At 45.1% G+C, this 71,812-nt stretch overlaps 1 protein-coding gene across 1 annotated transcript; it reads left to right on the top strand.

Annotated features, from left to right (window-relative positions):
* Positions 1 to 4,375: 4,375 nt before the first annotated feature.
* Adamts15 (ADAM metallopeptidase with thrombospondin type 1 motif 15) lies at positions 4,376 to 29,941 on the top strand. The gene is made up of 8 exons (XM_048343623.1): positions 4,376 to 6,122; positions 15,472 to 15,604; positions 16,118 to 16,285; positions 16,545 to 16,828; positions 23,579 to 23,756; positions 24,825 to 25,006; positions 25,114 to 25,289; positions 27,264 to 29,941. Exons 1-8 carry the CDS (start codon positions 5,166 to 5,168, stop codon positions 28,036 to 28,038), a joined length of 2,853 nt encoding a protein of 950 aa, XP_048199580.1. The 5' UTR covers positions 4,376 to 5,165; the 3' UTR covers positions 28,039 to 29,941.
* Positions 29,942 to 71,812: the final 41,871 nt, after the last annotated feature.

The following is a 71,812-nucleotide window of genomic DNA, read 5'->3' on the forward strand; positions in this document are numbered from 1 at the left end:
TGATGTACAAACATGACAGCTGGCATTGAAGATTGTATAAAGGGGATTCAGGGTAGAAGTAGGAGGTAGCCTGGAATTATATGTTGAATTTTGCCAAAGTCAAATCAAGACCCTTTGTTTTGATCTCCTGTTGAACAGAACAAGTCGAGGAGTTCAGTACCAGAATATGTGAACACTTCATCCCAGAGACAAAACAGAGTGGGTGGCTGAGAGGGAAATAACAGAGTTAAATATTTCCTCTGAGCAATGAAGAATAGACTTAAGCCCAGAGCTGTAATTCATAGGGCCTTAGATGACTCTAGCTGCTCAGCCATCTCTGCACTGGAGGGAGAGTGGCTCTGGATGATGGGAACTCCCAAGGACATCTGTGGGCTCATCCTAAGGCCCATTCTACCAAGTGCTGTCTGCTTTGCCCATCTCTGTGGTGCAGGATTCATGAACAGGTGAAACACATCAGGGATCTTTGACAAAGAATGATAAAGACAGAAAACAAAAGGGATAAATCCATATATATATAAGTATAGACATGTAAGTCTGTTTTTGTATTGCTTTGGAAAATCTGATTTATCCTGACAGGGTTAGGCAATGATTTATAATATCTGATCTGTGGAGCTGAGGCTCTTCCAATCACTGTCTTTTGTATTACTCTCTTGTCTAGACCACAGTGTTTGCCACCCCAGACCCATTGTTTTCTCCTTAGTTCTTTTTTTACTGCCAGTCCTGGGGCTTGTACTCAGGGCCTGAGCACTGTCCCTGGCTTCTTTTTGCACAAGGCTAGCACTTTACCACTTGAGCCACGGCACCACTTCTGGATTTTTCTATTATGCGGTGCCGAGGAATTGAACCCAGGGCTTCATGTATGTGAGGCAAGCACTTTACCACTGGTCTGTATTTCCAGCCCATCTCCTTAGTTCTTTCCCTCACTTTGGGATCATCCATCAGGATACTCCATATTATAGACTGGCAGAGCTATCTTTGACCTTGATGAAAGGAGCATCATAAGGATCTGAAGGAAGTAGGGTCTGAGCCTCACATCGAACCCTCTGCCTCTGTGGGCCTTGGCATACCACCTTTTGGGGATGACTGTCTGCCTCGAGCCTTCTGAGATAACTGCCTCAGCCATGCAGTCAACACCTGTCGACCCACTTCAGCTTTCTAATAGCTGGGATTGCAGTCATATATCACCATACCTGGCTTGTTTTTACAACGTGCTAGCTTTTTGCCTGGGTTGGCGCAGTGTGATCTTCCTGTCTCTACTTCCCAAGTTTCCCAGGATATTAGGATCATGGAGAATAGGGAGAAGTGAGGGGATGGTAGCTGTGGAGTTTTGGAATGGAAGTCGTGTAAAAGTCTCCAAACTGAGATGGGGAGGATGTTCCAATAGGAAGAGTAGAAAACTTCAGAAGACAATCCATGCCAGCTAAACATTGGTAGGTAGCAATAATAGTAACAACAATGGTAGCAGCTAGACAGGATATTGCCTGTGCTATCAGATTGCATTTAAAAAACATTTGTGTGTGTGTGTGTGTGTGTGTGTGTGTGTGTGTGTGTTCAAATACTGCTGAGATCTTTGGGAGCATTAACCATTTAAACATCACATTAGTAATTGGGAGGTGGGAGTATTGTCACCTCCATTATAACATCAGCCTCCCCCCCTTGAGATTTAGGGGAGGTACAGTAATGTATGCAAGACTGCACAGCACACATCTGATGGAGGATGCACATAGGGCCCTCAGATCATGGGCCTTTCTTAGGCCTCATACAGACATGTGGTATTTGCTCTGCAAGTGACCTTAGATGTTACTGAGGTCAGAGATTTCCAGGGCAGCCCTGTGACAAAAGACCAGCGACCTGGGCTGGGGATATGGCCTAGTGGCAAGAGTGCTTGCCTTGTATACATGAGGCCTGGGTTCAATTCCCCAGCACCACATGTACAGAAAATGGCCAGAAGTGGTGCTGTGGCTCAAGTGGCAGAGTGCTATCCTTGAGCAAAAAAAAAAGAAGCCAGGGACAGTGCTCAGGCCCTGAGTCCAAGGCCCAGGACTGGCCAAAAAAAAAAAAAAAAAAAAAAAAAAGACCAGTGACCTAAGATGTGCTCTTCCCTTTTGACAGATGGGAATATTCAGAGACTGAGAATCAGACTGGTAATGACATAGTGAGGATGCTGAGTTCTTCCAACTTTCCCTCAAGGGCTCCATACTCTACTTCAGTATATCCTTTTATCCTCACTTCTTATTTAGGAACCCCTGGCAAAGGTGCTTGGGTGGAACAATGGGTTCCCAAGAGGGGAAAGCCAAGTGTTAAATAAGATAATTCACATAAAACTTTCAGTATGGGGCTTAGTACATAGTCAGCTTATAAAACACACTAGTGCCTTTGATAGAATCCATGTGACCCATTCTGTGCTCAGGGTTGAGGATGGCAGGTTGGAGAGGGGAAATAGAAGTCTCAGTAGGGAAGGGGGATCTTCTTTCCCGGCCTAGTGTTTTGATTGATAGGCTTCAGGCTTTGCCTAAATCCATCAACTAATGTGGCCAGAAACATTGTAAAACTCAAAACTTCTGGGTGTAGGAAAACAATTGCTTGCCCTAAAAAGGTGACTTACCATTGCTGAGTTGGTCTTTAATGATAGGCCTTCTTCGAACATTCAAACACACAGGGCCTTTGTAAACTAGAACTCCCTCTCACACACAGTCCTCCCATATGTGTACTCTCCCTTTCATTTATAGAGTATAAACACCCATCTCTTACTCATTCACATAATGAATTTCAGCTCCTTGTGTTAAGGAGGGGCTCTCACAGAATTATGGGCATCTATACCATCTTCCTGTTCCAAGCCCCAGGGAGCGCTTCTAAGAGTGAGTCCTTTATGGAGAGAAGATAATAGGCAAAAAGTACTTTTCATTAATGGACAAGTCCCAGCTTTCTCTTTCTTTGACAATAGAGTCATTTACTTGAACAGCCACTTCTCTAAGACAATTCCAAAATTCTTCCACACTACCTCTTTTGTACTTAAGATCACCACACATTCCCGGTTTTCTCCTTTCACAAACTCAACACAGAGCCCTTTGCTTCTTGAAAGATTTTCTAGGTATTGGGAGAGACTAAACAAATCTGCTTTCTCTCTTCAACTTTCTTCAGAGAAAGATGTAGATTCTGGGCTGGGAATGTGGCTTTAGTGGTAGAGGGCTTGCCTAGAGTGCACGAAGCCCTAGGTTTGATTCTTCAACATCACATAAACAGAAAAAAGCTGGAAGTGGCACTGTGGCTCAAGAGATAGAGTGCTAGCCTTGAGCAAAAAGAACTCAAGACTTGAGTTCAAGCCCCAGGACTGGCCAAAAAAAAAAAAAAAAAAGGAGATTCTGTGGACAGATAAAGGAGATCTTTGAGATCTAGAACCAAGTAATGGGCTCCTCCAACTCTTCTCTAAACTGGATGGGAACTTATCACCCAATTGTGTCTTTCCCACCTGATCTATACCCAGCCTCCTACTCTAGTGCCTTGCCAAACACTTGGTCAAAGAAAGGTCAAATGACAGGGTGCTGGTAGCTCATGCCTGTCATTCTGGCTATTCAGGAAGCTGAGATCTGAAGATTGTGGTTCAAAGCCAGCTTGGAAGGGAGAGTCTGTGTGACCCTTATCTCCAATTAACCAGCAAAAAGCCAGAAGTGGAGCTGTGGCTCAAGTGGTAGATCACTAGCTTTGAGCAGAAAAGCTAAAGAACAGCACCTATGTCCTGAATTCAAACCCCAGTACCGGCAGGCATTTGTGCATGGGCGTGTGCGTGCACACACACACACACACACCTCAAATGATACAATCTGTCCACCAGTCCCTCAGTCCCGCTCCTGCCAGAAGATAACCCCTCTCTTATACCTGCAACCCCAGTGCTTGTTCTTTATATCTTCTCCTAGCACTGGAGTGCTGGTAAGTTTAGCAGGATCTCATCTCCCATCCTCAAGTACAGTATTTGCTATACTTCTATCAGGACCTATTTCAAACACTCAATGTGCAATGCCCCTGAATGGGGAGATGCAGGATGGCAGGCCATTTAATCTCCATTCTATTTTCCCCTGCCACCGCTACCTTTTCTGGGAGAACAAGCCTAGAGGCTGGGGGGGGGGTTGGGGGGTGGGATGGAAGTTCTGGTGGCTCCCAACCATAAACAATAACCAAATAATTAGGAAGTGATGGGTTTAGGGTTATCAACTTTGTTTTAAAAAACAACTTATTTGATTGTAAGTTCCTATCATTTAAATAGTGGCTGTGCTTAACTCAACATTTAAGTCCATTCAACATATACAGCCTACCGCTGGCCCTGAGGTTGACAGCAGGCTGGGCTAGCTCTGGGATTCAGCAGGGCTCCCCTGCGGATCCCTTGGGATCTTTTAGGGGATTTGGGGCTGAAGGAACAGCAGGGACTATGCAATAGGAGGACGGGCAGGGCCTGGGAGAAGAGTGGTAAGTGGTGTCTTTATTCCTGATACCGGCTACCGGCTACCGGGAGATAGAGGCTGTCCGCGTGGGTAGTGGTTCTTTTGATATGCCCCAGGCACTGGGGCAAAATGCTAACGGAGACTCCAGTTCTGGTTTCTGCGGCCAGCCCACGCCTCCTGCCTCAGCTTCACGCCACTCCCTCCTTGCCAAGTGGCTCTCGCTCCGGAGGCGGGACCGAGTTCTCCGGTGGCCCCGGGAGGCTTGGGGCTGCGAGCTCTGGGAGGTTGGGAGGGGAGAGAGAGAGATCGGCGCTGACTGGGCAGCTCAGAGGAGGGGGACCCTTTAATAGGCTCGCTCAGAGCCTGCTTTGCAGCGCTGCGAGTGGCTGCGATTCGGAGAAGCCACCCGGGGCACCTCCCGCCAAGTTCTCCCGCGGCAAATCTTCGTTCTTGCACTTGACAGCGATTGTTCTTAAAGCTCCCCGGGAGCGCTTTCCTTGGAAAGGCACAGGTAGGAGGCGCGGGCTGCCCGGTGCACGCTTGCTGCTCTGCGAGGAGTCTCCCAGCCTGGGTTGGCTCTCTCTTTTTTGGGGGGTGGTGGTGAGGGGAGCTGCTGGCTGTCCCAGGGAGCGCTGGTGTGCCGGTGTGCGGCTGCAAGGAGACCGTGCCTGACGCCGGGGAGCCAGGACAAGCCCCTTCCCAGAGCGCGGCTGTGCGCGGCCCGGCGCCATGCTTCTGCTGGGCGTCTTAGCGCTGGCTCTCCTCGGGCGACCTGCTGGCGGCTCCGAACCAGACTGGGAGGTGGTGGTCCCCATCCGCCTGGACCCGGACATCAACGGCCGCCACTACTACCGCAGGGGTCCCGAGGACTCCGGAGACCAGGGACTCATTTTTCAGATCACAGCGTTTCAGGAGGACTTTTACCTACACCTGACGCCGGATGCTCAGTTTCTGGCTCCCGCCTTCGCCACCGAGTATCTGGGTGTCCCGCTCCAGAGGCTCACCGGCAGCTCTCTGGATCTGCGACGCTGTTTCTACTCGGGCGACGTGAACGCGGAGCCGGACTCGTTCGCAGCAGTGAGCCTGTGCGGGGGTCTCCACGGAGCCTTCGGCTATCGGGGCGCAGAGTATGTCATTAGCCCGCTGCCCAACGCCAGCGCGCAGGCGGCGCAGCGCAACCGCCAGGGCGCACACCTCCTCCAGCGCAGGGGTGCCCCTGGCGGCCCTTCCGGAGACCCCACTTCTCGCTGCGGGGTGGCTTCAGGCTGGAACCCCTCCATCCTGAGGGCCCTGGATCCTTACAAGCCCGGGAGGACGGGTTTGGGGGAGAGTCACAGCCGGCGCAGGTCCGGACGCGCCAAGCGCTTCGTGTCAATCCCACGGTACGTGGAGACGTTGGTGGTGGCGGACGAGTCCATGGTCAAGTTCCACGGTGCGGACTTGGAACATTATCTGCTGACGTTGCTGGCCACGGCAGCTCGGCTCTACCGCCATCCCAGCATCCTCAACCCCATCAACATCGTCGTGGTCAAGGTGCTGCTTCTTGGAGACCGTGACTCCGGGCCTAAGGTCACAGGCAACGCGGCCATGACTCTACGCAACTTCTGCGCCTGGCAAAAGAAGCTGAACAAAGTGAGCGACAAGCACCCTGAGTACTGGGACACGGCCATCCTCTTCACCAGGCAGGTGAGTTGATCGGTCACCTCTTTGGATCCACTTAGCCCCAGTTCTCTTAAGGGTCACCTCCCTTAGCTATCCCAAGTCCCTTTGTGACCTGCAATGCCCCCAAGTATAAGTTCTGTTCCTCTCTTCTGACTTCAATTTCGGAACTTCGGAACTTCGAGTTCGAGCCCTTTGCTAGGCTCCCGGGAGCTCCGGCTCACGTGCATCTGGTGGTGGTGGTGGTGGTGGTGGGGGGGGGGGGATGGAGGAGAGCTTGTTTCTTCCGAAGGTGTTGGCTTGATCCAGCCAATCAGTGCTTCCTGGAGCGGGTGCCCGAGGGGCTGGAACCCAGGAAGTTGCCGCCCCAGAGCCGCAGTTTGTTTTAATGGCCCATAGGAGGCGCTAAGAGGATGGTGTTGAAAAGGGTGGGAGCCTAGGTCTCTCTTGTATGGAACATCTAAATTTTGCCACTTCGGAGGAGGGTTTGTTTCGCAGGCTGTAGAAGTGGAAGGTGATGATACAAGGTCAGTGCCTGCTATGTTTCTAGCTGGTAATAGGTCCTCTCTTAGGCTTGGGCCTTAAAAACCTGTATTGGGGTGAAAGGGAATCCTTGACGTATTTCGCAGGCTGCAGAGAAAGGCATCCCTCCTTCATAGTTGCTTTTCCTAACTCTTCTCTGTTAGGCCTTGCCCAGAGAGTTCCACGCCGTTCCCAGCAGGGCAATTTAGCAAGGCACCTGTTTGGTGCTGGGACTGTTTCGCTTGGAGTTTCAAGTGGGGTTTCACTTGGAACGAAGCTGGGAAAAATCTCTTCCGATGTTCCCAGATCCTTCTTAGCAGAGGATCTGCTAACATCTGCTCAGCTGTAGGGTGCAGAACAGAACAGGCAAGACTGCTCATGTTCTGGACTCACTGGAATTCCTAAGACCCCACTACAGTGCAGGGCCCCAGCCGCCAACCTGCAGTGGAAACAGTGTGAGCTTAGTGAGGACACTTTGAGGACTCCAGCTGTAGGGTTGGAAAGGTATGGAGTGTGGAGATGAGAGAGATGAATCCAGACCAGGAAAAGCAGCTTTGCCCTTTGCAGGTCTTTACTTGATAGTCTATTTTCCAAGAAGCTACAAATCTGTGAACATTTAGATTCATAGGTGTTGACATGGTTGGAAACTGTAGAGTTTCTGGATTCTTGAAATTTCTCAGATACAGGAGACTGGGAGGAAAAGGGCCAGCCCAAGGGACCTGTTTCCTCTAAGCTTGGGGGCTGCGCCTTGAATCTGTGCCACGTCCTTGGTTTGTCATTATCCACACCCCACAGTAATCTGGCGATGGCACAGCATCTTGGGTTACTTCTGGGGCTCTCAATCTCCTCTGCTTCCAAATGGCCACTTGAAGCTGGTCTGGCGCCCACGGGCTGGATCTGGAGTCGTGCACAATAACCCATTTGGCACAGCTAGTCCTCTTCTGGAGTTGGAACTTCCCTCTTTCCCAGCCTCTTCTCCTCCCACCACCTGGTTTCTCTAGGGAGGTCTTTGGCCTGAGTCTTGCTTCCTTGGGTTCATTCTTCTAACTGAGGATTGTGGAGTGGCTGCTGCCCAGTCCCTACAAGCACTGTCTGAGTCATGGGGAAACTGAAGAGAGATGGCTCCAACCTCCCCACACAGACCAGCCCTGCAGTCGTATTGCTGAGGGGTGGGTGAGGGGGAATAGAGGCAAAGAACAGGATATCTTAATGGGCAAAGCAGCTGTTGTCCCATTTGCTACCCAGGATGCCCTCATGGAAGTCACTCCCAGGCTCTAAAGTAACAGACCTGTCTCTGCGGCTTAGTGCTTAAGGATGACTTTTGGGACCAGCCCTAGGAAGAAGAGTCCTGCTGGGGAACATAGCCCTGCCATCAGAAGGATCCCACTGTTTGAAGAAGAAGCAATCAAACAGTACAGCAGCTTCTGTCTGTCAGTGTTGTGCTAGACTCCCAGGGAGCTCTGTTCTCCATGCATAATGGCTACAAGATGCATGACCACTTGGGTCACAAGGAGTTGATATGCAAGATGTGCCTTTAGAAGCTGTTTGCCCTTTAGGCAAACAGCCTAGAGGGCAAAGCCAGAGGGCAGGAGGCTGTGTTGGCAGGTCCATCATCAAGGTATGTGTGTTATGCTCTGGGTAAACATCCCTCTCATCCCTCCTTGCCAGCACAGATTTTGGGGCCTGTTGCATTCTTGGAGTCTTAGCAAATCTCTCATTCCTGAGCTCCCTGGGGGAAGGTACAGTACTGGATGAGGACAAGAGCAAACAGCTGCTCTTTCTAGTCTAAGGCAAATGTGGTCTCCAGGAACGTTAACTATCCAGAAGGGAGAATACATTGATCATACAGCTAGTGTTTTGACAATTGGAAGAGTTTATGTAAAGATTCAGAAGGAGTTCATGGACAAAGAGTACACATCGGAGTTTGCAAATCAGTCAGCCTCCAGGCTCCTAACAGCAGGATGAGGTCAGCCTGGGACTGGAACAAGGATCTGCCCAGAACCCAAAGACAGTCTTCGTTATTTATTTCTATGAGTAAAACTGTTTCTCTGGCTTCTCCTTGTACCTAGCAGTAGACATCAGGTATCAACCTGACAGGCTCTCCTATGCTGAGACTTCCTGTCTTTAGGTCTAAGGCTTCTGTTGTTTGACTAATCCTTGATGGCAGACTGGCTTTCATTCATTTATTTACACATTCTTTTAATGCTTATGAACATCTATTGTTTCGAAGTACTATTTGGGCTGAGCTATGCATATTAATAGGATGTGGCCCTAGGAATTTACAGCGTGTCAAGCAGTAGCTAATCACAATACAGTGTGCAAAGTGCCAGGACAGAGGAGACCCTGGGGCCTGGCCAGAGAATGATTTCCAAGAGCTCCAGCTGTGGAAAGGGCTACTTCGTGCTGGGGAGATGGCAAAGGAAGCTTGTTTTCTATGTGGTAGGTGATCTTTACTCTTTCCACTATTAGTGTCACAGTGACATTGCTTCTCTTGCATGAAGACTTGTAGGTTATTTATTTTTTCCCCCACAGGCTAATTCTTTCATCTGTTTTCATCTGTTTTCTCCTCTGCCAGTTTCCCTTCTCTTCTGGCCCTATTCTTTCCCCTCTTTTGGGACTATCCATCTAGGTGGGGCTTTTCTTTTCTGTCTTACTTTCTTCATTCATACTCTGATTTCTCCCCTCTCACAACCACAAGCTTGGTGACTGAGGAGGATCATGGCTTATGGGGCATATTCTGTGCTGTGCATGGCAGAATGGTGTCTAGAACCTCATGTGACAAAGAGGTCACAGCTTTCTGGACAGAAATGAATCACCTGAAACAGGGCAGTGGACTTAGTGTTCTGGTTAAAAACCGTGAATAAGCTGGGTGCCAGTATTTCATGCCTGCAATCCTCTCCATCCCTTCCTTCTTAACTCTTCTTCTTTTTTAAAATTAAAAAATATTTTTTAGACCATTGGTTTAGTTAAGAAGGCCAGGGAGACATTGGGTGTGGTAGCTCATGCCTGCAATCCTACCTTACATAGGAGACAGAGATAGGAGGATTGAGGTTCCATGCCAGCCTGGGCAAAAAGTTACTGAGACCCTATTTTAAAGAACATGTGAGCATGGTGGTGTACAACAAAAACCACAGCTGCTGTAGGAGGATTGAAGTCTGAGGCCAGCCTTGGCAATGAGTGCAAAATCCTATCTGAATAAGAATGGAAGCAAAAAGGGCTAGAGGCGTGGCATGAGTTGATCACTTGTCTAGCAGGCATGAGTTCAAATCTAAGTACTGTGAATAACAATGACAATAGTAATAAGTGAAAAAGGTGGCCAGTGAGATTTTCAAGTTCCTTAGGTGTTTCTTTCCACTTTCCTCTGAATTCCCCTGTGGTTCTCTCTCTCTTGCTTTCACCATCCCTTGACACTTCCTCATGCCTCATTTTGATACCTTGATGTGATCACATGACACAAAGGAATGAGTCAGTTGGACCGAGTTTGAGTCCTAGCACTTAAACTTCCAACCCAAGAACTGTAAATAAGTTAGCTCCCTGAACTTCACTTTCCTTATTTATCATCCTTCGACTGAGGTTCACAATGACAATGTGATGTCTAACTGGTAAGGCTACTTTAAGGACAAGTTATTGAATCACCAGGTAGAGGCACTTGACAGAAGCAGCTAGTATTTTATCATTATTACCTTAGAAGTTGCTTATGTATTTCTTGTTGTCAAATCATTACCTACGGAATAATTAATTAGCCTTGCCAGGGTGTGAATTTGGAATAGCTCTGGTTTAAAGCATTCTGTCTCTTGTAGAGAATGCTGGAAACTATCTTTTGCCTTTGCGTATTACACTTGGTGGTTAAACATTCCTGTGTTGTGTAAGAACTACAGGTGCCAGCATTTGCTTCATCCTTATCTGTAAACCCCTTTAGAGTCTCTACCCATTATGCCTTTGGAGCCCCTGCACAGTCTCATGCATCTCGTGGCTCAGCAAGTATGCATGGAAGCAAGATGCTGGGAAAGCCTGGGGCTCAGATAGTTGCCTCCCTCCTGGGGATTATGAATCCAAGTTCCAAGCTGTCAGGCTGCAGGGTTGGGAGAGAGAGCCATGGGTTCTTCTGGCATTGCTTCTTGGCGCTCTGCCATCAGGCTTTGTCCGGGAGAGAGGTGGGGCCCCAGAAAGGAGCATGATAATCTACTCTGGGGTCAGCAGACAGGGTGCCTGGCAGGATCGGGGGTCACTGGGTCAATGCAGGTGTGGGACAAGGAGCCAGGAGCTTGCTCACCCAGACAGGCCCCAGCAGGAACTGCTCCTAGCACTGAATCCTGCTGGGCATTATCCCTTAATATTTTTCACTCAAGGCTAGCACTCTATTACTTGAACCATGCTTCTACTTTCAGTATTTTTTTTTTTTTGTGCCTAATTGGAGATAAGAGTCTCAGGGAGTTGTTTTTTCTTGCCTGGGCTGGCTTTAAACTGTGTTCCTCAGATCTCAGTCTCCTGAGTAGCTAGGGTTATAGGCATGGAGCATCAATGCCTAGCAGTCTTTTTTTTTTTTTTTTTTTAGATCCCTTAGCCTCTTTACTCTTGAGGTGGGTGTGGACCACAAGCAGTCAGGAAGCTTGTTTAGAGCCCAGTTCCTAGACTGTACTGTGTAGGTCTCAATCTTGACTCTGCTTCCTCTGTCTAATTCAGGGCTCACTATGTGATCCTGGATGAGTTATTTCCCATCTCTGGGTTTATTCTGTAAAATGGGGCCCAATACTGGCATCTATCCTAAAGCTGTGGTGAGGATTATATGGGCTAATCCAAGTAAAAGTCTTGCATCAGTGTCTGGCACACAGTAGTCACTTAAATGCTAGCCATCATCACTATACTTGGTTGGCACCCTCTTATAGCCATCACTTCTCAAAAGCCATCACTTCTTCCTGAAAGCCTTGGCTTTTCTTCCTCCTCATTGATGGAATTCTTGCCATTTTGCTTACTTCAGTCTCTTGCATTTTGTACATCTGGAGAACTTTATGTGCCAGTGAAGTCGAATCTGCTAATAGAAGCAACAAACCTTCTGGGATGTACTGCCTCTTCTCTTGTCACCAAACAGCCTTAGTATATTGCCCAGGCACTCACTTGCTGGATTTTATTTTATTTTCTGGCAAAGCAAAACCTTCCAATCTTTGAGGATTGCAAACACATGGGTTTGTGTGTTTTGTCCTTGGCCAGGAACACGTAGTGGTACATGGCAGAGATTCAGATGGAAAACTAATACTTGCATGAGGGTGCTTTATACCAGCAAATACGGTATCCCAACAGCATGCAGTCAAATGGTATAGATTCAGGACCCCTTTCTTGGCTTATAGCTGGGATCTGACTCTTCTGAGAAGCAGGATAGGGACTAGAACTCTAAGTGCTAGCAGTGTGCAGGTGGCCACAGTTTTCCTGTGCATTAATGCTTCCTAGTCTTAGGTATATAATCTCAACTCATTGAACCTCAGTTTCCTCAGGAGATGGTTGTGAAGTTCTGTAAAGGTTCTGGACCCTGTTACATAGCTCTGAAGATGGCTCTGGCTCTCGGTCTTGGATTTCTGGAATTCGGTTGCATGAGCATGTATTTCTTTTCTGCCATATTAAAAAAATGAATGTTCTCCATTCTTATGGATCTCTTACCCTGCTGCTGGAAAACATGGAGTATCCCAGCATGTGACTGGGAAGCCTAGGAAGTGAAGATCTGCAGAGTGGGCATCTGGTAGGAGTCCTGGAAGTCAAATTGGGGATTGCAAACACATGGATTTGTGAGAAACAGTAGTCAAAGTATTACATCTATCTATCTATCTATCTATCTATCTATCTATCTATCTATCTATCTATCCATCTATCATCTGTTGCCAGTCATGGGGCCTGGTTGCTGTCCCTGAGCTCTTTCATTCAGGGCCACAGCTCTACTTCCTGTTTTCTAGTAGTTAATTGGACATCAGAGTCTCAGGGACTTTCCTGCCTAGGCTGGCTTTACACCTCCATCCTCAGATCTCAGCCTTCTGAGTAGCTAGGATTACAGGTGTGAGCCATCAGCACCTGGCCCGTATTTATCTGTTTAGTTTGCAATTCTAATCCTAAATTGCTTTATAAAAGGGGGCAGTTAGAAAAGAACAGTCTAGGAAGATTAGGTTCTTAGCCAAGATGATTCTTAGATCTTTTGGAAAGGCAGCTGTGACTATAAGAGTAAGGGCAAATTGCCAGAAGTAGGAAGACAGGTAGGGACTGGGATGGGAAATGCTTATACTTTCCAGACAGAAAGAAACAGAACAGTGTCTAATTTTTGAAGAGCAGTGCCTGAGTTAAAGAGGTTAAGGCTATTTAAGTGTTTCTGAGTTAATTCCAGAAGGGTGGAGATATTCAGAGTCATAAAGGAGGCACAACTGTGCTGCTGTAGAACCATATGTGGCTGGTGAAAGCACCACACAAGGCCCAGTGGTTGTTCATTGGTATCCCTGGCTTGGGGAAGAGGGACAGACAGACAGACCAGCAGAGCTGCTGACCCCAGCAGAGGAATCTTCCCACACTGAAGAAGTCTGTCACTGTGGGGAGCTTCTGTCTGCTGCATCCTTAACTCTCAGGAACTCTGCTGGCTTTCCTGTTCCTCTTGTGTGATCCAGCAAAGCTGGGATTTCTTAATGGAAAGAACAGGTTGCTCCTGGCTAGGAGGGGCCTGCAGCTGCATGTCTCTCCAGAGAGAATCTGTCCTCCCTGAGGAAGGCTGCCTTGGCTCTAAGGACCTCTCACTGCAGAGGAAGCTGCAGAGATGCTGGAAGCAATGAACTCAGGGGGGACTGGAAGCCATGGAATGTGCCTCGCTTACATCAGCCAACCAACCACCTTTGCTGGTTGGGATCCTATGCTGTAGAGTCCAGGGTCATAGGGCTCCATTGCCTACCCTCTTTCCATCACCATGCATGTAGTGTTTTCCTTGGCTGTGACTGAGTCCGCAGGCATACACGCCCTTGATGCAGGCATGCTCCCCTCCATCCACAAGCGGGTCCGTGAGCCCTGGCCATCGCATCCTGTAAACTACTCACTGAATAGGTGAATAGGATTTGATAGCAATTGTTAGGGCTCTGGGGAAGAAGAACTGTTGAGGAGAGTATGTTTTTGAACAGGGAAGAATTCTGTGAAGGAAAGGGAATTCAAGGACCCCTGGGCTTGCTGGAAGTGGAAGAAGTGCCCTGTGCAAACCCAGACAGCGGAACAAAGGTGGGGTGCACAGTGTCTCTCACTAGCTCTGGCACCCTAGGTTCAGGCTGGTTACCCTCGTGGTTCTTTGGCCAGAAGAACTGTTAACTCATTAGCAAGTGTGACTATCACCTGACTGCTCAGACAGTAAACTTCTGAGTGCGTTGGATTAAATTTTGTTGTTTTTCTGTACTATGCCCAGTCTTCTTCCCTGCCCCCTTGTTCCACTAACTGCTGCTGCCTCCTCTCAAGCCCAGGTCACCATAGGCACGTGTGCACCCAACCACCACATAGACACAGCCAGAAAGGGGAACAAGATGGAGAGCCATGCCCTGGGTGCATTCATGTTAACCCCTTGCGCCCACAGGAGAATGACAAAGCTCTCTTTCCATGAGTTTACTGGGCAATTAGCTAAGACTGAGTACCTAGTCATACAAACCCTGAGTGCATGCTTCTGCTCTGTGACTTGAACCCCTTTGAATCCCTTTTAGCTTCTTTGTCTGTAGAAGGTGATGTTCGACCATTGGTTCAGAGGAATGTTGTGAGGATTAGATGGGATTCTGCATGTTGTATACATGCATGGTGTCAACATTTAGTAAATCATGGCCATAGTTAGCTAGGATCATAAGCCTAAGGTTCTACCAGTGACAAATAAAGGTTATAAAATAGCTTCCTCTTGAAACCATTATGAGGATGGGATGACATGATTCATGTCATTGTTTCTTGTGCCCCGTGGAATGTCCTCAGTGTTAAAAGTAGAGACATAATGAAGTAATTGCTAGTGTCATTGATTCAATGCTTGCTTTCTCAAAGGGGACAGAAGATGCATGATTGGCTTATTTTCAACTCCTGGATTTCTAAGCACTGTCCTGTGTGCATAATAAGTTCTAGAGCTATCCACAACAGGAGCCCCATATTGCCCTCAACATTTCCTGGGAATACTTCCTGTTGGAAGCTCTATGTGTTGGAGGAAGTTGTTTCCTGTTTAGATAATCATTCATTTTTCTTTCTTTGCCAGAAGCCCTTGACTTGCAGTCCTATTGAGCTTCTGCAGCTAATTAAACTATGTAGCTGGTGTCTTATATCCACCATATTCTGCTTCCTTCTGGTTCAAGAAAGCCAACGCATTGGCATGGGTGGGCCCTTGGCTCAACTTAATTCATAGTTGTCCAAATGGCAGCCATTCAGCAAAGATGGAGGCTGCTCAAGGCTGACCATGGATGGTGATCGTGGTTGCCTTCCACCCCCACCCGCCTCAGGAATCCATAACCAGAATCTCACCCTACTGTGGGAGCTGCTCTTTCCTCTAGAAGGCCATCTCTATATAAAGCACTGGACCTTGTAGTCCATTTTTGTACCTCATAATTTCCTACCACAGCACCTCCCAGGGTGGGGTTGGGCTTAATCCCTCAGAGAGCCACAGAGCTTCCTCCTGGAGGCCTCAGTGTGGTTCAGTTCCATGAATAGCTCCATAACCCTAAGCAAGGAAGGCTTGGCTCAAGGGTGCTTGACCTGGTAGCTGGGCCCCATTGAGGCTGGAGTGTGATGACTTGGAAGGTCCCATAGGATGCTCTTTCTTCCCTTCAGGTCCCTCTGTCATCATCTAACTTTTGGCTGACTCTATTTCTTCCCTACTTGGCAGGATCTGTGTGGGGCTACCACTTGTGACACCCTGGGCATGGCCGATGTGGGTACCATGTGTGACCCCAAGAGAAGTTGCTCTGTCATTGAGGATGATGGGCTCCCGTCAGCCTTCACCACTGCCCATGAGCTGGGTAAGCCGGAGGTGGGGTGGAGAGTTCCTTTGGTGTGGTGGTTCTGGGTTTGTGATGAGTACTCTGAGGGCAAGGGTGGTGGTGAAGAGACATTCACCATTGCTGTGTCATATTCTGAAGCCTAAAGGATCCTTTCTTAGAGAGAGACTGCTTGGGCAGTGGCTTTGTTGTATCTTTTCTTTTCTTTGTTTTTCATCTGCCCCAGTATAGCTGCCTAGTGATAGGGTCTTTGTGCCTCTGTGGGCTATATCACTTGGGAACTATGAGAAAAATATGTTCAAAACAAGCAGACACATTCTGGCTCCACTGAACTCACAGTCTGAGGGAGGGGACAAATGACACAAGCATGGGTTCTTGGTGATATTTGCAGAGCAATCCATCCTTAGATACAAATGAACAGCATGAAAACGGTCACAGAATTTTCTGGCTTAGCCTATCCCCCCTTCAATCCCTGTGCCTTTTCTGAGCAGCCCTTTCTGCCTGTTCCCTGAGTTCTGTCATTCCACTCCACAGGTCATGTGTTCAATATGCCCCATGACAACGTGAAAGTGTGCGAGGAGGTGTTTGGAAAGCTCCGAGCCAATCACATGATGTCCCCCACTCTCATCCAGATCGACCGAGCCAACCCCTGGTCAGCCTGCAGCGCTGCCATCATCACTGACTTCCTCGACAGTGGGCATGGTAAGCAAGCCAGAATGGCAGAGAGGAGCAGGACTGACACGAAGGGCAATTAATTCATGCTATCCCTGGTGGCACTGCCCACAACCTACCTGAGGTGTGACAGTGCCAAGGAGCTGGGTTTTAGTATGGGAGCATACTACCAGTTGCATACTACAACCAGTTGCTTGTTGCTTCATTCTTTCTCTACCATTTAGATTCTAAGCCAGCTAGGCCTGACTTTCCCCAGCTTGCCCCAATGAGCATCTTTGGCTCTCTGCAGGCGACTGCCTTCTGGACCAGCCCAGCAAGCCCATCTCCCTACCTGAGGACCTGCCGGGCACTAGCTACACCTTGAGCCAGCAATGCGAGCTAGCCTTTGGTGTGGGCTCTAAACCCTGCCCATACATGCAGTACTGCACAAAGCTGTGGTGCACTGGCAAGGCCAAGGGACAGATGGTATGCCAAACTCGCCACTTCCCCTGGGCAGATGGCACCAGCTGTGGTGAGGGCAAGTTCTGTCTCAAAGGGGCCTGTGTGGAAAGACACAATCTCAACAAGTACCGGGTGAGTGCAAGAGCATGTGTGTTGTATGTGGGGTGGGGTTGGGGGTGGGGGGTGAGGAGGGTTGAGGAGTTGGAGGTGGGCCTCCTTGACCTGGTCTCCACTGGGCTGCTGCCTGTTATAGAGTGGCAGTGGCATACAGCTGTGCCATGCATCCTTTCCTGTCTATGGGCCTGTCTCTGTTTGACTTTAGGAGCAGAGCCACTGATGGGTCAGGGAACTTGGCCAGGCCTTAAATGCCAGAGACAAGGCCTTCAGTAGGACTGAGGCCTCAGGCATGAGCTCTGGGCACCATCCTAGGTGGGAAGGAGCCCAGAGGCAAACACTGGACGTTAGGATTGGCTTACCCTCTTGTGCTGTCCTTTATTCCCTCAATTAATCCCAAGTGTGTTCTATACCCATGGAGCTGGGGATTACAAAGATGAAGAAAGCTTAAAAATAAGATGAAGCACAGCCCCAGGGCCAGATTGGTAACTTGATGTGTCTTAGATTTAGTCTCAGTCTCTGTTGTGATTGTTATTGGACTCTTTGTATTTCCTTAAGCTGACATATCATTGAACAAAAGTATCTTCCCTCCTCCAGGATAAATAGGACTAGTAGTCAAATCAGAACATCTGAACACCACATAGTTAATACAAACTTATTATCTTTAACCCATGTGTTAGGGTAGTGAAGGCATCTGTGGTTTCCTAGGCAAGATCAGAAGCCCACATCCTCAATCCTGGAGATGACTATCCCTTCCCCAGCTTGAGAAGAACTTGGACAGGGTTTTATGCACACAGAGATTATATAATAAAAAGGCAATCTCCAAGTACCTGAGCACTTGCCTTGAGATGAGTGTGGTATAGAATTACTTAAAATCTTGATGTATTTATGTGTCTCAGGAATATATCTATATCTATATCTATATCTATATCTATATCTACCTAAACCATCAGTTATATATTAGGAAACAATTTATTGTGTCCAGGTAACTATGGAAGATACAACCAGGGACATAGAAATGTCACTAGAAGTCAAGACACACAGATAAGCATGTTCTATGCATTAGGATAGAGGCATAAAAATGAATTATGAGAGAGCAGGGGGTAGTAAATTAACAGTGATCAAAGGAGACTCAAAGACCTTTGAGGAGGAGATGGGATTTGAAGAACATTGAGGGGTGAGTAGGGTCTCTCAGTAGCTGAGGAGACAACAAGGCTGGAAGGTGGGTACAAGGAGTCAGGCTGATGGCGGAAGGATTCATTGTATATGTCTTTGGGATCTGGGGCCAGATCATAGCACACTTGATACTAGGCTGAAGGGTTCAGACTAGAAGACTGTGAGAACAGCAGGTCAAGGGGAGCTCCTTCTCTTAGGAAAAGAAGTCAGAAGATGAAGAGACTGGTACAAAGGATGCTGGGTATAGGAAATCGATTCTGATGGCCCCATCTTTCCACTTACTTTCTAGAATTATCATCAGCAAAATCCACCTATACCCTCCAACCTCTTTCCTGAACTGAAACCTGTCCTTTTCAGGGAGGAGGGGCAGCCAAGGTCAAAAGCTTCCAAAGAACCCTAATTAAGAATCAGATCACCACATGCCAATTTCTAATTTATTCCCTCCAGCTTTTGGATCCCAACAATACTTAAGTACAATCTAGGTTTATAGTCTGTCATTACAGGCATCTTTTCCTTCTCATGTCCTTACCTCCTCTCTTATTGAGCGGAGAGTCTGTGGTCTACTGTTAAAAGTTACCAGCCTGGAAACTCAAGTGGGTCTATATGATAGTAAGTGGGTCATAGACTTCTCTCTCTCTCTCTTTTTAGTTCATACATATTTACAACCTCCTAAACTTATCAGTTTATATCTTCACCTCTGATATTCATCCATTTCCTGTTACTATAATGAAATGCTGGAGGCTAGACACTTGTAAAGGAAAGAAGTTTATTTAGCTCACAGTTTTGGAGGTTGACAGTCCAAATGGCATGATGCAGGTTCTAAGCGAGGGCTCTCTGTCGTGTCACCTCACGACAGATGGCATCAGGTAGGAATGCTGTGCAAGATGGAGAGCTCATATAGTGAGACAAGAAGTCAGAATGTGGCTGGGGCCAGGCTCGTGATTTTATAACATTCATGGGACTGGCCAGCATTCCACCCTTTACGACCTCACTACATCCCACTAATCCCACCACTCAATAATCTTACCTTAATGCCTCACCTCATTAAGGAGGTCTCACTACTTACTACCACCATCCTGGGGACCACGTTTCTAACATATGAACTCTTGGGACACAGACCACATCCACATCACAAAAACTGGTATCCCTCTATACAATTCATCAAGAAAAAGAAATGGCCATCAGAGGATGAGAAGAAAACTTCCATCACTTCCCATCAGTACAACTGCCATGTCTTCTGCTCTGTGTGGCCACGCCCTCTACCTTTCCCTTTGCAGTTGACTGCACTGTCTGTGCTCTGACCCTAAGCCATTGCTCTGTGTTGCCTACCATCCCTCCTGCTCTGTCAAGAACACTTACCCAGGCTCCCTTTTCTTCCCCACACTATAATTCCATTGTCACCCCCCCACCCCCTTACTAAATTTTGTGTCAGTATTGGGTCTTGAACTCAGTCTCATGCTCTTACTTGTCTTTTTCACTCAAGTTGGCCCTTTACCACTTGAGCCACACCTCCATTTCTGGCCTTTTACTGGCTTGCTGGAGATAAGATCCCCTCAGATTTGTATGTCTGGGTTGGCTTTGAACCTAGATACTCAGATCTCAGCTTCCTGAATAGCTAGGATTACAGGCATGAGCCATCAGTACCCAGTCTGTCTTTTGAGCTGAGTCATTCCTCCCAGGATACAAATGTGCTGTGATTTCCTCCATCTTTCACGGAAGTTCTTATCATACTATGTCTTCTGAAAATATCAGTCTGTTTCTCTTGACTCCTTTTTACAGCAAAGTTCTTTGAAAGAGCTGTAAACAGACTCTCTTTAATCCCTCTCTTCCTGTGTCTCTCTGGAGCCCATTCCCTCCCAACATTCCTCCTAAATAAATAATTATGGTCACCAAATACCCTCATGTTTCTAAAGTCCAGAATGGATTTTCCTTCTTCACCTGGCCTGACATGTGGCAGTGCTGAGCGAAGTCCGGCACCCTCTCCCTAGGGCATCCTGTGTCCACCTGGCCTGAGAGCCTCTGCTGTCTTGTGGTGTCTCCTCCACATGCATCTCTTTCACTGGTTTCTCTGCATCTACTCATTTTCAGAACTCCCAATTCAGTCCTACCCACACTCAACCTGGTAGTTTATAGACGGTGGCTTCAATCTCCAATCCAATGACAGATTTGTGTATCGAACGAAGTTTTCCATTCTCACTTGGACGTCGGATACACATCTTTAACCTGGCTGCTGCAAGTCTGAGCTCCTGATTACATCCCCAAACATGCTCTGCCCACTCCGCCTTCCTCCGGCCAGAGCCCAAACCCCTTCTCTCACATGCACCTCACCTCTCATAGCTCAGTGATTCCTATTGCCTGTCTCTTCAAAATGAATCCAGAACCCCTTCCCTGTCCCTACCACTTCTGTGCTGTCTCACTTCTTCCTAGATGATAATTTGTTCCCCATCTCATTTCCCTGCATTTAAAATTTTTTTTTTGGGTCTGTTTATTGTGCTAATCTTGGGACTTGAACTCAGGGTCTGGGAGCTGTCCCTTGGCTTTTTTTTCCCTCAAGACCAGCATTCTTTCTTCCACTTGAATCAAATTTCCATTTCTGGTTTTGCTGGTTCATTAGAGATGAGATCGCATAGACTTTCCTGCCTGGGCTGGCTTGGAACTGTGATCCTCAGAAGTCAGCCTCCTTAGTAGCCAGGATTAGAGGGTTGAGCTATGGATGCCTGGCCTTCCCTGCTTCTGAGCTTACTTTTTCCAGACTACCCCACATGGAGCAGCCAGAGGGGTGATTTGAAAATAGAGGTTAGATTATGCCCAGCTTGGAGCTCTCCCTGTAGCTGGAGTACGCCATTTTGGTCTCTGTGCTCTTGGCTCTTCCTCACACTGATCCAGTGGCACAGGAATGCTATTCGTGCATCCCTCGTCAGGCACATCAGGTGCTCCCTCTGATTGGAGTGCTCTTTCCCTCACAACTGCACAGCTCATGCGCATCCTTCCTTCAGGCCTTGTTGACCCCTCAAATACAAAGCAGCCTCCCAACCACTTCCAACCCCATCTGACCTCTCTGTGCATTGTGCATTGGCTTGTTTCTGTTTGTCTTTTCCCACTGAATGCAGCGGATCTGGGGGTAAAGGCTTGCTACACATAATGTCAGAACTCAGTAAATATTTGGTGAATGAATAGGATGTGGCAGGGGCACATATGAATGTTTTTGTGTGCATGGTGAGGGCAGAAATGATACTAGGTAAAAATCAAACAGCATTGTCTCCAAAGCTGCTGCAGCAAAAGTAAATATTGAAGAAATGGTGGAGACAATAAGACTTGAGCTCATTTTCATTAATTCTTTAGGTGTCCATTGCTGATTTTGGAGAGAGTCATTTCCATGTTATAATAGGAACAAAATGCACACTGCAGGGCTCTGAGGGGTGAAGATGTACAAAGAGCAGTTGCAAGAGAAGGGGAGGGGGTGAAGTGAGTCACTAGTTTGGGAGAAAGCAGAGCTAAGGGATAGTGTTGTTTTTAAGTAGAATAAAAGAGACATGTTGATACAATGAAAGAACTATCTGATAGGAGCACAGATTGAATAAATATACTGAATATTTATATAAGTTACAGCATTTCTATTTCATGTAAGCAGTTTCTGATTCAGTTCACATTGGGCTAGTATTCCTGTGTGGGTGAAATGTGATTGTTGTACTTCTAGGCCTGTACAATGGGGTTATTTCCTCTATTGTCCAGCTGACTTGTGTTCGGGAGGTGGATGACAATTTTAAACACACACACTGAAGATTATAAATTATAAGCTTATAAAACAAGATTATATTATAATTGTATTAGATTTATGTAGATAATTATATTAAGTTTTTAAAATATTATTAAATTATAATTATATTAAATTTATCTAGAGATGATATATTTCTCTCTTCTTTTCCCTCTTAAACAAACATGCATTACATAATTTACACTAAAGCCAAATAAAGATAGTTTTAGAAAGCCAAATGAAGATAGTTTTAGGGATGCCTTCCTTCCTTCCTTCCTTTCCCTTCCCTTCCCTTCCCTTCCCTTCCCTTCCCTTCCCTTCCCTTCCCTTCCCTTCCCTTCCCTTCCCTTCCCTTCCCTTCCTTTCCCTTCCTCTCTCTCTCTCTCTCTCGCTCTCGCTCTCGCTCTCTGTGATAGTCTTAAGGCTTGAACTCAGGGCCTAGATGTTGTCCCTGAGCTTTTTTAAGCTCAAGGCTAGCACTCTGCCTCTTGAGCCATACCTTTACTTACAGCTGTTTTTGGTGGTTACTTGGAGATAAGAGTGTCATGGACTTGCCTACCTAGGCTGGCTTTGAACCATGGTCCTCAGATCTCAGCTTCTTGAGTAGCTAGGATTACAGGCATGAGCCATCTGCACCCACCTAGTTTTAGGGTTTCTTAATAGTGTCTTATCTATATGTCCTCTTTACACAAATGTCAGCACTGACAACAATGAAACTTGCTCACACATACTCTCTGAAATCTGCTCAGAGTGGTGAAAGTTTGAATTACAGAACATTTACAAATACAAATATTCAACTACCTATAGAAATTCTGCTTACTGGCAAAGCTGTTGGTCTGTCAAAGGTTTAGACTCTTGTTCATGCACTAACTACAGATAGGGAGGAATACTCAACACCTGCAAAAAGGCAGATTGGGGCTAGAAAGTTTTAAATAAGTCACCTCATTTAAATCTCCCAACAGCTGGGTGCTGGTGGTTCATGCCTATAATCCTAGCTACTTAAGAGGCTGAGATGTAAGGACTGTGCTTTGAAGCCAGCTTGGGCAGAAAAGTCCTTGTGAGACTCTTGTCTTCAATAAACCACTCAAAATCTGAAAGTGGCACTGTGGCCCAAGTGATAGAGGGCTAGCCTTGAGCACAGAGGCTGAGGCATAGCGCCCAGGCCCTGAGTTCAAGCTGACAAAACAAACAAATCTTCTAACTGACCTCAGACCTTGCCCCATTTTTGTAGGCAAAACACATGATACCTAAGGAGGTTTGGCCATTAGTTTAAGCCTACACTTGATTGAGTGACTGATGGATTGATTGCCAGAACTTGAACTTGAACTCAGAGCTTTACTTTCTTATTTGGCTTCTCTGCTCCAGGCTGGTGCTTTACCATTTAAGCCATGCTGCCATCTCCGGCTTTTTATTTTGCTAGCTAATTGGAACTGAGTCTCACTGAGTGTTCTGCCTAGGCTGGTTTTGAACCGTGATACTTAGATTTCAGCCTCCTGAGTAGCTAGGATTGTAGATGTTAGTCATAAGGGCCCAGCTTCAAGCTCACTGTGTAGGGAGGGCAGATACAATGGAGCAGCTGATTTGCCTCACTCTGAAGCCTCTGAATAGCCTCATTTATGACTGGGAGCTGTTCATTTGCTAACTAATGGGTTGAAGGGCTGTGTGGGCCCTGTGCACCCAGACTGTTTGCTTCTGTTTTGTTCATGGTGCAAAGAGGATTTCATTCCAGTGGAGTGGATGGGATGTTGCAAGCAGTACTGGTGCCAGCGACTTCTGCCTGCTAAGGGACTGAATGGGGCCTTTGGAACTGCAGCTATGTAACTCCTTCTTCTTTACAGGTGGATGGTTCCTGGGCCAAGTGGGAGCCCTATGGTTCTTGTTCTCGCACCTGTGGTGGGGGTGTTCAGCTGGCCAGGAGACAGTGCAGCAATCCCACCCCTGCCAATGGGGGCAAATACTGTGAGGGAGTGAGAGTCAAGTATCGGTCTTGCAACCTGGAGCCCTGCCCTAACTCAGGTGAGATGCAGAAGGCAACAAGGGGCCTAGGCCCTGAGAAGGTGAGCCTGGAGGTCACTGCCTCCTAGGTACCCTCCTGGGTCATTTGTGGTTCAATAAGATTGCAGTTAAGACTTACACCCCCAGAAGAGAGCCTGCAAGTGGAGAGGTACTAATCACTCCCAGAATTCATTCCTCTGGCCACTCACCTTTGGCAAAGGTGTTTGCTGGGGGCTTAGAGTGGGAGGTTAAATAGACCCAGTGCATGGGCTGCTGAAGTTGTAATAGTTAAGTACTTCTCTCTTCTAGTCAGGAATCCAAGACTTAGTGGGGATTTTTTTTTTTAACATTTTCATTATTGTTTCTATCGAAAACTTAACATTTTTTCCAATTAGAAACTTGTTCTTTTTATTTTTTTGCCAGTCCTGGGGCTTGAGCACTGTCCCTGGCTTCTTTTTGCTCAAGGCTAGCACTCTACCACTTGAGCCACAGCACCACTTCTGGCTCTTTCTATATATGTGGTGCTTGAGGAATTGAACCCAGGGCTTCATGTATACGAGGTGAGCACTTTACCACTAGGCCATATTCCCAGCTCTGTACACTTATTTTTTTCTTTTTCTTTTGTGCCAGTACTGAGATTATAACTCAGGGCCTTTATGTTGTCCCTTAACCTTGAGCAAATAAGCTCAAGGCTAATACTCTACCATGCTAGATTTTTGGTGATTAACTGGGGACAAGAGTCACATGGACTTTCACACCATGATCCTCAGATCTCAGCCTCCTGAGTAGCTAGGATTACAAGCATAAAACCACTGGTACCTGACAGCATTTTTGTTTTCTTTTTATTAACCATTCCATCTAAAATGTGAACTCAAGGTTAGATAGCTCAAGAAAGTGGCACACTGCTCATAGGGTGCCCTGTATATTTTGGTACCAGACTTCTTGAGGTGGAGATGAGCTGAATCACCCTGCTGAGGAGGGTAGAGGGCTGCTTAGAGTCACGAGGGGGCTAGCCACTCATGGGAGGGATACTGTATTTTACCCTTGGCTCCTCCATTTAGCTTCACTGTGTGCTTCCTCCCTTCCCAGCTTCTGGCAAGAGCTTCCGGGAGGAGCAATGTGAGGCTTTCAATGGCTATAACCACAGCACCAACCGCCTTACCCTGGCTGTGGCATGGGTACCCAAGTATTCAGGTGTGTCTCCCCGGGACAAGTGCAAGCTCATCTGTCGAGCCAATGGTACTGGCTACTTCTACGTGCTAGCACCCAAGGTGAGTGGATTGGACATGGGAGATCAGAGCCAGCACAGAGCTTCAGGGGGAGCATTCAACTGACACATCCTTTCTCTTCTCTTCCTTTCCTCTTGGGCCTTCTGCAGGTGGTGGATGGTACACTGTGCACTCCTGACTCTACCTCAGTGTGTGTTCAAGGCAAATGCATCAAAGCTGGCTGTGATGGAAACCTGGGCTCCAAGAAGAAGTTTGACAAATGTGGGGTGTGTGGTGGAGACAATAAAAGCTGCAAGAGGGTGACAGGACTCTTTACCAAGCCCATGTGAGTTCTGGATCCTGGAGGGTCAAGCCTGGGAGAAAAGGGGGAGATAGGTTAATGGAATTTCCTCCAGGAACTGGAAGCTAGGGCTAGATTGGGGTAAATGTCAGGTCCTGGCCGTACCCTTGTTGTGGAGGATCCACAGATGCTTTTAATCCATCCTTCCCTCCCTATCCCTTCCTCCATCCCTCCCCCGACTCCTTTATTCATCCCCCCTCCACTCATCCATCTACTCATCCACCCATCCATCCATCTGTCTGTCCACCCATCCATTTCACGAAGATTAATGCTTGAAGAGGACATTCTTCAGTGGGAGATGACATTCAGACAGATGGTGGGATCTGTCCATTGCTCTAGAGTAGAACTGACAAGTATTTAAATCTCAGTTCCTCATTTTCTTCCTGACCTTGGGGGAAGTGGTATAATCCTCAGACTTCTAAAATTATCATTTGTAAAATGAATATAATACTGGTATACTTCATATGTGCTCTTCTGAGGAGTAAAGAAATTAATTTAAAAAAGGCAAATGTAATACCTGGTACCTAATAAAAGCCCAGTACATGATCATGAAGGAGGCAGTGGGTGAGAGCTGCCATCTTCTCCCTGGCCTGAGGGATTGGATTGAGGTGAGAATGGCAGTAAACTGAGGAAGGGACTGAGCAAGTGGTTGGGCCTGAGGAGCTTCCACTTCCTGGAAAATGAGCTCCAGGGTCAGCTGGGGAATTATCTCTGGGCCTCTTCTAGTCCCACCTCCAGTGTCTGTGGCTCCCCAGCTGGAGCTTCTGAGCTGTATTCTGGAAGAAGCAGACGCTGGAGGTTTGTTGGGAGCATTAAGTATGGTTGGCCTGGCAACCCAAGTATTGATGATGGGAAGACCAGATGGCTAGCCTAAAGTCTGACTGTCCCCTGTGGACACGAACTCCCCTTCTAGGTCATTAGGTGGCTGAATCTTGGCTTCTTTTCTGGAAGCTTGAGCACTCCAGGTGCCATGTTTCACAGAGACCTGTGGCATGTGATTGCATGAAGAGTTGAAGGTTTATATCTAGATGTACCTTAGATGACATGGCAAGCGCCCCTTTCCCAGACTATGGGAGCTGGAGGGAGCTTTAGCACTGATCTAGCTTACCTACCTCAGTGTGCAGATGAGGACACCAGAGCCCACAAAACCTGGGCTTACTTCCTTCAAGGTGTCTGCGTCAGAACCGATCACCATCCCCAACTCCAAGGCTAATTCTTTTACTGAGTCACGTTGCCCTTGCCCTCCTCATGGCTGCTATCTATTGAGTCCTCTCTGTGCCAAGCACCGAGTTCCATGATTTATATGCTGTGGCTTCCTTAATCCTTGCAGTTCAATGAGGTATGTGTGATTATGAGATCGGTTTTATGGGTTTAGGAAACAGAGGCTTAGGGAAGCGAAGACTCCATCCAAAACCAACAGCAAAGCAAGGTGTGTGGATCTGTGACTCCAAAACTTGTGCTATTACTCACATCTAAGAATTCATCAACAGATATACTTACTGAAGAGAAAAGATTATGAATGCACCTAAAGACCAGGCCTTGGGTTTTAGATGATCTAATAATTAGTCCATGTATCAGCTTTCATATTGGTGTTTTCATTGTGTTTTGGGTGGTGATTAAGTAACTTGGTTAGTTGTGTGTGTGTGTGTGTGTGTGTGTGTGTGTGCATGCACGTGCATGCATGCATGTGCACGTGCCAGTACTGGGGCATGAACTTTGCTGCCTAGGCTGGCTTTGATAATCCTCAGATAATCTTTAGATCTCAGCCTCCTGAGTAGCTAGGATTACAAGTGTGAGCCACTGCTGTCTAGCAGTGTGGTTAGTCTTTGCACACTGCAGGTACCTTGGTGACTGGGACCCCCAGGTTTTCAAACAAGGAATCCATTGTGACTTTGAAGGGAAAGAGAGGCCTTTGGTCCAGGAATGTGTCTGACGCAGTTGCTCCCTCTTCTTCCCCAGGCATGGATACAATTTTGTAGTGTCCATCCCTGCAGGAGCCTCGAGCATAGATATCCGCCAGCGGGGCTACAAGGGACTTATTGGGGATGACAATTACCTGGCCCTGAAGAACAGCCAAGGCAAGTACCTGCTCAATGGGCACTTTGTGGTGTCGGCGGTGGAGCGGGACCTGGTGGTGAAGGGCAGCCTGCTTCGGTACAGCGGCACAGGCACAGCGGTGGAGAGCCTGCAGGCTTCTCGGCCCATCCTGGAGCCGCTGACGGTGGAGGTCCTCTCCGTAGGCAAGATGACACCACCCCGGGTCCGCTACTCATTCTATCTGCCCAAAGAGCCCCGGGAGGACAAGTCCTCTCACCCCAAGGACCCTCGAGGACCCTCGGTGCTGCACAACAGCGTCCTCAGCCTCTCGAATCAAGTGGAGCAGTCAGATGAAAGGGCCCACGCACGCTGGGTGGCAGGCAGCTGGGGGCCTTGCTCAGCAAGCTGTGGCAGTGGCCTGCAGAAGCGATCGGTGGACTGTCGGGGTTCTCCAGGACAACTTGGGGTCTCTGCCTGTGATACAGCCCATCGGCCAGTAGAGGCACGAGCCTGCGGGGAGCCCTGCCCAACCTGGGAGCTTGGGACCTGGTCACCCTGCTCCAAGAGCTGTGGCCGTGGATTTAAGAGGCGTCCTCTCAAGTGTGTGGGTCATGGAGGCCGGTTGCTGGCCAGGGACCAGTGCAATCTACGCCGCAAGCCCCAGGAACTGGACTTCTGCATCTTGAGGCCCTGCTGAGTGGGACGGTCCCATTCTTCCCCTCATTCTCTGGCCGGCTGATGTGCTGGTGCTCTGGCCAGCTGGAGCAGAGGACTGTAGGCAAGGCCTGTGCCCTGATGCCACTTGCCTCCAGGACTAGGGCCATGGGTTGGGGAGAGAGGTTCCCTTCTCCCTGGACTGGGCAGGGGGAAGACAATGAGTGCACAGTCTACCTCATGCCCTGCTCCTTTGGGGGACCCAGTTGCAAGGAGAGGCCACAAGGTGCGGGGCTGGGCAGAAGGTGCTGAGGGAGGCCAGTGTTGTATGCCCCCACCCACCCCCAGGAAGAACTTCAGGGACCTCAACTCCCAAGGGAGGCCACAGGCTGCTGGAAGAGTCATGGCCCAATAGCATGCCACCATGAGGTGGCTCCAGGGAGCTCTCTGTGAGATGTCTCTGAACCAGGCAGGGATTTCACGGTGCTCTCAGTCCTCCTTCCTTTTCTGACAGACATGGACTGAATTATAAAGTCTGCCCTTGGGAGTAGGCAGTAGCCAAGGGGAGAGTGAGCATGGGTTGTGACTGGACTTGGGTCCCTTCCACTTGGGAAGAGGAGTCGACCACAAGTCCTAAGGTTCCTCATCCTCCATCGTAGCCTATCCTGAAAGACCAGCCTCTTCTCTCCTCCCCCGAAGGCCAGAGTGTCAGACTGGCAGAGGGCCACCAAAGTGTTCTCTGAGGCTTTGCAGGCAGATGATCCACATCTACAGAGCCCATCTTCCCTAGGAGGGAGCTGGCCAATGCAAACAGATGCCATCACTTAGAAAATGCAGGGAATGTAAGGAGAGATCTAGAAGGCTCTGGCGACATTGCATTTGGGGTGGGAGTGCTGTGCTCTTGGGGTTGGATTCAGGAATACATATAAGGAATACATCTTCCTGAGAAGGATGTAAGGCTGATGCTGAAGACACTGCCTTGCTCTAGAGAACACCCAACATGGCCATAACCCTGGAATATACAGGCCTGGGGGTGGGAGGTGCTGAATACCCATGTGCCTCTAAGTAAGTATTCATTCCGACAGCTCCTGCTGTCTGTCTGCCATGGGCACATCATATTGCATCTCCAGGTCTTTGCCTGTCCAGTTAATAAATGGGCCTCACTCTTTGCTACCTCAGATTGTGCTCTCTGGAAACCCACCTTATCTCTCTCCAGGGTCAGAATTGATCTGGTGCTTCCTCCACCCCCAGCCATAGAGAAGAGCATGTGGTACATGCTTTCCACAGCCTGGCCACCTGCTACAGCTCCCAATAGGAAGACAAGGGTCTCTCTCTTCAGGTTCTTTGGCTGCAGATTTCAAGAGCACCAAAAATCAGGGACCTGATTGCAGCCACCAGTAGGAACTGCTAGAAACACACCTTTCTTGTAGGTGCTGGCAAGGGACTAGAAGCCCAGGTGTTTCTTACAGTGTCAAGTGAGGAAATATGTTGGAGTTAGAGATCCTTTAGCTAGGCAGGGTAATTTCTAAGGTGCAGATGCCCAGGGGATATTCTACTTCAAAGTCTAGGTGAAAAGTTCAGGACCTCAGTGGAGAATGTCATTAAGGTAAGACCTGCATGTATTTTCCATGAGAAGGGGGTTCAGTCTTTTTATTTGATTTTCCCTAATAGTCAAACCCTTGGAATGGTGTTCCAACCCTGTTCCCATCTCAGGCTAATGACCTTGGACAAGACTCCTGCAGGGGCTAGCTCTCTGAGACAGGGCTGCAGTCACCCTGGAATGACAGAGTTAGGAATCCATCCTGCTTCTTGTACCTGTGAGCATGGAGAGACTACAGAGACAAAAGGGCCCCAGGTCAGGGAGCCTTGCCAGACAATGACAGCAACAATCCAGTTCTTGGAGCCTTCTCTTCTAGCTGAAGAGAGGGTATGCAGAGGCTGTGTGGAAGGGCATGAGAAGGGGTGGGTGGGAAGGGAGGTGATGGGATGGGTCACTGAGGTGACTGGCTTCTAGCAGAGCAGTGTTTGCCATCAGTTGCTTTACAAATCTTTTTAAGGAGGGATAACCACTCTTGCTCCCGACATGGGCCATGTTTCCATGGTCTATTCTGTCACAATGTTTTTTTTTTAATTTCTTTTTTAAAAAGTGGTATGATGAAAACAACTTGGCAAGCTCATCTTGTCTTGGGACATTGCCTCAGTCCATGGGACTGACTGAGCAGAGATGAGATTCAAGACACAGGATTTTGGTGGTGGAATCAAATCAAGGTGGTATTTCAATGCCCATGGAAGAAGAGAACCATTGTGGGGGGCTCTAGGGACTTCAGTGGGGATGCAGACATCATGGCATTGGGCTTAGGATTTCCCAGCCTCTTTTCCTATCATGTGCACTGATTGGACGAGTGTGACTCAAGCACTCTTATGGATCTCATCATGTTGGAGAGGGGGCTGAGAGGAACTGAGGACAATTTGCGGGACCTAAGTGCCCCCCAGCCTGGAAACACTAGATACTATCATTGATAGAGCCCCCACCCCCACCCTCATGTGCTTGGTTCTTTTGCATTCCATGTACTGCAGAAGGATGGGTGGCCCTGGGTTCTGGCTGGGCGTGTATACTGTGTATACATGGGAGCTGGCTGCTGAGGTGACAACAGCTACTCCTAATAAAGTCAAAAGTATTTAAGACTCACGTTCTGCCTCTCTCATTGAATATCTTCCATGCACACATTCCTCATGTTAGGGAGCACTTGCTTTGTGCCACCCACGGTGCTAGGAAAAGATGGAGATACTAATTACAAGGGCAACACAAGCTTGTCCTGTGTAGCTCCCAAGGTAAGAGGAAGATGGAGTCTTGAGAAGCTGTGACAGGTAGGGAGGAGCCAACCAATGCTGAGAAAGGGAACATGGGCCCTGGTGCTTGTGGGTGGTAGATAGAGTGAGGGTCCCTCAAAGAGTGGACAGTTTACCTGAGATGCCACAATGACACAGTAGCCCTGTGAAAAGTGGGCAGGAGCTTTTCAACACAGAAGCAGTAGGCCCAGGTGGGGCTTAAAGGGGACCTCTGGGATTTTTCTCAGTGAGGAAGATAAGGCTCAGGGGCAGGTAAGAGAACCTTTCAGAGCTTCCAACCAGTTATCTTAGAGGGAAGCCCTCAAGTTTCTTAAGAGAACATTTTATTCTGTTTGGAGAATTCTTACCTCTTTCGGAAGTAGGGATGCTGAATTTAACCAGTGCCATCTTGGCCACGTGGTGGATGTTAGGGTGTTGGGTTTAAATGGCACCATCTTGTTTTCATGGTAGAGGCTGGGAAGTCCTACCTCCCAGGTGATAGGCTTGCCTGAATTCCTAGAGCCAGGAATGGGGACTTGGAAAATAGGTAACTAGACCTGCCAGTGCTTGGTGATGAACTCTCAAGCTCCCTGTCACCCTGCCTCTTGCTCCTCACACTATTTAGGCTGAGACCAGCTCAGGCACCGTTACTCCATGCCACATATATCCATGTGTGTGTCCTGTCTCCTGTCTCCTGGCTCTTCTCTGGTCACCAAGGAATCCCTCTTCAGCTCTCCATTGGAACTGATCTGGTTTGTTGGTATTGTTTTTCTGCTTTTTCTTTCCTCTCCTGCTCTCATGGCTCAGTTTTTTGGACAGTGTTAAGTGTATTTGCAGGGCTCTAGATCTTTGGGACAAGAGTCCATCTGAAGATGTTGGCCTTTTAATAAATATTCCCAATTTGACCTCTCAAAATGTAGCTTCAGGGGCTGGGAATATGGCCTAGTGGCAAGAGTGCTTGCCTCATATACATGAAGCCCTAGGTTTGATTCCTCAGCACCACATATATAGAAGAATCCAAAAGTGGCGCTGTGGTTCAAGTGGCAGAGTGCTAGCCTTGAGCAAAAAGAAGCCAGGGACAGTGCTCAGGCTCTGACTTCAAACCCCAGGACTGACAAAAAAAAAAAAGTGGCTTCCTTGTTTTCTTGCCATGTAACATTTCTATTTCCATGCTGGTCTTAAGACCCCACATATACAACATGAATGGGGTTTGATGCATTTTGAAGAACATCTAGAAATGTATGTTTACCCCAGAGCTGATCTATCTCAAAGTGAGAAAGGTAGGTTCAATGTTCTCTTCAGGTGCCTCCAGAATTAGTGGCTTCTAAGCACAGCCATGTTTCAGACTTTGTTGATGACCCTTTGGCTTCAGAGATGGCAGTGATGGGAATCTGCTCTGTTCTCATTACTCCATAAAGCTTCCATGACTTGGCCCACTGATTACCCTCCAGCCCAGAATCTTAATCTATATATGAAAGCCCAGTCCCCTACCCTCTCAGGTGATGTGTACCTGCCACTTGCTCAACCTGTACCATAAACTCCCTAAACTCTTTGAACACTCCAGCTACCTAGGACCCTGCCCTTACCCATTACCCTTCTTTAGTCCCTCTATCCCTGCCCCCAGTACATCTCCCAACTCTCCTCAGGTCACCATGGCATCCTTCTTCAACTTTCCATCAAAATTGATCTCATCTGTTGGGTTCACTTTCTGCTCTTTCTATTACATTCGAATACCCTCATGACTCAGTTCCCTAACAGCCAGGTTTCTCTTTTTGCCTTTCTGGTGGAGCAAGGCCATGCATTCCTCATAAGCTGAGAGAGCCCCTTGAGGCATGCGGGTTAGGGAACCAGAGAGAAGGGCTTGGGTAGAAGATTCTGGAAAAAGGAAGGAGCAACCAGAAGGGCCTATGTGATTCTAGCTGGAGGCCTGGAAGGGACTTAGAGGGGTTTGGGTTGATGCTTAAATTTAGCCAACAGGTGTAAAATCTTAATAAAATCTCCCATAGCATGGTTGTATTCTTGGGGTTACTGTTTTTGTTTTCTCTCTGGTTTCCATAGTAGCAATTGCTACTTTTCGAAGGCAAAGGACCTGTGGGACTGCTTTATAGGAAAAAACAGAGGGGGCTGGGTCTCACTCAATAACCTGGAGGCTCAGGAGCACTCTAGCCAAGGTCACAAAGGTAGCAGCTCTCGCTAACGCTGAAGCTGGATTCAGGAGCAGAGAAAGCTACCTTGCATACATTTTGAAGTTTCCTCAACTAGGAAGGAACTGTCTCCCAGCCCCTCTAGCTTTTGAAAAAAGGCAGGAGCAATTTGTTTTGCAATGCATCTACAGGAAGGAATGCATTTTTGCTTCAGTAGAGAATAAAAGTATCCATAATTGCAAAAAGGTCTTGACTCCCTGGGTCAGGCTCTGCCTGCCTAGCAAGTCCTGGCCCACTCCCAGCAGGCTGAGCTGGCAAGTCCGAGGGCAGCGTGTGTGACCCTAGAGTCTTTCCATTACTCCTTGGCTTGTGCCCAGCCTTCATTGGGTGAGTCAGCCTTGAAGCTTGCAGTCCCAGCAACAAATCCCAGCAGAATGAACCATCTCCCTGTAGGCTCTTCAGATGCCACTGTGTCACCTGCCAGTCTCCAGGAGCTGTGAGAGGATTGCAGCGTAAGCCAGATTACTCCCAAGACTCTACTAAGCAGTGGGCAGAACCCCAGAAACCCAGTTCTCATCCTTTCCCTCCCAGCACAAGCACTCAGAGGCTCTGCCCTGCCCCTCCCCTGGTACACAGCTGGGAAGCCCTGCCATTGTTTTGTTCTGTAAATCACATTCCAAGAACGGATGGAAATGCGGTCCGGGAGCATTCCGAAGAAGAAACAGAACTGTTTGTTTCCAAAGACAGCAATTTTGGCACAAGGGCAAGATAAAGGGAGAGAGATGGAGAGATAAGGGAATCTTCTCATAAAAACAAATTCAGTTAGGGAAAATGGTGAAAGTACTGGCATGGTGAATGGCTGGAGGCTGAAGAGATTGTAGCTATACTTCTAAGTTTTTGCTTTTTCCTTTCCCTTTTCCATTTCCTGGAGTTCATTTCAATAAATATTATTTTATAGGATCAGAGGCTCTAAGTTGCTTTAAACAATCCCATCTTCCTGCTACCAGGCCATTTTCCCAGCCAGTGTACAAGAGCTTTGCCTGGACTTCTGACCAATTGTTAGATTGTTGTACCAGAACTCAGTTTCAAGAAACAGAGAAGCCACATTCTGAGAGGTTGAATTGGGAGTCTTTATTGGGAAGCCGGTGACTGCAGGTGGACTCTTGTCACAAAGACCTGCAGGCTCTCAAATACACTTAATACTGTTAGAAAACTGAGCCATGAGAGGAAACAAGAGCAGAAAAACAATAGCAACAAACCAGATCAACTACAATGGAGAGCTGAAGTGGGATGCCTGCTGACAGGAGTAGAGCCAGCAGATGTGAGGCATGGAGTAATGGTGCCTGAGCTGGTCTCAGCCTAAATAGGGTCAGGGTCCAGAGCATAACGCATTTAAGGCACAGGTTCAGTAGCCTGTCATCTAAGTCCTCCAGGAATTCAGGTGTGCCCATCACCTGGGGGTGGAACTTCCCTGCTTCTACCAAGGAGACATGATGGCGCCAGCGCCAGTTAGCCTAGTCTCCTTATTATAAGATGACTCCATGGCACTGAGACTCCAGTCCTCTTCTCCCGACCCTCTCACTCTACCATGGGTGGAGATGTTCTTGATGTGGTTTGATTTTGCTATCGTTGAAGAGTTTTGAGACTTGATCCTTTAGGAGCCCCTGGGAGGTGTGTTCAGAAGGATGAGGGTCTTTTTGAGCTCCCTCTTTGGACTGGGTCTGCAATACAGTATTTCTTTTCAGCTGTTGTCACTGGACTTGAGGAGTTTTTGTCAGTATTTTTGAATGGCAAGGAGATATCTCATTGCCTGTTCTGCAGCTGCCTGCCCTTTTGATGCTGGTACTGAGGCTTTGACTTGGGGCCCAGGAGCTCTCCCTGAACTTTTTTGCTCAAGGCAAGTGTTCTACCACTTGAGAGCCACAGCTACATTTCCTGCTTTTTATTGGTGCGCGCGCGTGTGTATGTGTGTGTGTGTGTGTATGTGTGTGTGTGATTAATTGGAGATAAGAGTCTAATGGACTTTTCCTGCCTGTGCTTGTTTTGAACCGTGATCCTCAGATCTCAGCCTCAGCCTCCCGAGTACCTAGGATTACAGGCATGAGCTAATATGCTTTCACTACAAAAAGACTGATTAACATAACTTGAATTTGTCCAGGATTCCTGTCTTGTCTCCTTGTAGGAAACTTATTGTCTTCATTGCTGTCTCCTTGTGGGAAATCTATTATTTTAATTGGCTTCTTGGCAAGTTTCCCAATGCAATGTCTTCTGACAATTTCAGGGTTGGAGTTTGGCACATGGAACCACTCTAACCACTCTGCCACCAAATGAACTTTGAATGAAAACGAATCTAGACATATGGCATGATTTGAAATACTGTGAGTATCAAAGGGGCAGCAAAGGATGACAAAGGAGTCAGATACTGGGCACATTGCTTTCTATTTTTCCCTGGGAATTTCTGTAAACGTTTTTCTCCTTCCATTTTTTCAGGTTTATTATGAAATATCTGAGAGGTTAAAAAAAGGAACAAAATAAAAATAATAAAAGTAACAGTCTGTAATAATATCCCATTGGAAGGATAGAGTTAACATAGCCATAGATCCCTTCTCTGTTCAGTTTCCCCCATTTTTTCCAGAGGTAATCATTGTTCCTTATTTGGTGTTTAGCCAACCAAGCCATTCCTTCAGTCTTTTACTCTTCTATGTATCCCTAAGAGATGCATGCCTTGACACTGTATATTTAAGGTACCACTTCATGTGCCTTCTCCTCCAAGTTACTTTTTCTTTTACCTTAAACTGTGCCATTTGTGTGGATGCAGGCAGTTGTAGGTCTAGCTCATTTGTTTTGTGGTTTGCTATATTTCACTCTGTGGATATGAACAAATTGGAAGACATGTTATTTCTAGTATTTTGCTACATACACTGCTTTGAAAATTCTTGTGTGTATTCTCTAGTATATGGGTTATACAATTTATGTGGATGGTATTTCTGGGCTCTAGAAGTATTGGCACTTGTAACTTTATTACTAGTTATGTCCCAATTGTTCTCCAAAATGTTATTTTATTTTATTTTATTTTTTACCATGCTCAGGTGTTTGTCAATTGCCTTCTTCTTCCAGCTTACCTTTCTGTTTGCCACTGTCTTTGACTGGAAGACCCTCAACTGCTTTTGAGAGGATAGACCTCCAAGGTTCTCGAGAGTAGATTTCTTATTCTGTTACTGAATTTGATCTGATAGGAAACATCAGATCAAACCTTAAAAAATAATGTTGAAAGAGTAACAGACAACATATATCATCCACATAAGATTTCATAATAACAATTTTATTTTTCATCTGTTGGGCTTGGCTATACCTTTAAGGGGCAGTCCTGAGAGGCCTGCCTCTTCTCCTGCCCTTGGGCTGCTTGGCTGTTAGCCACTCCTACCCCCTTCTTGGTCCAGAACTGGAAGAGGTAGCAAACCAGCCCCGCCTTCCGCCTCGGCCACATGTGTGAAAACGTCGTCAGGCCAGGCCCAAGGGGCAGTCCTATGGGATGTGATGATCGCCCATAGAGGAAGTTCTGTGACATCACTATGATGGGCAGATTATTAGCCTATCTCTATTATGTAGTTAGTCCTTCCCCTTCCTGCCGCCATTACTGTTATATAAACCCCTCCCCTGAGTAAATCCGGTGGAAGTTTCAGAAGCTTACCCCGAGACAGCCTGCATGACTCCCAGGTCGTTCTTTAAGTGTGTGAGGGGAGGAGGGGCTTCTCGCGACTACGCACCGCCAAGGTTTACACATTGGGCTGCACTCCAGCTTTCTGGACAAAATTCATCTTTTTCAGACTCTCCTCTCCCTCCTTCTCTCTCTTCTTCCTTTCTCTTTTTTTTTTTTTGTCAAACTGGAAGGTTCATCTTCATCTCTGAATACTTTAGCATATATTTCCTAAGAACAAAGTATGTACGCTTTCTGAAACTCCAAAGTCTCTTTCACTTTGATGTTAAATAGCTTGATATTTAATTGTGCAAAGGGGTTTCCATTTAGCATGTCAATGTATGAATGCAATGCATCTTGATCAATGTCACTCCTTCAGTCATATATTCCCCCTCATCAATTCATACATTCTCTTAAGTTACCTGGTTCTATTTTCTCATATGTTCAGTGGTGTGTGTGTGTGTGTGTGTGTGTGTGTGTGTGTGTGTGTGTGTGTTAGTATAGCTTGAACTCAGGGCCTCAAGCTCTTATTTAGAGTTTAGGGTTTTTTTTTTTTTTTTTTTTTTTTTTTTTTTTTTGCTTACAGCTGGCACTCTAAGCCACATTCTGTGTCTGGCTTTTAACTAGTTCATTGGAGAGAAGCATTTTATGGATTTATATACCATATCTGGCTTTGAACATTGATTCTCAAATCTAAACTTCCTGAGTAGCTAGGATTATAGTTGTGGGCCACCAGTGCCTGGCTTGCCTTCAGTTTTAAGTAGTGTATTTAAATTCAGTAATCTTTAGGGCTGAGATATAGCTCAGTGGTAGAGCACATGCTTAACATCCATGAGGCTCTGGGTTCCATCTGCAGCACTAAAATGAAAGTCAGTTATTTTGTTATGCTATAAATATCACCAGGTAGGCTGCGTGGCTCACTCCATATACTCTTTCATTGCTTGGGGATCCAGTGCTCACTCATTGCTCCAGTGAAAGCTGTATATCTATGGTTCCTGAGTGAGCATGCCTAACCTCATCTATCTTTGCTGACCCAGACCCACCCTCTGCATAGACTTCCAACATTTCCTCATCCATCTGCCCCACACCACACTTCCATCTTCAGAATCTCTTTGAACTCAGTTCTTGCCTTTCTTGTTTTACACTTGCTCTGGTACAGAGCAAGATTCATCACCTAGATTCATCACAGCACATGGCTGCCTTCTCTGGTCCCAGATTGAGTCTCTTCTTCTTCTCCCAGAGTAATGCCCCACCTTAGGCTTCCTGGCACCCAGTGTCATTACTATGTTTGTCTTTTAAGGTACACTCTAAGGACCTCGAGGGAGAATCCTTGTACTTCATAAGTGCTTGATACCAATGCTTCTTGGCCTTTTAGCTAAGGCTTACTACAGTATATAAGTGCCTATCACATAGTAAAATACAGTAATAGTGTAATAATGATAATGATAACAATCATGACCCAACATTAACTACATATGAACTTTTTTTCTTTGCCAGTTCTGGGGCTTTTGGACTTAGGGCCTGAGCACTGTCCCTGGCTTCTTTTTGCTCAAAAGTTAGCACTCTGCCACTTGAGCCACAGCGCCACTTCTGGCCATTTTCTGTATATGTGGTGCTGGGTATGGGAGGCAAGCACTCTTGCCACTAGGCCCCATCCCCAGCCTCTATATGAACTTTTTATTAAAGGATTTAACTACTTTCTATGTTTACCATTGATATCAGGAAGTTTCTTCTACATTGCCTTTTTAAACCCCTCATTTATTGTGGGACTTGAACTCTGGGCTTGGGGGCTGTTCCTGAGCTCTAGCTCAAGGCTAGTGCTCTACCACTTGAGCCACAGTGCCACTTCCAGTTTTCTGGTGGTTAATGGGAGATCAGAGTCTCATGGATTTTCTTGCCTGGGCTGGCTTTGAACTATGATCATCAGATATCAGCCTCCTGAGTAGCTAGGATTACAGGCATGCACCTCCAGTGCCTGGCTACATTGCATATATATGTATATGTATGTATGTGTGTGTATATGTATATGTGTATGTATGTATGTTTTTATGTATGTACATATGTATATATGTGTTTCTCCAATTTGTAAGTGGGAGAGTCAGAACCCTGAACTCTGTATATACTGAGTGAGTTGTAGAGCAAAAGTATTGATCTGTTCTTCAAGAGACTCATATTTGGAAGAGAAACAGGCACAGGCAAAGAATATTGATGCAGCCTGAGAAAGACTAGAGAAGAGTCGTGAACACAAATCTACAGGATGATAGAGGAAATGATTGTAATACTCACTGAGAAGGGTTGGGAAGACCTCTGCTGGCTCTTGAGGAATGAATAGAAATTTTGAGTAATTAAGGGGGTTTTGGAAAGTACAACTAGCATTTATTATGGTAGGGGATGTCAGATATTGAAAAAGTTTAGAATGGCTGAACTATCCAATGCCTGAGAGACTGGGATGTGCATGGGGGCTAGCTAGAATGGTCTGGGATTTGATCATAAAGGGCTTCTGTGCCATGTTTGTATTTTGTTTGGTAGGCAACAGAGAGCCATGAGAGGTTTTTAAATCAAAAATTCACATCAGAGCAGATTGGAAATAGTTCACCACTCTGGTAAGCATGGACTGGGTGTTAAGAAAAGACTGTTGGCAGGAAGACCTGGTGGGAGGCTTCTGTAATAATCCAGATTTAAGGCCACAAAATCCTGGACTAGGACAGTGTACGTAGATTGGAAAAAATGATACCAGTTCTAAAAAAAAAATCCCAAAACAAAACAAAAAACAACAACATACCAGTCATGTGAGTGGTGATGAGAGCGAAGCATGCACAGGGCCTGTCAGAGCATGAGAAGAAACTGTAGGTTAATTTTTTTTTCCCATTTGAGTGTGTTTCTTATTTTACAAAAGAAGTATACAGACCATTTCATGATGCATGGATTTTGTCATGCAACAAAGAAAGGAGACTAAGTTCCTAAAATCTAATACTGCCAGGATTCAGAGAGGGAATGACTTTCTTTTCTCTGGTTGCTTCTCACTTCCTACAACTTCTTACTGCCTTAGTTCTCATTCTACTCTAGCCGTATTCTTTTTTTTTTTTTTTATGCTGGTCCTGGGGCTTGAACTAAGGGCCGGGGCACTGTCCTTGAGCTGCTTTTGCTTAAAGCTAGTGCTCTACCACTTGAGCTACAGTGCAACTTCCAGCTTTTTCTGAGTAGTTTATTGGAGATAAGAGTTTCATGGATTTTTCTGTTCAGGCTGGCTTTGAACTATGATCCTCAGATCTCAGCCTCCTGAGTAGCTAGGATTACAGGTGTAAGCCATCAGTGCCTGGCTTTAGTCTTAGTATTCTGTGCTTACCTTGGCACCAAGAAAATATGCAGGAAACTATGGGAGATTGGAAGGAAGCAAGATAGAGAGATCAGAGCGAGTGATAGAGAGATAGTCTACATACATCAATGTGAAGGCAACTACATGGTATTTCAGATGTATTTCATCATAGGTCATATAAACAGACTTATTTTTTAATATACCCCCTGTATCTTTCAATTAACCATACATTGTGTATAATAGATTTCAATACTCATATCTTAGGAGCAGAATACTAGAAACATATGTTGGTTGAGTTGTATTAATTCTTGGGACAATATCACTGGGTTATGTGATATTATAGCAACATATTTCAGCAACATATGTTACCCATAAGGAATCCTGGGGCTTTCGTTGTAACACAGTCTGGGTTGGCATGTAGACTGGATTCAGGCTGAGAAAAATGAACATCTCTTCAATGAGTAGCATTTCATGGTGTATTGGTGCCAGAAAGCCTTCTTGAGGCAACCTTGCTAAATGCCCTTGCTTCCCAGTCTCTGCTTGAAATGGGGATTTCCCATCATTTAGGTCAGTGCTCTTTTATCCCTCCCCCTGGGAAAGTTTGACACATACAAATTGCCTTTGAGATCATTAGGTAAATACTAGTCATTGAATGGAAAAGTTTCTTCTGGTTCCCACGGGTGGGAGCAGTGGTAAACCACTTTGTTTTATTTCTTCCAAAGCTACTTGTTTAGGTATGGCTCTAAGTAATCTGAACAACTACTGCAGTTGTTAATTTTGATTGATAGTTTGAGTGGTCCGAGAGATTCCTCGTGTATTGGCAAAACATTACGCCTCTCTGTGTACCTGAGAGCATTTTCAGAAAGGATGAAGGGGTGAGACCTTGTCTAAATGTCTGCAGTGCCATTCCAATAGATGGGGGCCTGAACGGGATGAAAGGGCAAGAAGGAGGAAGCTGGCGATGGCAGCTTTCCGGGCTGCCATGAGGTAAGCAGTCTCCTTTGCTACTTGCTTTTGTGAGTGCTTGTAGGTGTGTTCCCTCACCACAGCCCAGAAACAGTAGAGTCAGCTGACCAAGAACTGAAATGGAGCCAAAATATATCTTTCTTCTCTTTAAATTGTTCCTCTCAGGTATTTGTCACAAGATGGAAAACATTGACAAATACAAACCACAGCCCTGGAGTGAAAAGACACTGGATTTTGTTTGGTGCAGCTAACAGGGAGCCCAGTGTTCTACAAGGACTTGTCTTTTCTGGGGTCCATTTCCTCATTTGTTAGATGAGGGTTTTTAGAGTCGATTATTAATTACCTGGAATCTCTCTGTCAAGTGCAAAGACCCATTAAGTCTATAAATTGAAAATCTGAGCTCTAAAGAACTTTTTAGAAAACGTTTGCCTGTCACTTTTTTTGGAAACAGAAGGAAATATATATATTTTCAGTTTTATGCCCCAGAAATTCCCATGATTCTCCATTGCATTTTGGAATTCCTTACTTAAGTACTGCTTTTTTTTTACCTGTATGCAACCTTTCCCAGGAACATACATAATTGGGAAATATCATTAGATAACTTTGCTACCATCTTTTTTTCCCCAGTCCCTCTTACTTTTAAACGTCATTTTAGATGTTAGTGACCAGGAAAATGACACCCACCTATTTCTATTTCTCCCTGTACTTATTTATCATACCCATAACTCTGCAGCAAAATTCATTTTGAGCTCTGTGCTGCCCCCCAGTGGGTACCACTTACCACTGCATTCTCTTTGTACCTGGCCTTGGGGGAGGGACACCTGGACTCCTTTAGGAAGGGGGGATTATAATAAGGCCATGGCTGCTACCCGGAGAAGTTTCTACATCGATGACCTGTTGTATGTTTACAGGTTGTTAACTTTGATACATTACATGCTGTTTGTCCTCAGAGCATCTTGATATTGTGGTATTATTGTCTTCCCATTTTGCAGATGAGAAAACTGACTTTTACAAAAGTTGGTAGGTGATAAGAGCCTTAGGGGAGAAACTGTGAGAATGATTTCTCCTGGGTCTCAGAACGGTTCTCAAAAAATGAGTTTCTATCTTAGACTCTGTCTTAGGTACTAGAGACAAGGAACTTGTAGCAGATGGTATTTTCAGTGCAGTAACTGAAGTATTGTGTACTTGGAGCTGTGGGGCTCAGAAAGAGGCCACTGTCCTTGAATGGTATGTAGTTTAGATCAGGAGATTGACCATATTCTTAGGAAATAAATAAATAGTACATAAAGTCATGAAGGAATGGGGACTTGAGACAGGTAAGGGGAACATTGGTTGAATTCAGAGGCTGGAAAAGAGAGAGGGAGAGATGGAAGTATCTATTGGACAGAGGCTATGACCTTTTCTCTGTTTTCTCCATCTCCTCCCCCTTTTTAAAAAATATTTATTATTTCCCTCCTCTATTCCAGAAGTATGGAATTGGCATGTAAGATGTGTGTTCTAAGAGCTCATGGTCTACTGGTGGGATCATGGAGCAGAAACATACGGGTGAGGCCTCTTTGCAGGTGATAAGGTAACAGGTATGGGGTGGGTGAGAGGCTTTCCTTCAGAGTTTGGGCCTGATGCTGAGCCATAGCCATTGGAGAGCTTGATTATTTCCTCCTCCTCTTCCTTCTCTTCTTCCTTCCCCTCTTCCTCCCTCCTCCTCTTTTCAATTTACTTTATTATTATTATAGAAGTGATGTACAGAGGGGTTACATTTACTTGAGTCAGATAACGAGTACATTTCCTTTCATACAGTGTCATCTGTTCCCTCATTCTCTCCCAGTCCCTCCCTCCCATCTCCACCCATGAGTTGTGTAGTTCACTTTCATCAGTGTCCAGTGCATTCTACCACTACACTTTTTCACCCTTTTTCCTCCAGTTTTCTCCAGGGTGACCCTCCCTGTCACCCTCCCAAAGATATACGTGTAAATACACTGTATAGAAAGTAAAGAAGACAGAATCATTAGAAAAAAAAAGTCTTTTGTTTCCATGTCTTAGGAGTTTGTTTTAGTATGCATATTATTTTTTTTTTATAAATATGAAGAGGCACTTAGGCCTTGCACCTTTGTGATTCTGGAGAGCTTGATTTCTAAATAAGGGAGTAGCATTCTGAAGCCAGGTGACACTCATTTCTTTAAGTAAGAGAAATGAGGAGACGAGAGACGAAGACACTCTGGGCGAGGAACTGTATGAATACTTTGAACTCTTTGAAAGCAACTATGGAGAACTCTCTAACATGGTCATGGCCACCATCTGTCTCCACCTAGAACTGTCTCTGGAGGGATTTAACAGTGACAATAGTGACAACAGCTTTAGCAATGACAACAGTATTGACTATAAGGGCTGCATCACCTTTTTTTTAGGTCATTTCTATTAAGTGTAAGCAATTGCTTAAGGAACTCAAGAAGTGATGAACCCTCCCCTGAAACTACAGACAGAACAACTGCCTTGATTTTCATGGATGGAGCTGAAGGTTCTGTCATTTTCTGGAGTGAATTATGAATGACATTTTTTCCCTTCCCCCATATGTTTATTTAGATGTCCTTTCAAGAGGGAGGAGGTCTTGTTATATCATCTATGTTGGCCTTAAATTCATGATCTTTCTGCTTCAACTTCTTGAGTGCTGGGATTACAGCAGTGTACAACTGGCTACCATGCCTGGCTTCTCCTTCTTTTGAGTGACTTCTCTGTGCAGAAAGACAAATGCAACAACAACAACAACAACAACAAAATATGTGACAGGCAAAGAAAAAAAACCAGGAGGATGTTTTAGTATTGAACTACTTAATGAAGTATATGCACATGAGCTCAAAGCTCTTAGGTAATAAATACTGATTTATACAATTCTGAGTTGACATGAGAACTCTTACCTGATGAAACTAAATTATAGAAACAATAAGAAATATGCAAGCATGTATATACAAGAGAAAATGTTGACTTGAGCAATGTGTATAACTAAAAGAAAGAACTTGGACATCTACCAAAAAGGAACGGTTTAAATCAAATATGGTCCATTTATAAAGCAATATTATAAGTAGCCATAAAAAATGTGGAAGAGCTATGTATTAGTTTGTTAGAGCTCCAGTGACAACTACTGCAGATAGGGCAGCTTCACAGAGGGTAGCTTTCTTAAAGTTCTGAAGGTTGAACATCCAACATCACGGTGTTAACAGGGCTGATTTCTCTAAGAAATGGTTTACAGATCGCTACATTTTCTACCTCAAAAATAACCAGCGAGATACAGTGCTGGAGGAGTGGTTCAGTGGTCAGAGTACCTGGTTAGCAACTGTGAGGCCTAGAGTTAAAACCCTGAAGATACAGTAAAGGAGGATGCTTCTTAGCACATGCTGTGTACTGCAGTTCAATTTGTTTCCTCCTCCTTCTTTTGTTTTTGGTATTGGGGTTTGAACTCAGAGTCTTGTACTTGTTAGCAGGTACTGTGCCATTTGAATCACACCTTTTTGTTTTTTTTTTTTTTTAGTAAAGTAGAAGGAGTACACTTTAAACTAATGATAAATCTATATAGGATATTAAACAGTCTTCTTTTTTTGGTTCTTATGTAATGTGCCCAATTGTAAATGCTGTACAACTGGTAGTGTAGTAGGTTTGTTTATACCATCATCACCACAAAAACATGACTAATGCCTGGTGTTTTAACCTTAGGATGGCCACATCCTCACCAGACGATAGGAATATTATAACTCCATTTAATCTTCTGGGAGCCCTCTAATAGTCTATCCTTGGCTGAAGGTAGAGGCCCTGGAGTTGGGAAAACCATGGTGAAACTGTTATAAGAAGAGGCCCCAGGGAGTGAGTTGAAAAGGGGTGAGGGTCTCCTGAATACAAACCAATCACCCATGGCAATAAGTAATTAGACACTTGGGAGAGAGCCTGGAGGGTGAGTCCCACCTGCAAGAGGGGAAGTGGGAGAGGGAGGGGCTGATTTGTGGCTTAGGTAGAAGGCCCAGGCCCAGGACTCAGCTCTGGTTCACAGGCTCTGTGACCTTGGGTGATCCTTGCTCCTCCCAGTGTTTGGCTTCCTTATCTGTACATGGTTAATGGTAGTACCTGCTTGATGGGTTTGCTGAGGGGATTAAGGGAGATAACCTGGGGAAAGCTCAGAACATCCCCTATGCCTAGCTGTTTTCTGCAGCAAACAGGTGACAGGTAGGAGCTCAAGGGCAGGAGACCAGGAGGCACCAGGGAGGAGTCCTCCCAGGCCCCTCCCATCCTGCCTGCAAGTCTTGAAGGATGTAGGCCAATTTCTTGGTGTGCACCATGCTTCTAACAAGGTCATTTTTCCTACGGCTTCAGCATTTGGAGCTGGTTTTTCCTTGAGCAGTGGCCGCCAACAAGATCGGCTCTTTTCATGTTGTTCGTCTTGGCTCTGACATGCAGGCCCAGCTTTCAGGAAAATGTGCCACAGCTACCCGGATGACAGCAAGCCTCCCTCCCTGGGCGGGCCTCTCCCTGGAGCAGAAAATGAGCTAGGAGCCCCTACAGCTTTCTCCTGTGGACAAGGCCTGGCCTTTCTTGGACCCTCATGTTGGAAATATGAAGTGTGATTTCCCTTGTCCAGGGAGGCCTGAGCCAACCCATGACTGGCCTTATCTCTCTACTCAGTGCAATGTTTGTTTTAGGAAAATCAAAGCATGTTCTTTTTCTGCTTTCTTCAAAGGGAGGGAAAGTGCAATGCCGGCTGCTGCTGCTTGTGGGAAGGGCTGCAGAGTTTTGGGGTCACATCAGTGTTTCTTTCATAGACTTCTTTTTTTTTTTTTCTTGTCTCTGGTCTGGTTATATCTCTTTGTTAGGCCTTTCTTCATGGGATTGTATCGCATGCCTATCCATAGCGGGGCTCTGTATGGGGCAGCTGCTCGGCACTTGGCTACAGGAAGGCAGCCTGCCCTGGCCATTCACAGTCACCCGGTCACTGACACTTTAACTCCAATACTGCTAAGCCCCTCAGCTCCCTTCTGGCTGGGCCAGGCTCCTCCATCCTCTAATGTCTGCAGACCCAGCTGCAAAGTTGCCTGATTATCTGCAGGGGAGAGGCTGTGCCCCCTTGTCACTCCTCCCTGCTCCTTCTTGTTCTCTCTTCCCATCACAGAACCTCATTCTTTTCCTTTTTCTCTCTTTCTCCCCTTCCTCCCTCCCTCCCTCTCTCCCTCCCTCCCTCCCTCCTTCCCTCCCTCCCTCCTTCCCTTCCTCCTTCCCTTCCTTCCTTCCTATCTTCTTTCCTGCTTTCTTTTCCTATGTGCTGGTAATGGGGCTTGAATTCAGGGCCCGGTTGTTATTCCTTAGCTTTTGCAGTCAAGACTAATGCTCTACCACTTGAGGCATAGTTCATTCATGGATTTATCTGCCCAGGGTGGCTTTGAACCAAGATCCTCAGATCAGTCTCCTGAGTAGCTAGGATTACAGGCATGAGTCATTGATACTCGGCAGAACCCCTTTCTTTGAGGTTGGGACTATGTTTTCCTTCCCCTGCTCCAGAGAGGGTTCAGAACCCTTGTTTGGCTTCTACCTCTACTGAAGGACAAACATTCTTCTTTTTTTTTAACCTTGGCTGATCATGGGGCTCGAACTCAGGGCCTGGGCGCTGTCCCTGAGTTCTTTTGCTCAAGGCTAGCACTCTACCACTTGAGCCACAGGGCCACTTCCAGTTTTTTGTTTATGTGGTGCTGAGGAATCGAACCCAGGGCCACAATTTGTAATGCAGGCATGGAAGGAGCTGAGCACTGCCACTGGAATGGGAACAACCGGCTCCTTGTCTGCAGAGTTTCTAGGAGTGTTTGGAGTCTATGGGCCCCCTGGTGCCCTCAGTTGGGAGGAGAATAAGACTCACAGGTAAACCCAAGCAAACCATTTGGGGCCTTATGAACTGCTGAGTGACAGCAGCAACAAGTTGTCAGTAATCCCTGGGCAGTGCTTTCCTGGGCTCAAATTCCTTTTCATACCCAGAAGCTTGCAAGTTTAAAAAAGTATATGAGTTTTATTAACGTGTGCCACTTACAGATGTTATTGGGGCTCAGTGTGGTATTTTCGTATAGGCTGATGAAATCCAGCAACTGTTTTCTACCTCCCTGTTTCTCTCCAATCTCTAGTGATTGTTGTTGGCTATTCTATTTTTCAGATTAGTACTTTTGGTTTTTAAAACTCCACACCTGAGAGAGGACATGTGATACTTGTTTCTCTGTGTCTGGCTTATTTCATGTTACATGCGTTTTCCACTTTCAACCATTTTCCAGCCAATGACTTCTTTGTGGCTGAATAATATTCCACTGTGTATATAAAGCATATTTTCTTCATCCAGTGATAGTCATTTAAGATGATTCCATATCCTATTGTGGGTAAACATATGAATGTGGGAATTTCTTTTGTATACTGGTTTCATTGCCTTTGGATACATACTCAGAAGTGGCATTGTTGGGTAGTTTTAAGGAAACCTGCAAGTGGTAATTTATATTCCCATCAATAGTGAATAAGAGTCCTTTTCCCCCACATTCTGCCAACCTTTATTATTATTTTTTGTATTCTTTTTTTAGATATGAGACTGGAACTTGAACTCAGTACCTGATGCTTTGGCTCATTAGCTAGGGTTCTACCAACTGAGCCATGCCTCCAACCCTTGTATTTTTAAAAAATAATAGCTATCTCTGGGATGAAATGTTATCTTATGGTAGTTTTGATTTGCATAAAATGTTTTTTATTGCGAATATTTTAAAATATCAAAGCAGAGAGAAAAGAACAAGAAAAGCTGGGACCCTCATTAAGCAGATCCAGGAGTGTCAACTTCCTGCTGCTGCTGTTCCTCAGTACTCCCACCCCTTCTGAGCTTCATTGAGACTGATCCAGAACCCATTATGCAGCCCAGGTTGGCCTTGAACTTGCAACCCTCCTGCCTCTGCACCAGTGCTGGGATTATAGACATGCACTACATTTTCCCTTTAACTTTCATACAGTGGATGTCTTTTTTTGTTGTTGTTGTTGTCAGTCCTGAGACTTGGACTCAGAGCCTGAGCACTGTCCCTGGCTTCTTTGTGCTCAAGGCTAGCACTCTACCATTTGAGCTACAGTGCCACTTCCGGTTTTTTGTTTATGTGGTGCTGAGGAATCGAACCCAGGGCTTTGTGTATGCGAGGCAAGCACTCTACTGCTGAGCCATATTCCTGACCCCCAATGGAAGGATTTTTGAGATGAATTTGGCACATGCCACTCAGCTATAAGCAGCTAGTATTATTACCATAGTTTATTGGGATGGGTTAATGTTTACATGCAGGAATTATGATTTTGTTTTTGTTTTTTAGTGAAAAACTTAGTCCAATGTAAATTATAATGAAAAAGAACAGCCCCGCCTAATGCTAGACTGAAAAAGAGTTGTTTTAGTCAGGGCTTTTGCTATAGCCTATCAGACAGCATCAAATAATGATGTGACTGGCCATTTTATGCCCCTGCTTGGTGTCAGGCATTGGCTTGGGATGAGCTCTTTGCTGCCAGCCCTTCCCAATCCTCCACCAAAAGCTAGGCCTCTGTAAGTTAGAAGTTGGTCAGTAGCTCTACTGATTCAGTGACTGGGGAGTCCAGGATATGACTCCCCGAGTTACTCACCAGCTTTTGAAAAAAGGAATGGCAACAGGATTCCTTCTAGAAGGCAGCTGAGGGAAAGACTTTGCCTTTCCTGCTAACTGGAATGATTTTTTTTTTTTTTTTTGATAACACCATTGTGTTTGGCGTTTTGCCTGGGCTCTCAGGAAGCTTATTGCAAACCATAGAGTTCAGCTAGAGTGACTATTTCACCTGATTTCAGTTAAATGATCTCCTGTATTTCCTTTATGTGATTTCCGATTTCTTCCTCTTATCTTTATATACCTAGGCCACAAAGATTTTATTGTACCCGTTTCATTTTTATTTCTTTAAAATTAGGAGTGGTAGAATATGGAAACCAAAATCAAACAGAAAGCAAGCGCACTTCCCCTTGAACCCTGTTCACAGAGCCTTGATCCTAAGGAATCCAAAGAGGCTAAAGTACGAGTCCCAGATCACATGACCAGCAAATAGTAGGGCCAATGGACTTTATTTATGTGTAGAGCATTTATGCTTTATAATTTATGCTTTAAACCTTTAAGAGAGCTTCCTTGAATCTTGTCTCAATTTGTTCTTGATTTATTCTTTCAACACATATTCTCTTCCCACTTTATTTGTATCATATGAGGCACTATGGGTAGACCAATAAAGATAAAACAAATGCTTATCTTTAGCAAATTGGCAGTTTACTAGGGAATACCAGACATGTTCATCTGATTATAAGATAAAGAGTGGTGGAATGTTTCAAACCAAGTTTATTGTAGCTGAGAGGAGGAAGTTACAGTACTTAGAAAGGAGGACTGTAGATAGATATTGTGTAGATGGTTGGCCTTTAAGCTGATTTTTTTCCAAGAGAGAAGCAGTATATAGATATGAGCCTTTTATTCAATACAGACAGAAAAAGAAAGCTTTCTCTACTCACCTAATTCGAAGTTATTACTATTATAATCATTGCATATGTTTCCTCATGTAGAAGGCTGGTTCTACAGCATTATGCAACTGAAGATTGGGTATATTTCTTCTTCTCCTTTTTTTTTTGGTTTGTCATGGGACTTGAATTCTGGGCCTAGACACTGTCCCTGAGCTCTTCAGCTCAAGGCTAGCACTCTACCACTTGAGCCACAGTGCCACTTCCAGTTTTCTGGTGGTTAATTGGAGATAAGAGTCTCACAGACTTTCCTCTGGGCTGGCTTTGAACTGCAATCCTCAGATCTCAGACTCCTGAGTAGCTAGGATTACAGACGTGAGCCACCAGTGCTCGGCTGGGTGTATTTATTCTTAAGTGATGCTATAGTCAGCTGGTCCTATCTACAGATTCCGTCATCCATAGGTTCAACAAATTGTGGGCTGAAACTCTTTGAACGGCCCTTGCATACCTTGCTGGTACTGGGGCTTGAACTCAGGGCCTTGCACTCTTGCTTGAATTCATAGAATTCTATTTTAGTGGTTTTTTTTAAATTCCCAACACTTAGTTAACTGTCCTCTGTTGCCTGATTGATTTCTGAGAAGATGTCTATAGTTCTTATCGTTGCTACTCTATAAGTCAGCCATTTTGACTCTATGGCTTCTTTCAAGATTTTTTTTTCTTCTTTAATTTTATTGTCAAGGTGATGTACACAGGGGTTACAGTTACATATGCAAGGTACTGAGTACATTCCTTATCAAACTTGTTACCTCCTCTTTCATTTTTCTTCCTACCTTCTCTCCTCCCCAATTCCCCACTCCCAAGTTATAAAAAACATAGTCTTGTAAGTATTGCTGTTGCATTGGTTCATCTTTTGTCCTTTGTCTCACCATCTTGATGTTTCCCTTCCCTTCCCTAATTCAAATAAATGTATATACAATACCTGGGGTACCAAAATCAAATGCAGTGACAACAGGGGCTAAACCATAGGGAAGAAAAATGAAAGAAAAAAGAAATGATTTCACATAGTATATTAAAAATAACAACAACAATGAAAAACCATGTTTTCATATCTTAGAGTTTATTTCACTTAGCATCATCTTATATAATTATATGTACATAGTCATTGAGCTATTGTGATCCTTTGCTAGGTCTGAGCCTCTGATGCCCAGCTGAAATATGAATTCTTAATTAATAACTTCTGGTATTCTATTACATGTACATCATATACTTTGTACTCTCATCATTCTTGGATACTCAGTTTTTTTAATTTTTCTTTTTTCTCTAGTATTCTTCCTCACTGGTTTATTACTCAAATTATTTTGTTGTTCTTGGCATGCTAAGTGATATTCAATTAGAATGTGTTATACCCTTTGGATATGATATTGTGTGAATCTTATTTTATTTACATATCTATTTCATCCTTTTCTTCCTTGAGAATCATTCTAGCAGAGCGGAGGGACCCCTGGCAGTAGAAACAAAAATCCAGGTTCCTCACTCAGTATGCAGTGACACTTCAGAGAGGAACCCCCATTGCTATGGGGAAGGGTATGGTATTTCCAGATCCTCAGGAGGTGTTCTTAATATCTCTTGTCTGGGAGAGATAGAGATTCCTTATCACTGCTTTCTACAGGGCTTTCTGTGATAAGAATTTGACAGGGTGAAGGAAGAAGACTTTATTATTGCTACATGACCATGGATCCCAAGTTCTTCCTTTGGTGTCTATTTACTTTCTCTGGGGAGGGTATATTGTAACTGACTATCTGATGATGATGGAAATCTGAGCTTCTGTCTTTGCTTTTTGTGATATTACCATATAGGTGTTTTGAGAGTACTTTGTTTAAGCCTGGGGAGGCTTCCCTGCTGGTCTTCATTGATATGAGTGTTGGTGAGGATCATACCTTTCCTGTGATGTTTGGCTGGGGTAGAGTAGCTGTTGTCTAGAAGTGTTCTGTCTTACTAGGCTTTTCTGCTTGAGTATCTAGAGAGAACAAACCTTTCAGGCAATAGGTCTGTTTTTATCTCTTCTTCAGTTGTAACTACAGTATATTGGAGGCAAAAAGAAAATCCAAAAAGCTCATCACTGGGTTATTTTTGGGCCCACAGATAAGAAAGATAACAAAATATGTTTTGGACCTCCAGCTTGTTTGCCCTCTTGTCTCCAGCTTTCACAGGGTTATATTTGTTTACTATCTCACATCCAGAACTTTTAGTTGAGTTTAGTGAGAGAAATAAGGAAAATAAGTATACTCTACCTTCTCAGAAATGGACATTCACAAGAACTCTCACCAAAGTTGTCACAATGATCTAAATTGATGCCTGGAATTCTGGGGCAGGGCAGGTTTTACAATTTTTTAGGTTTAATGTTTTAAACTTTATTAAGCATACACATGTTTAACATTTACTATTAAGATTTAATAGCAAGCTCATTTAGCTCACAATCACCCTTTGTGTGGGCATGGCTCTTACCCGAAATTTGCAGGTCAGGTTCTGGGGCTGAGAATGCAACTTACCAAGGTTCACACAGCTGTCAAGGGGGAGGGGGGCAGGCTCTCAGCCTGCACCTGATTCGAAGCCCAAGAATTTAAGCATCGTGTTCTCTGTTTGGGAGGCCTGGCAGACTGCTAGCATATTGATGGGATGTTGACTGAAGGGGTTGTGTAGTTTGGCCAGCATCTTAATTGCTGTGGTCATTGGTACCTGTCAAGATCCTGCTGGCCCAGAAAGGTACTTAGGAACAATTCATAGAGAGTTAGAAATGGGGTTAGAATCTCAGGGCCAAGATCTTCTCTCCTTTCTAGTTGCCAAATTAAAATGAATTGTTTCCCTTTGAAGGGATCTGTCCTGTCTGTCTACCTTATAGGAACTTGGACTTGATTCAAAGCTTGGGCCAGAGCATTTGAAGTAGACTTAGCTTGTACCTCTGAGTCTCTTAACAAGAGGAGTAAAATCTTCCTCCATCCAAGGAGCCCTCTGGTTGTGCCCAGGAATGTCTGTAAAGGGAGGTTTCCTCCTGCTGAGTTTTCAGTTCAAGAGGCTTGGCTTATAAACAAACATCAAACATTTGTCTTGGGCCTTGCCCAACATCACCAATATGACACTCTCTTGAAAGCACAGTTGGGACTCCGAATTATGTGGTCAAGAAAAAAATAAGAGTACCCTTTATGCTCCGTATTTCTGCTCCTGGCTGGAGCTGAAAACCTCCTTTCCTGTTGTATGGGAAGGCAGCTTGGGCTGGTGGATTCAGAGGGATCAATCTTTTCCCTATACCACACTTAGGGCCTTGCTAGTGCCATGGACCTGGAGCAGAATATAGCTAAGTCCCCAGGAAATGTAGCTACAGGCAAACCACTGTGGGAGTGCTCCCCGATTTCTATGTTTCAAAATTTGTGATCAACAGGTCACAATGAACTTGAGATGATGAAAGCAAGGGCTTTAGAATCAAAGACCTGAGGCAATCTCATCATCTGGGGGGTGGGGTGTGTGGGGGGGGATTCTTTAACCTCTTTGAGTTTCAGCTTCCTTACCTGTGAAATGAGGATTGATGGGAATCTGCTTTGTTCTCATAACTTAATATTGCTCCTGTCGCTTGGCCCACTGATGATCTTCCAGCCCAGTCTCCAGTCCAGAATCTTAATCTAAATATGAAAGCCCATTCCTCCACCCTCTCAGGTGATGGGTACTTGAGACTTGCTCAAACAATGGGTTCCTTTTTTTTTTTTTTTGCCGGTCCTGGGGCTTCGACTCAGGGCCTGAGCACTGTCCCTGGCTTCTTTTTGCTCAAGACTAGCACTCTGCCACTTGAGCCACAGTGCCACTTCTGGCCTTTTCTATACATGTGGTGCTGAGGAATTGAACCCAGGGCTTCATGTATACAAGGCAAGCACTCTTGCCACTAAGCCATATTTCCAGCCCCTACAATGGGTTCCTTGAGCCAGATATGCACCATAAACTCCCCAAACTCTTTGAACCTTCCAGCTACCTGGGACCCTGCCCTTACCCATTACTCTATGTAAGTCCCTCCACCCCTGCTCCCGTTATACCTGTCTCCCAACTCTCCTCAGGTCACCATGGCATCCCTCTTCAACTTCCCATTAAAATGGACCTGTTCTGTTGAGTTTACTTATTGCTCTTTATTCTAATACCCTCATGCCTCGGTTTCCTAAGAAGGGTAATAATGAATGGCTCTCAGAGACAACAGAACCATTGATAGACCCACATCTCTCTCTATATTGATGTTTATACTAAAAGATTTGTTATGAGAATAGATTTCCACCATCATCAAGCTGAAGGACCAGGAAAGCCAATAATATGACTCAGTCCAGGTCTGAAGACATGAGAACTAGAGAAGATATGTTAAAGAGCAGTGGGGGATGGATGTTTCAGCTGAAGAAAAGATTTGTTCTCCCTAACCCTTTAAGGGATTTGCTGATGCCCACCCATATTGGTGAAGGTGTATCTTCTTGACTCAATCGACTGACTCAATTGCTAATCTCTTTCAGAAACACCTTCACAGACACACCCAGCAATACTGTTTTTCCAGCTATCTGGGCTTCTCTTAGCTTAGTCAAGATGACACATAAATTAACCATCATGATCTCTATGCTACATACTTGTGAGTGCCTGCCATAATCAAAATGTTAATATTGTCATGTGTCTGATGATCACTTTAAGATTATTCAATGGGTGCAATATTGCCTGACTTGGAAGGAAACTCCATTATGTACATGTTATAAACACTTTAAGTCCTTAACAGCCTCAATTCAGAAACTAGAATGTCCAATACAAGATACTAACCAAAAATCTGATGTTGATTCAATGTTCAATTCTTGTGGGAAATCGTAGGTGGGAAATCCTTGCAGCCAGTCAGTTGTGGGATCAAGATGTGTGTGTGTGTGTGTGTTGTGTGTGTGTGTGTGTGTGTGTGTGTATTGGCAGTATAAGTAAAAAGAAGCAGAAAGTGGGAGAGAGCACAAGAAAGGACTCAAGTGGTTTTCGATCTAGCTCTTTTTCTGTCTCCCTCTGTGCCTGTCTCTGTGTATGCGTGTGTGTGTGTGTGTGTGTGTGTGTGTGTGTGTGTGTGTGTAGGGTTGAGTACATGTGCATGTGCACATACAGAAGTACTCTCTTCTGTAGGCCATCTGATGAATTAATTCTTCAGAGATTCTCACTGTTCTTCCTTTTGCAAACCTCATGATCGAGTGGCTGTTTTTTGAATATGCCAGTGGCTGTATTTTTAATTGACAGAAACCCTCGACTAATGCTACTTTTAGTTTCATTTATTTCAAACATTGCTTTTTTCTGATTAATTTGTTTACCGTGCAGATTTGTTCAGTAAAAACTGAGCAACACAACACAGACAATCGAAGACAAACCCTTTCCTTGAGGGGATGAATGTCTGTGTTTTATTTATTTATTCATTTGTTTATTTTTCCTGCAGTGTTTAGAAAACACCCTTATTTAAATTTGGCATAACACTTTGGCCTGTGCATTACAAATGAAGGGCAGCCCACGACAGGTGGGATGTAATGTCACCTCACATGCTATATTCTGTAAGGTGATCGAGGCCATGTCTACTTGCCTGTGGGCTTATGACCCCACATGGGTAGATACTTGTAGCTCCTGCCACTGCCTCCTGTTGTTTTGTGGAGAGACATAGGGGACTTGGGCCTTTGGGTGAACTCCATTAACAGTTTGTTAGAAAGCCCACTCTGTGTATCCTATGTTAAAATCTCTGCCTGAGGGACTCAATGCTCCCTTGCCTGGTCTCTGTGTAGCCATTTGCATCTTTACTCTCTTAGAGGAGACTTGCATGCCCCGTATCTTTTCTTCCCAGCATGAGAACTCTTTACAGGTTTCCCCAGAAGTCCTAAGACCCTTTCTTAGTAGACTAGATTTAGAAGGGGATGTCTAAATGGGGATGTCTTGGGCTCCATTTCATAGCTCCCTTCACAGAAGTCTCTTTCTGAATATCTCTTCACAACTCTTGTAGTTTCCTGTATCTCTCATCTACCTTAGAGCTTCAGAGAGCTTCAGTTTGTTCAGCTATGTCTCTTATTCACAGTGGTACCAACTATTGTTATATAGGTCCTTTGACTTCAGTGTCCTTTTATACATTTAATAGGTCGAACATTTAAATCCTTTTATATTTTATTTATAATCCTGTTCACAGTCAAATCCTGGCTAATTTTTTCCCCTCTCTTTGCCCTCCTAACAAATGGCTGGGCAGGTTTGCTTTATCTGTCCCACCTACAAAGTTTTTTGTTTGTTGGTTTTTGTAGTACTGGGGTTTGAACTCAGGGGCTTTCTCATGCTCAGGTGCTCTACCAGTAGGACACATTACTAGTCCTTTTTGTGCTAGTTATTTTGAAAACAGGGCCTCTCTCCCTGTGTAGGCACACACGTGGGCCTCAGCCTGCGTACTTTATGTCATAGTTGGGATGGCAGGAATGAGCCACCACCCCCAGATTCCTTCTGTTGAGATGGAGTCTCATCGACTTTTCTGCCTGAGCTGTCTTTGAATTATGATCCTTCCATTCTCAGCCTCTTAAATTCTTAAGATTATAATTCTAAACCAACAGCATATAGCTTTGAGATTGTTCTTCAAAGTGTTGCAGAACTTACCTAAAAAAAAATGGCAGTGGTCTTCAGTGTGGAGCTTTGGTTTCAGGAGGGGTTCTCAGAGATAAAGACTCAGATTCAAGTGGATGCCTGCTATGGACATAGGTGGTACGGAGGAGGGGTGGTACGAAGAGCTGCTTAGACAGAGTGGTTTGAACTCTGCATCATGACTTAGTGGTTAATGGCAAGGTGCCTGGCATCTTGGTCAGGTCAGAATTGGGGGAGGCTGCCACTGTGTGGTTGAGGTGTGATGTTGGAGGATGCTGGCTTTCCACTATAGTCCTGGACTTCTCAGGCTTATTTTCTGTCTGAGTTTCCCTCCTGGCTCACCCTTTCTTAATGGCTGGAGCATGACTGTGGAAGAACCATTTAGAACCACGAAAGGGACAATCTGCTGAGAGAAGCACAGGGGGGTAAGAAGGAGTGGGCATGGTCCTTTTTCTACACTGCTCAGTAGAGCAGTGGAAGAAGCCCTGGCCAGGCCCCCCTCACTCCTAGCTCAGGATGTCTCTGGTGGTGAATCTGCAGCAGCTTGAGCTGCGAGCTGGCCCAGGCAGGAACCATTTATCCTCCTCACCTGGGCTGGCACTAGTTTAGATGGAGCACACACCTCGTTCTCAGGCTGGAGTTCAGATCATGTGGCCTCATCTCTCCTGCAGCCACTGACAATTTATGGCTGCCCATTAACTCTGTTAAAGGGATCCAGTTCTGAGGAACATCTGCTCTGAAGTAGGGCAAGCTGGGATGTTTGCAGGGACATGTGGTTAGACCCTTCTGGGAACAGCTGAGGATCATAGAAGAACAAAAGCACAGACTTCTGTGGCCTGTGGAAGGCCCAGGATCCCTTCAACCTTATCCAAGTGCAAACCACCTTTGTTAGTATGGCAGGTCCCTGTGGTCTGCTTGGCCCTCTGGCCTCTATGATCTGCCATCCTATTCTGGTTCCCATGGAGGGTTCTTAATCCTGAGGGATTATGACAACATAAATTGCTTGGCTTTATCTCCAGAACTTCTGATTCAGTAGGTTTAGATTAGGGGACAAGAATTTCCTTCCTTCCTTCCTTCCTTCCTTCCTTCCTTCCTTCCTTCCTTCCTTCCTTCCTTCCTTCCTTCCTTCCTTCCTTCCTTCCTCCCTCCCTCTCTCTCTTTCTTTCTCCCCTCCCCTCCCCCTCCTCCCTCTCTCCTTCCTTTCCTTCCTTCCTTCTTTCCTTTTCTTTTTTTTTGGTGCTGGTCCTGGGGCTTGAACTCAGGGACTAGTTGCTGTCCTTGAGCTCTCCTCCTCCTCCTCCCCCCCTACTCCTCCCCCTCCCCCTCCCTCTCCTCCCCCTCCTCCTCCTCTCCCTCCCCCTCTTCCCCTCCCCCTCCTCCTTTTCCTCCCCCTCCTTCTCCTCCTCCTCCTTCTTTTCAAGGCTAGTGGTCTACCAGTTAGGCCACAGCTCCAGTTCAGTTCTGACTTTTGGTGGTTAATTGGAGCTAAGAGAGTCATGGAACTTTTGGCCTGGGCTGGCTTTGAGTTGTCATCCTCAAATCTCAGCCTCCTGAGTACCTAGGATTACAGGTAGGAATCACCCATGCTGGGCAAATTTGCATTTCTAGTATAAGTAGAACCCACAGAGGTACTCAGTTTTAACCTTTCTTACCTTTCTTCTCAAAGAGGAAGGCTAGGACAGTCCTGGGGTTGAAGTGAAGGATTTTTGGTTTTAGGCTTAGGCAGAGGAAAGATAGATTTAGATGTAAAGGTTCTGAGAGGGTTTTCTAGACAGAGATCGCTGGTTCTCAAATTGTCAGGTTACATGGGCTCACTTAAGATTTAGAGTAGACTGAGACGAATTGTCCTCACTGGTGTAAGAATCAGCTTAGATCAGTTCACAAACTTAACAGCAGAATCCTGGTGGAGAGCCACTGAGCGTGGCTGGTGGCAGATGGCCCTTCCTGCTTTGCTGTCTGGACAGAGTCTTCTGGATGAGTGGGAACTGTTCACAATCTCCTGAGAAGATGCTGAAGCATCTGATCGAAGGATTTTCTTCTGGAGAGGTTGAGGGACACTAGCATTGGTACTTTGACTTTTCCTACCATTGGATATCTTCTTCCCATTTCTCTCTCTGCCTGGAATGAATAGAGGCTCTGCTTTTCCATTATTATCTTCAGTAAAGGGCCATGTTCTGAGCCACCCGCTCCAGAATTCAGTCTGCAGGCTCTTGGTCAAGACCTAGGGCTTGTCAAGGTGGTGATTTGCTGCCTGATATCTCATTCAGATTTTGCATTGTTAGGGGGCTTTGGTGGTCTTGGAACTTGCTTAGAAAAGGGCTGGGTATCATTCAGGGTGAGTCTGAGAAAACAGTTCAGTGATTTGAAGCATCAGTGTCTTCCAAAGAGGTGAGGAAATCATATCTTTTAGCAGAGCTGAAGGAACAACGTGGGCTCAGCCTTGGTCAGGGACTGTGAGTCAGTGGCTGACATTGTGACAGCTCACAGAAGGTTGGCCCTGAGTGAGATGGTCATCTTGAAAAGTGACACTGTGCACTGAAATGCATCGTTGGAAGCCTGTTGGCCAGGCAGCCTGGAGGCCATGTGAGGACACTGCGTCTTTGCAGCAGTTTCTCTTTCCTTCCTTCCTTTGCTCCATTGAGTGGCTCACTGTTCCTATCCAGATGTGCATATTGGGCTCTGGTTATTTTTCTCACCCAAGTTGCAACCCTGTGGTTGTGAAGCTTGTGGAGATGCATGAAGGGAGGGAGACAGGGAGGAGAAGGGAGAGAGAATGGAGGAAACTGGTCACATTGTAGTGTAGCATGTTTGCCTTTACTGTATGCAGGAATGGCAGAGCTGGAGAAAGGGTGTAGAAGAAACTGAGATAGGAAAAAGCCATCCAGTTGTGTACAATAGCTATGAGTTTCCTTTTAGGAACCCCTGGATTTTATTTGTTCTATGTGGAAAACTCTGCTCATCTGTGATGTCCTATGATGCTTCTTTAGAGTTCCAAGGGCCTGCTAGTATAACCAGAGGCTGTGATGCCTTTTCATACACAATCTACATCTGTGCTGATGTGTAAACAGTGGCTTTCTTTGCATGCTGTCAGGCTTTAATCAGGGGAGCAGATCCACTGTTAGAAGAAATACTTAAACGCTGTTTTTGGTGGGCCTACAAACTGACTAAAGGCAAGAGAAAAAACTTGTATCTCAGTCTCTGTTGTATATGTCTTTGTTCCAAGTTATTGTCTGTGCAGTCACATTGCAGTCAGTGATTTATGTAACATCTATCTATCTATCATCAATCAATCAGTCTGTCTATATTTTGCACTGGCACTGGCGCTTGAACTTAGAGTGTTGCATTCATGCTTAGTTTTGTTGTTCTAAGGCTTGCACTCTACTTTTTGAGCCATACCTCTACTTCTGGCTTCTTCTGGGAAATTGGAGATGAGTCTCAGATTTGTCTGCCCAGGGTGACTGTGAACTGTGATCCTTAGATCTCAGCCTTAGAGTAGGATTATAGGTATGAGCTATCAGTGCCCAGATTGATCAGTAATATCTTTATAGGCACTGAAACTACCCTTAGGGATCAAAAGAGCTTCCTCAGGATAGACTACCCACCAGGCAATAATGACTTGTTTATTTTGACCAGTGATGACACAAGTAAGTCCTCCAGAAGTGCTTCTAAAACAAGGACTGAAATAATGATCAACCAGGCCATACTTTGATCAGAAATGTCTAATAATTGTGCACATGTGTTGCCCCAGTTGTCTGTCTATAAAAACTAAGACTCACGTAGACATTCTAAAGATGGCTGAAGATGCCCTGAAGTATTGTCTTCCTGTCGTTGCCACATGATAAATCTCCTTTCTCCGTCCTTCACCATGTCTCTTTATTTGGCATATATGGGTGTGTGGCTGGGCCTGACGTGGAACTTTTGGGAGTTTGGGCCTGAGGTAAAAAACTCTGGTTTCACTATGAGTTATAAGATAAGGATTTCCCAAGCGATGGATCTTTGTACAATGTGGCTGCGGCTGGGTAGAGTGGAAGAGTAGTCAATTTGAGGAGGTGAGTCACTGCAGCGTCCTTAGGAAGTGGGAGCTGGTGGGAAGTAGACAAGAAACCAAGTGCTGTGGTGGCCCAGAGTCTCTGTTAGAAAGAGTTGGCCGTACTCAAGAAATGGGTTAGATGAGGAGAGAAGGATGGGAATGAACTATGATCCATCCGTCTCTCCTTACACGGACTCTCAGCAGCCACGACAGAGCCAGGCCTTTTGTGTCACATCTGCTTTCAAAGCAGGTTTCAGGAGTCATGCAGGGAAGGCCTTTTTGGGAAACAGCTCCAGCAAAGCCAAGGGTGGACGGGACAAAACATTCAGTTTTTACATGGGCCCAGGAGTAAGATGGAAGCAAGATAAAGGCTAGGAATCCCAGCCTCCACTTTGTGTTAGTGTCTTTTCCCTGAGCCATTCTCTATTACAGTCACTTAGCAACCACCCTGGAAGGAGTGAACAGGGGACAGGACCACCTGCCAGTCATCAATGACTTTGATTGTAGCAAGCAGCTATTGTCAGCTCCAAATGAGCAAGGAGCAGGAAAAGAGAAAACACCTACCTGACCAATCCTGAGACAATGGACCGTCAGCCCACCTTCAGCCTCTTTCAGGCCACTTCTGAACAGTGGTTGGGACTCTTTTAAATAAGCATACCTTCTCCCTCCTTATCCCCAACTCTCCCTATTTAACCAAAGCAAATATTTGTACCATGAAGATGACTAAAGATGTACTGAAGTGATCTCTTCTATGGCTGCCACATAATCTTTTCTCTGCTCTTCACCATGTTTCTTTATTTGGTGCATGAAACTGTCTAGATTTGACACGTGGAACTGTTGAGAGTTTGGATTTGGCCTCTAGAGGTCTGATTTCACAAGCAAATGTGTTCTAGGTAGCAGTTTTGTTTTAAATTCCCTTCTACCTGCTTTCATTCTTCATCCAGAAAGCAGAAAAAGAAAACTCCAGTGGCACCAAGAAGGTCTCTGGAAGAATGCCTCTACCTGTAACAACAACAACAAAATTAATTAGTTTTTCCTTAAAAGAAAAAGTCTTCATAGTTAAACCTGAAAAAGACTGCCCTGAGCCTTCCAGCCCAGATTGATCCTTATAGACCCAGTTCCAATTTTAATTTGTTTCAAATTTCATTTTCATGAGTTAGGATCTCTTCCTTAGCATATCTACAATGTGTCCTCGAACTCTCAAGAGTGCTGGTGTGATGTCCCATTTTACCAATCCATTTATCCTGCAGCTTTTTGCTGAACTTGCAGTTGGTGGGGGAGGGTAGACAAGGAGAGTGAAGGAGCAGAAGACAGAAGCTTCTGGAATTCCCCTCTCCCTTCTACTATCCTACCTCTGTCACATGGGGTGGGGCACCAAGATGAGGATACCAGGCTCTAACATCAAGACCTGTAGCCAGAATTGGGGGGTGGGAGATGGACAAAATTGCTTCTCTTATCCCAATGTCACTCCAGCATTTTCTTGGAGAATTATGGTTTGATGAAGTCAGTGCTAATTGAAATTTAGGATTTATCATCTACTTCCTTCAGAATGCCCCTTTACCACATGAATGAGTGAGAAAAATGGAGAAATAATTGTTTGTTAAAGATGTTGTAGACTATACCCAACTTCAAGCTGTATTATAAAGCTATAGTAATAAAAACAGCTTGGTATTGGCACCGGAACAGGCCTGAAGACCAATGGAACAGAATTGAAGACCCAGAATTGAACCCACAGAACTACGCCTACTTAATCTTTGATAAAGGAGCTAAAACAATAGTATGGAAGAAAGATAGCCTCTTTAACAAGTGGTGCTGGCAAAACTGGCTCAACACATGCAACAAACTAAAACTAGATCCTTATATATCACCCTGCACCAAAATCAATTCCAAATGGATTAAAGACCTTGAAATCAGAACAGGCACCCTGAAAACACTAAAGGAAGGAGTAGGAGAAACACTTGGGCTCCTTGGCACAGGACAGAACTTCCTTAACAAAGACCCTGAAAGGCTACAAATCAAAGAGAGGTTGGACAAATGGGACTGCATCAAACTGCAGAGCTTCTGCATGGCAAAGGACATAGCTCGCAAGATAAACAGAAAGCCCACAGACTGGGAGAAGATCTTTACCGGACATTCAACAGACAGAGGCCTCATCTCTAAAATATATGCAGAACTAAAAAAATTACCTTCTTCCAAAACAAAACCGCAAAGAACCAATAGCCCCCTCATCAAGTGGGCTAAAGACTTACAAAGAAACTTCTCTGATGAGGAAATGAGAATGGCCAAGAGACATATGAAAAAATGCTCTACATCACTGGCCATAAAGGAAATGCAAATCAAAACAACATTGAGATTCCATCTCACCCCAGCAAGAATGTCATATATCAAGAAAACTAATAATAACAATTGTTGGAGGGGATGTGGCCAAAAGGGAACCCTACTTCATTGTTGGTGGGAATGTAAACTGGTTCAGCCACTCTGGCAAGCAGTATGGAGATTCCTCAGAAGGCTCAATATAGAACTCCCCTATGACCCAGCAGCCCCACTGTTGGGTATCTATCCAAAAGCCCACAAACAAAATCACAGTAATGCCATCAGCACAACAATGTTCATCGCAGCACAATTTGTCATAGCGAGAATCTGGAACCAACCCAGATGCCCCTCCATAGACGAATGGATCAGGAAAATGTGGTACATATACACAATGGAATTTTATGCCTCTATCAGAAAGAATGACATTGCCCCATTTGTAAGGAAATGGAAGGACTTGGAAAAAGTTATACTAAGTGAAGTGAGCCAGACCCAAAGAAACATGGACTCTATGGCCTCCCTTATTGGGAATAATTAGTACAGGTTTAGGCAAGCCATAGCAGAGCATCACAAGGCCCAATCGCTATACCCTTATGAACACATAAGATGATGCTAAGTGAAATGAACTCCATGTTATGGAAACAATTGTTATATCACAGTTGTAACTACTTTCAACATCCTATGTGTATGTGTAGTTTCTATTATTGATGATGTTCTTGTATCACCTTCCTGTGTTTGTACCTACACTATCTCTGTAATCTTATCTGAGTATATTGGAAACCGTGTTTACTGGTTTTGGAAGTAGGAAATTCAAAGGGAATACCAAATTTGAGAGACACAGGGTAAAAAAAGAGAAACAACTACAAAAGCAATACTTGCAAAACTGTTTGGTGTAAGTGAACTGAACACCTGCGGGGGGGGAGGGAAAAGGGGGGAGGGAGGGGGCATGAGGGACAAGGTAACAAACAGTACAAGAAATGTATCCAATGCCTAACGTATGAAACTGTAACCTCTCTGTACATCAGTTTGATAATAAAAATTTGGAAAAAAATAAAACAGTAACAAGTCTCTTCAAAAAAGTCTATCTAATAACTTCCTTGAATCATCTTTTTCATAGAGTAAATTAAATTGACTGACACTGAAAGTATTTGCACTAACGTCAAAATTAAGAAATTGATAAATAGTATGGTATTCATTAGATAAAAAAAGTGAATCTCAAATTTATGATTTGTTCTATTTATATTGTGTAATATGATATTTTCTGACATTGTATTTATTGGTTAATATTGTTAGAGAAGAACATGCTTCTCAAGAGAAAAAAAATATTCTTCCTAATATGATTAATTTATAGAACAAAATCATAAGCATTAGGCGAAATAATGAAAAATATTTAGAAAAATTCTACATACCAAGCATTGCAGATTTTATAAAAAAAAAAGTTTCACCTTAAAAAATGTCCATACAGTAAGAAGAGGCATATGAGAGTTAAATGGTATCTAAATTTAGTTATTAACTTAAAAAATCTTGTGTGTTTGAATAAACAAATGTATTTAAAATAAAAAAAAAAGATGTTGTAGACTGTGAGGAGACTGCTGCCCTCAGGAAATTTCCAGATCTAGTAGGAGAAGCAATTCTAGTTATTGAGGAAACTACAAAAGTTGGGCCCAGATAAGCATGAAATTAGGAGAAAGTTAAGGCTTTTTGTGGGGGAAAGGAGAGAATGGGGGCCTTGAGCAAGTAAATCTCTCCAAGGCTCTTCTTCCCTCTCTTAGCAATTGACACCACACTACCTACCTACCTACTGGGTATTTATACATATTGTAACATTATCAATACAAATCAATAGCAGTGTGAGAGGCAACCTAAAAGATACTTTTGTTGGGCTCAACTTTGCATCTGTGCCCTTTGACCTGAGCTATTCCCTCTGTAATCACCTTGAAAGGCCAGATTCACTGATAATTATCTTGTGTGGAGGGCAAACTTCCCTTTAGACAAGCAATGCCTTCTTTTTTATCATCTTACAGAAAACAGCCAAACACTCAGGAGATCACCCTTCAGGTAATTTGTTCCAGCTCTGTACCAAAGGTGAAGAGATGAACAAACTGCAATTCCTCAGAGACAAAGACTGAGTTTATGGTCAATCCAGCCACACTTGTGACTTGTGACATTGTTTTTTAAACTATGCATACCTGTTTTACCCCCTACCCCCACCTCTTCCCAGTTAACCTGAAGCTAATGTTTGTACCCACAAAGATGTACTGAAGTGCCATCTTCTCATGGTAGCCATGTAATAAGTCTCTTTTTTCTGTCTTTCACTACGGCTCTTTATTTGGTCTAAGGGGGGCAAGCGACCGGATCTAACATGGGACTCTTGGACTTTGGGTATGTGTCTAAAAACCCATTTTGAACACTAGGTACCCACTCAATGACAGCTGTTGATACCCTGATGCATGACCTGATCACTCTGTAGCTCTGCCGTTCTACCCAGTATCCTCTGAGCACTTCCTGTTTGTTTCTACTCCTTCTTTAACTTACTTTTATCCTCCTGGCATACTTTCCGCCCATGCTTTTTCCTGTGTGGGTAGAAAATCTTCCTTGAGTTTCATCTCCAAGTCATGACGATCTTTCTTCACTCCACACTGATGACAGACTTTTCACAGTTGATACGTGCCTTCCTGAGGGTAGATAGGCTTTTCTTTCTGCAGGACAGGATTGGGTCCTTGCAGAACAGGAATCTCACTTTTCATTTCCCTCTGGGTACCTGGCACTGGGTCTCAAAGGTAGTGGTAGTCAGTGATTTCCCAGAAACATTTCAGAGGCAGCTTCCTTTCTTGTCCTAAGATTTTGTTGGAAGACAAACGTGAGAAGAGCTGAATGTTTATTCCACGCACTCTACAATTTCCCAGCAAATCCTCAAGATTGCATTTATTCCGTCCCCTTCCCATTTCCCTTGACATGGAGTTCAAGGGCGACAGAAAGCCAGAGATGAGGTAGACCCCAGAGTCTGCAAGGCGCAAGAAGGTTGCCTTGCATCCTTTGGGAAACTGATGTTGGAAGTGGTTTTAAACAAGCTGGACAAGATGTTGACTCCAAAGCAAATACTGGCGTCTACCCTGACAATTATTGTCATTTATCGACAAGTGACTTGTCTTGGCCAAGCATGGGGGAGGGACAGCACTTAAGTGTGTGTGAGGGTGTGTGTGAGAGTGAATGTGGGTAATCATGTAAAGAGGGCTACAGGAGGAGGAGAAGAAGGTGGGCCCAAAATATCATCCAGGTTGAGCCCAGAAGTTTGGATATACAATGAAAATAGACATCTAGAAACTGTATAGATACTGGTGTTGAGTTTCGTTCTTCCATCCAATTAAAATTTACTTAGAAATTTCCCCACCATATGAAAACAAAATCCAGGTAGAGTTACTTGGGGTGATGGAGAAATCTGCAGGAGCTCCATGTAGCACATGGTTGGACTTTCTGATCTCCCATACTCCATTCTTCCTTCCCCATAAGGAGGAACACTAGTATCTCAACCTCACAAAATGCTGGACTGGACCAGCATTCAGTGTGTATCTGAATCTCCATCCTTTTGTGAGGTTATGCAACCTAAAGGTGATGCTCTTGCTTTTGGCTCCCAAGTCTGTCTTCCACGGTGGCACCACATATTCAAACATGCTGAGGGCCTGACAAGAGACTCTGAAGACTCAAGGATGACACTGTAAACGGTACTGTGGGTTCAGCAGCATTGTTTTTGCCTAGGGGTGTAAGCAGTTGTTCAATACCCCCAGGAGGGGCTGTTGTGTGACGCTAGTGCAGGAAGTGTGGCCATGTGAGTGTCTGTGTGGGGCCTAGGTGGGGAGGGGGTTTGAGGGTGGGGTGTACACACCCTGTGTGTGGTCTTTCTGGCCTCACAGTCCACAGGAGTCTCTGGTTTTGAGTCCCTGGGTGTTGGAGGCTCTTGGCCTGCTTCCAGTAGAGGCGAGCGGTGCTGAAGGGCCATGGCTGATGGCTGTGGGAATGGTACCCATCCGCCTGGCCTCTGAGGTAGCTGGTTTCCTCTGTGTCCCTGGGAGTGGGTTGTGGTGTTGCAAGCTGTGTGGGAAAGGAGGGCCACCCTGGGTGGGGCCTGGGACAGCATCGGGTAGCCTGGGAGGGGTCAGAGAGGGAGGCAGACAAGGGAATCTTGGGGGAATATGGAGAAAAGGGTTTGAAAACTGGGATAAAGCAGTTCTTCAGCACTTGGCTCTCTTTATCTCTTGAAATTAAAGCCAGGCCTGTCTTGGAACGTTCCATTTGGGGAGTCTGCTGGGAAATTCAAAAGATTGGGGAGGAGTGGGTGGTGAGTCTATTCTGCCTCAGCTGATAGTATGTATGCTGGGTTAGGAAACACAGCATTTTGGTGTTTATTTATTCATCAGTTAATAATTGGGTGTTTATGGTGTCCTAGACCTTTGGTTAAAGGATATGTAAAATAGAAGTCAAGGGGCTGGGGATATAGCCTAGTGGCAAGAGTGCCTGCCTCGGATACATGAAGCCCTAGGTTCGATTCCCCAGCACTACATATACAGAAAACGGCCAGAAGCGGCGCTGTGGCTCAAGTGGCAGAGTGCTACCCTTGAGTGGGAAGAAGCCAGGGACAGTGCTCAGGCCCTGAGTCCAAGGCCCAGGACTGGCCAAAAAAAGAAAAAAAAAAAAGAAGTCAGAGTCTCTGCTCTTAAAGAACTCCCAGTGTAGTGGAGAATTCAGGCAAATAAACAGATGATGATATGATGCTTGAGCATCGTTAGGTAATTTATGCTGGAGAATATCAATAGCATATATATATATGTATACATATACACACAATACTGATATACTAAGAGATGTGTGTGCGCATGCACTGTATATGTATGTGTGCTATTTGCGAAATTTCCCCCAAGATATTGTATCGATAAATTTATAATTAATACATAATACTGTGTACATTCATACACATGCATATATGTACATGTATATATGTTCATTTACACACATATAGGCATACAGGTACATAATATATACATAAATACCAGCATATATATACACAAACAGACATGTACACATATATGTACCTGATATATATAAGCATGATTATATGGTTATATATACATATACACATATTGTGTTCTTTCTTTCTTTCTTCTTTTTTTTTTTTTTGCCAGTCCTGGGCCTTGGACCAGGGCCTGAGCAATGTTCCTGGCTTCTTTTTGCTCAAGGCCAGCACTCTGCCACTTGAGCCACAGCACCACTTCTGGCCTTTTCTATATATGTGGTGCTGAGGAATCGAACCCAGGGCTTCGTGTATATGAGGTGAGCACTCTACCACTAAGCCATATTCCCAGCCCTCATAGCGGTATTATTAATTGATTGATTGTGCCAGTATTGACCTGGGCTTGAATTGAGCTTTTGCTTGACTTTTTCAGTCAAGCCTCTGTAACTTGAGCCATACCTCCACTTTCAGTTTTTTGCTGGTTAATGCAGGCTAAGAACCTGATAGTTTTTTTTTTTTCTGCTCTGGCTGGCTTCTAACCTTGGTCCTCAGATCTCAGCCTCCTGAGTAGTTAAAATTACAGGAATGAGCTATTGGCTCCAAACTTATAGTACTATATATAATAACAAGTTATGGGATCAGTCTAGGTGTTAATGGATAAAGAAAACGATTCTCTCTCTCTTTCTCACACACACACACACACACACACATGCACACATGTATACACACACAGAGGAGTTCCATTCAGCCATAAACTATGTCATATTCAGGGAAACAGATAGATCATCATGTTAAGTGAAATAAACCCAGTTAAGAAAGACAAATATCACATTTTCTTTCACATGCAGAACATAGATTTTAAAAGTAGATATAAAAGAAGAAAGGGCATTATATGGGAGAGGAAAGGGACCAGCAGAAGTATGTGTATGGTAGGAGACAAGAGAGGGTAATGGGGGTGCCTTTATGATCAAAGTACATTATGTTCATATATGAAAATGTCATATTGAAACCCATTATTTTTGTAATAAGAGCTCAAAAAAAGCATCTGATAGTACAAAAAGAGTAACACTGTGTGTGTGTACCTGTGTATGTGTGTGCCTGTGTGTGTGCCTGTGTGTGTGCATGTGTGTGTGTGTGTGTGTGTGTGCATGCATGTATTAGTACTGAGGCTTGAATTCAGGGCCTTGTTACTGTTAATTTTTCCATTCAAGGTGAGCATTCTACCCCTCAAGCCACAGCTCTAGTTCCACTTGTTTATCATTATCAAGTATAAGAAATGTATTTAACTGTAGGTGCTATATTGTTACACAATGAATAGTGCAGTTACTTTGTTCACTACATCACTGCAGAGCTGTGAGAAATGTGTGGCCCTACGACACTATAATGGCTGTGGTGTCTCAAGGCAGTGGGGAATATCTTGCTCTATATGGTCTTATGGGACCATATTGCCTATGTGGTTTGGAATTGATTGAAATAACGTTTTATGGTTCGTGATGCTATTTGCAAGTACTTTAAGCTATTGAATGTACTTGAAGGATCTCCTCTCTCTCTCTTTCTTTTGTCAGTCCTGGGGCTTGAACTCAGGGTCTGAGAACTGTCCTTGAGCCTTTTTTGCTCAAGGCTAGCTCTCTACCACTTGAGCCACAATGCCACTTCTGGCTTTTTCTTTGCATGTGGTACCAAGGAATTGACCCAGGGCTTTGTGAATGCTAGGCAGCATTCTACCTCTAGGCCAAACTCCCGGCCCCACCACTGTCTCTTATGTCTTCTAACTCTAGATATTCCTCTGCTAGTTAGTCACATCACTGTGTTGAACTTATGCAGTTTGTCTTTTCAATAGCTTCTCAATAAAGGTGGATACAGGGTACAAAAGATCAGTGATAAGCCCATTTAACTTTGATCCCAGGAGAGGTTCCAGAGAAGAAGAGGAGCTGTCTTGGGGAGATCACAGGCCCAGACTGTGTTGTATCTATATGGTGTAGGTATGGTGGTAGCTATTTCAAGGGAGGAATCAGAACTTCCCAGCATAAGTGTGTGAAGGGAACAAAAGCACCTTTTATCTGCTCATCCCAAAGCAGCTCCATCCAGCTGGAACCCTCTCATCCCACATCAGGAAGGCTAAGGCCTCAAACACATGCCAGGCTCCTATCAGCTGCTTGTAATCCATTCTCTCCTCCTGATGACTATGGTGCTAAGGCAGCCAGAATGGGAGGGAGGGAGAACAGAAGGAAGAGGAAAGTCAGAGGGTGGGGGGTTGGAGCCAGTCTATTTCCCAGCAGTGATACGATCCCAGCCATCAGCTCTTCGGCAGCAGGGTCAGCACAGTGATGATGGGGGGGCGGGTGTAGCGTGGAGTGGGGGGGGGTGAGCTGTCTGTGATGTTGCTCAACCTCTAGCACATGGAGTCTGCGGAGTCCACTGGCCTCGGTCAGTTACTCTCTGGGTCTTGTTTAACATCCCTCCTTCTGTGAGCCCTGCTCGCTGGCCTATCTGTCTGGCTGATGAAGAGGTTGCAGGCAAGGGATGTTGCCTTTCCAGGTCTGACTGTGTTTCTCTCGTCAAACAGATGCTTAGAACAAATAAACAGGCCAGTGAGTCTTGGAGAGGTTGTGTCAGGCTTAGTTGAGACATGCTGTCCATTTCGAAAGCTGTTGATACACTTAAAAGGGATCAGCATCTGGGGCCAGATCCTATCTGACTGTATATCAAGGCCAGGATTCTCAGCTCACCCACATCAACAATTTGTACTGTTTGTTCAGTACTCTATTGTGTTTAGAATCCCAGGAGTGCCAGCCAACACACAGTTATGATGACTTGCTTCATTTCTGGACTCCAAATATGAGCTGTCTTTCCCACCTCGGGAGAATCACATCGTGGCCTATTGGTCGAGATAACGTCAGAGGCTCAGAAATTGCAAGTCGTGCTTTGACAGAGTGAGTGAATTTATTGATTGTTCATCCCATATACTTACATATATGTATACTTACACATATATGTACATATATAACAAACTCAAGGGAAACAGTCTAGCATATTTCTGATCTGGGGATTGTTTTCTATAGTCAGACTTCTGCTGTCTTGGGTGTGGGGAAATGATTCCGGTTCAGGAATCAAACAGAGGAGCACTACTTCTACCTGGAAGTCCTTGCCATGTCTCTCATGCCTCTGTGCCTTCGTTTTCATCATGGTCAAGAGAAAAGACAGATCTAACAGCTCTTGGAATTTTGTGAGGATCCACAGTAATTGAAGATTCACATGAACCCTCTAGCCTGATTTCTCATTTTTTCTCTGGCTTTACCACTAATCGTGGCAGAAAACTCACATCCACCTTCCCCACCCTTTCTTCTTCCTGAAAGTAACGGTCTCCTTTTCCAGTCACTCTGTAATCTTACCAAGTCATCTTGGAGTTACCTTGGAGCCTGAGTGCTTAGGGACCATCCATCCTCACTCGACCTGAAGAAAGGGGCCTGAGAGGCTTGATTCAGAGGGCCTCTGTGCTCAGCTTCATAGGGCAGATGGCTCACCAACACATTCAGTGGTGATAGCCATTACTGTTACTGTCAAGTGACTTGTGAAGGAAAATACAACTGATTCACACAGCCTTGGGGTTGAAATGGATCTTGTTTCCTCTTTTGGAGAGTTCAAATCAGAGCTATATGCCAAACACTGCCCAAAGTGTTGGCATCTAAAGATGCATAACGCATAATTCCAGCTATAACGAAGCTCATGATCTACTTGGGGGACACAGTGATCTAGATAAGGTACAGGACATAGGTAAAACAGGGCTATAATGCATGACACACTTGGGGAGTGTGGAGGATGACCCTTAATATACCATTGAAGAGTCAATGAATACTCTATATGTTGGTGGTACCTGGGCTCAAATGATGATGATGATGATGATGATGATGATGATGATTGACAGTCTTGGGGCTTGAATTCAGGGCTTGGGCAGTGTTCTTGAGCTTCTTTTGTGCTTTGTCATTTGAGCCACATCTCCATTTTTTATTTTTTTGATAGTTAATTGGAGATGAGTCTCACAGGCTTTCCTGGCCAGAATGCTTTGAATAATGATCCTCAGATTTCAAGCCTCCTGCTAATTTTGTGATAAGGTACACACACACACACACAGACACACACACACACACGTGCGCGCGCGCGTGTGTGCACGTGTGCCTCCACCCCACAGTTAGAATTACAAATAAAAAATGTAATCTTACCTACTCAGAAGGCTGATATCTAAGGATCTTGGTTTGAAGCAGACAAATCTGAGAGACTCTTATTTCCAGTTAACAAGCAAAAAGCCAGAAGCAGAGGTGTGGCTCAGGTGGTAGAGTGTCAGCCTTCTACAAAACAGGGCAAGTGAAAGTATGAGGTAAGT

This window comes from Perognathus longimembris, chromosome 3 (genome assembly GCF_023159225.1).
Source record: "Perognathus longimembris pacificus isolate PPM17 chromosome 3, ASM2315922v1, whole genome shotgun sequence".
NCBI lineage: Eukaryota > Metazoa > Chordata > Mammalia > Rodentia > Heteromyidae > Perognathus > Perognathus longimembris.

Bases quoted from the DNA above. Each gene is read 5' to 3' on its own strand.
- Adamts15 (XM_048343623.1), top strand. From the start codon at position 5,166: ATGCTTCTGCTGGGCGTCTTAGCGCTGGCTCTCCTCGGGCGACCTGCT. The intron at 15,605-16,117 runs GTAAGCCGGAGG...TCCACTCCACAG, and splicing joins CACCACTGCCCATGAGCTGG to GTCATGTGTTCAATATGCCC. The intron at 25,290-27,263 runs GTGAGTTCTGGA...CTTCTTCCCCAG, and splicing joins GGACTCTTTACCAAGCCCAT to GCATGGATACAATTTTGTAG.